Source organism: Phycodurus eques, chromosome 3 (genome assembly GCF_024500275.1).
Source record: "Phycodurus eques isolate BA_2022a chromosome 3, UOR_Pequ_1.1, whole genome shotgun sequence".
NCBI classification, from domain to species: Eukaryota; Metazoa; Chordata; class Actinopteri; order Syngnathiformes; family Syngnathidae; genus Phycodurus; species Phycodurus eques.
Window position 1 is genome coordinate 17,025,373 of NC_084527.1, and position 72,089 is coordinate 17,097,461.

The following is a 72,089-nucleotide window of genomic DNA, read 5'->3' on the forward strand; positions in this document are numbered from 1 at the left end:
ATGTTGAAGCGGGGTGGGTCTTGTCGAGAAAGGGCGTGGGATTTCTAAGAATGTCTGTGAATTGGGATGTTCCCTTTCCGGGGGTTTACTCTTTTGTAATTTGTCCCGCCGTCTGTAAAAGTCTTTCTGCTTTTGTTAATGTGTTTTCTGAAATGTAAAAGTGTTTCGTTTTTTGTTAATTTTTTTCTGAAATGTAAAAGGGTTCTGTTTTTTGTTAATGTGTTTCCTGAAATGTATAAGTTTTTGGCTTTTGTTCATTTGTTTTCTGAAATGTAAAAGTGTTTCGGCTTTTGTTAATTTGTTTTCTGAAATGTAAAAGTGTTTCACAATATTGTTATGTTGTTTTGCACTTTAGTTTGCCACTGTAGTTTTCACTACGGAATCTTTAAACTATGTCATGAATAGATGCTTTTCGTAGCGCCCCCTAGAGTTGACGTCCTCGCTCAGAACTCAAATCAAGTCATTGAAATATATTTGTATGTAAAAGTGCAAATGCCAATTCATACAGTGAATTTAAGGAGCGTCACTCTGAGAAAAATCAATGTTCTCTCTCACACATACACACATGCACACTTGCTGTCCTGGCCATGCTGGTTTCTGACACTTTTTGGAAAAAGGGTAATCGGGATCATTAAATCACCATTGACAGTGCAAGTGCGAGGCAGACAGAGTACGTGAAAGGTTACAGGACATTGACGTGCATTTCAGTAATAACACACAACACACACATAGTAGCTGTGCAATCAGTATCGACATTTGAAACCATAAAGGGAACCTTTTGAACCCAGTGAGATGAAAGGGAGTAGAGTCAATACCACATAGAATATACACATTGCTCACTTGTTTTAATATTGCTGGGAATCATGTTAAATTATTTCACTACTGTATGTATTAATGTATTTAAATAACTTGTATATTTAAAAAAATATATATTTTCATTATTTTCAAAGATATCCCAGTTTAGGGAAAATATTGGCACGCAGGACCCATTGAATGGGTCAGTTAAAAGCAGTGTATTGGTTCACAAAGCTGGTTTGAGAGCACTCACCACTCAATGCTTCATTCACCGTGAGAGTGACCCTGAACAGCATAAGTGGTAGAAAATAAACGGATGGATGGAACATTCCTGACATTTATTCTGCAATGAGTTCTCTATGCAGAGGTTGTCTTTTTCCTTGTGTTTTACTGTATGTACTGTATGTTTATTTGTTTTCATCTAGAAACATCAAGTAATAAGTAACAAGGAAGAAACCATTTGCTCTGAACTGAACTGGTTGCCAGCCAATCGCAGGGCACATACAAACAAACAACCATTCGCACTCACAGTCACACCTACGGGCAATTTAGAGTCTCCAATTAAGGCATGTTTTTGGGATGTGGGAGGAAACCGGAGTGCCCGGAGAAAACCCATGCAGGCACGGGGAGAACATGCAAACTCCACACAGGCGGGGCCGGGGATTGAACCCGTGTCCTCAGAACTGTGAGGCTGACACTCTAACCAGTCGGTCACCGTGCCGCCATACAGAAACTTATTTCAGGTTTTTAAATTTAGAATTTTTTTAAAAATAACTATCTGCTCGTTCATTATTTGGCTGATGCCACCCACTTTATATTGAGCACTACCATCTACTGTACAGAAGTGGCAAAGAACATTATTGACTGCTGTTGACACCAATTTTCAATATTGCTCCATGACAGCAGATCACATTGACAAACTTGCCCGATTTTACTATGAGGAATCTAGCATTATCTGGCATTGTTGTAGGACCTTGGCAGAGGTCTGCATTCGACTTTGTGCTCTTATATATATGTGTTAAAAGGCATGCCTTATTTATTAATTGGTATTTGTTGGTTGGAGAAAACCTGGGTTCAGAGGTTGATGTCAAATGCAGAACTACTTTTAACTTATGCCATTAAAACTGCACCTGTTAGGAATACAGCAAGCTCCTGGTGAAGGTAAACCATTCTGCAGGTTTCATGTTAAGACATGACCTCACACTTAAATTCGAGGCATTAGATGAGGTTGGAGAGGGATGAGTTTTCAAAAGATAATTTAAGTAACATTTTACTGTCAGGACATGGAGAGAGTTATAACTAAAGTTATACTATGATAAAGTGAATGCAGCCCTATGGGTGGCACAAGTCAGTGCAAACTGTAGGCCGGTCCCAAGCCCTGATAAATGCAGAGGGTTGCGTCAGGAAGGGCATCCGGCTTAAAACCTTGCCAAACAAATATGAGCGTTCATCCAAAGAATTCCATACCGGATCGGTCGTGGCCCGGGTTAACAAAGTCCGCCACCGGCGCCGTCAACCTGCGGGGCGCCGTTGGAAATTCAGCTACTGTGGGTCGAAGTCAAAGAAGAAGAGGAGGTGGAAAGCGGGTTCTTCGGCAGAAAGAGAAGAGGAAAACACAGAACCTAGAACTGAATGTGGGGACTTTGAATGTTGGGACTATGACAGGAAAATCTCGGGAGTTGGTTGACATGATGATGAGGAGAAAGGTTGATATATTGTGTGTCCAGGAGACCAGGTGGAAAGGCAGTAAGGCTAGAAGTTTAGGGGCAGGGTTTAAATTATTTTACCATGGTGTCGATGGGAAGAGAAATGGAGTCGGGGTTATTTTAAAAGAAGAGTTGGCTAAGAATGTCTTAGAGGTGAAAAGAGTATCAGATCGAGTGATGAGGCTGAAATTTGAAATTGAGGGTGTTATGTGTAATGTGATTAGTGGCTATGCCCCACAGGTAGGATGTGACCTAGAGGTGAAAGAGAAATTCTGGAAGGAGCTAGATGATGTAGTTCTTAGCATCCCAGTCAGAGAGAGAGTCGTAATTGGTGCAGATTGTAATGGACATGTTGGTGAAGGTAATAGGGGTGATGAAGAAGTGATGGGTAAATACGGCATCCAGGAAAGGAACTTGGAGGGACAGATGGTGGTAGACTTTGCAACAAGGATGCAAATGGCTGTAGTGAACACTTTTTTCCAGAAGAGGCACGAACATAGGGTGACCTACAAGAGCGGAGGTAGAAGCACACAGGTGGATTACATCTTGTGCAGACGATGTAATCTGAAGGAGGTTACCAACTGTAAGGTAGTGGTAGGGGAGAGTGTGGCTAGACAGCATAGGATGGTGGTGTGTAAGATGACTCTGGTTGTGGGGAGGAAAATTAGGAAGACAAAGGCAGAGAAGAGAACCATGTGGTGAAAGCTGAGACAGGACGAGTGTTGTGCAGCTTTTCGGGAAGAGGTGATACAGGCTCTCGGTGGACGGCAGGAGCTTCCAGAAGACTGGACCACTGCAGCCAAGGTGATCAGAGAAGCAGACAGGAGAGTACTTGGTGTATCTTCTGGCAGGAAAGGAGAGAAGGAGACTTGGTGGTGGAACCTCACAGTACAGGAAATCATACAAGGAAAGAGGTTAGCTAAGAAGAAGTGGGACACTGAGAGGACCGAGGAGAGGCGAAAGGAATACATTGAGATGCGACACAGGGCAAAGGTAGAGGTGGCAAAGGCAAAACAAGAGGCATATGATGACATGTATGGCAGGTTGGACACTAAAGAAGGAGAAAAGGATCTATACAGGCTGGCCAGACAGAGGGACAGAGATGGGAAGGATGTGCAGCAGGTTAGGGTGATTAAGGATAGAGATGGAAATATGTTGACTGGTGCCAGCAGTGTGCTTGCTAGATGGAAAGAATACTTCGAGGAGTTGATGAATGAGGAAAATGATAGAGAAGGGAGAGTAGAAGAGGTAAGTGTGGTGGACCAGGAAGTGGCAATGATTAGTAAGGGGGAAGTTAGAAAGGCATTAAAGAGGATGAAAAATGGAAAGGCAGTTGGTCCTGATGACATTCCTGTGGAGGTATGGAAGCATCTAGGAGAGGTGGCTGTGAAGTTTTTGACCAGCTTGTTCAATAGAATTCTAGTGCGTGAGAAGATGCCTGAGGAATGGAGGAAAAGTGTACTGGTGCCCATTTTTAAGAACAAAGGTGATGTGCAGAGCTGTGGCAACTATAGAGGAATAAAGTTGATGAGCCACACAATGAAGTTATGGGAAAGAGTAGTGGAGGATAGACTCAGGACAGAAGTGAGTATTTGCGAGCAACAGTATGGTTTCATGCCTAGAAAGAGTACCACAGATGCATTATTTGCCTTGAGGATGTTGATGGAAAAGTACAGAGAAGGTCAGAAGGAGCTACATTGTGTCTTTGTAGATCTAGAGAAAGCCTATGACAGAGTACCCAGAGAAGAACTGTGGTACTGCATGCGGAAGTCTGGAGTGGCAGAGAAGTATGTTAGAATAATACAGGACATGTACGAGGGCAGCAGAACAGCGGTGAGGTGTGCTGTAGGTGTGACAGAAGAATTTAAGGTGGACGTGGGACTGCATCAGGGATCAGCCCTGAGCCCCTTCCTTTTTGCAGTGGTGATGGATAGGCTGACAGATGAGGTTAGACTGGAATCCCCGTGGACCATGATGTTTGCAGATGACATTGTGATCTGCAGTGAAAGCAGGGAGCAGCTGGAGGAACAGTTAGAGAGATGGAGGCATGCACTGGAAAGAAGAGGAATGAAGATTAGCCGAAGTAAAACAGAATATATGTGCATGAATGAGAGGGCTGGTGGGGGAAGAATGAGGCTACAGGGAGAAGCGATAGCAAGGGTGGAGGACTTTAAATACTTGGGGTCAACCGTCCAGAGCAATGGTGAGTGTGGTCAGGAAGTGAAGAAACGGGTCAAAGCAGGTTGGAACGGGTGGAGGAAGGTGTCAGGTGTGTTATGTGACAGAAGAGTCTCTGCTAGGATGAAGGGCAAAGTTTATAAAACAGTAGTGAGGCCAGCCATGATGTACGGATTAGAGACAGTGGCACTGAAGAGACAACAGGAAGCAGAGCTGGAGGTGGCGGAAATGAAGATGTTGAGGTTCGCTCTTGGAGTGACCAGGTTGGATAAAATTAGAAATGAGCTCATCAGAGGGACAACCAAGGTTCGATGTTTTGGAGACAAAGTTAGAGAGCGCAGACTTCAATGGTTTGGACACGTCCAGAGGAGAAATAGTGAGTATATTGGAAGAAGGATGATGAGGATGGAGCTGCCAGGCAAGAGAGCTCGAGGAAGACCAAAGAGAAGGTTGATGGATGTCGTGAGGGAAGACATGATGGCAGATGGTGTTCGAGAGGAGGATGCAGGAGATAGGCTTACATGGAAAAGGATGACGCGCTGTGGCGACCCCTAAGGGGACAAGCCGAAAGGAAAAGAAGAAAGAAGAAGATACTATGATAAAGTGTTTTTTTCCCCCCTAACTGCTTACTTCCCCTTAAAGGCACCACTGTCAGATCTGTAAATCAGTTCCTGCTTCTCCATTCTGCTATGTTGGTAGGACACCCAGGCACGTGCACAGACATTTTTGGGGGCAGTTCCTCAAGCCAAAAAACCCATCACCAAAATTATTCATACAAGTAAGAAAAAAAACTGTAGTAAATCATTAGATTAGATTATGGATTATCTAATTATTCAGAACGAAGCAATTACATTCCAAATCATTTTAAATTGAAGTCACCACAACTGCCACCATTCTGATTAACCCCAAAAAAATCTCAGCTCAGCATCTCACAGCACAAGCTACAGTCCACAGACAGTTTCCGCAGCATCACAGGGGTCTCTTTGTTCAAAGGTACAAGTCAGAAGAAGGGTACAACAAAAATTCCAAATCATCAATGTCATATATCATATTTATAATTCTCCCTAATACTCAAATAAATGCCTGTCAGATATCAAAACACTTCAGGTGGAATTGATAAGTGAAAATAATGATTTTAATTTTTTTTAAATATGGATGAATGAAAAAAGAATGGGCTTCAGCAAAAAGAAGGGCACTGTTTTCACCAGGACATGAGGGCAGGTGCTTGAGCACCACATTGGGTTAATGTGTGCATGTGCCTGTAGACACCTAATTTATGCACATTTATGCAAATGAGACTGAAGGCATTATAATTATGTGGTCGTCCATGTGAAATTATCAAGTGAAGGTATGCCTTCGAGAGGCTAGTCCCTTAAAATGGGATGACATTTCCTCCGAGCAGGTAAATGGTGTGAAGGCGACGGTGAAGCGGGAATGCGGATTGGGGCAGGGCAGGGTTATGTGGGCAGTCGCATCAGTGACAGGTAGGAGCTCCCTCCCTCGAGGAAGGCTATTACTGGGGGAGGGATGAAGGGGGAGGCAAGTTGGTGGGGCCTGCCACCCAATTTATTGGCAATCTGTTTGCAAAGCTGATGGCAGAAGGGGGGATAACAGGACAGGGGACACAAGAGAGAAAATCTACTCTCTTCAGAATTCCAGGAAATGAGAGCAACATAGTGTGTGTGTGTGTGTGTGTGTGTGTGTGTGTGTGTACGCATGTGGGGGTTGTTGCGGTCGACAGGATGAGGGTAGAACAGGCCAGAAAAGATTGGGGGCCAGAATCTATGGTGTCATTTTGTTGCTGTGCAGCTCAGTGGGGAATGTCCCAAACACTGAAATTGGCATTTGAAATAAGTGCAATACAAGAGTGCAATACAAGGGAGGTGAGAGAGGTGATTTTGCATCTGTGAGCACAGAGCATAAAGATAAATTACAAAGTGACTTTACAACAAACGGTATTTAAATTAAGAAGGGTGTTTATATATCTGGCGAGAAGAGTAAATTACATTGTTAGAAAATACTAAGATACCATTTTCACTTGGTCTTGCAGTTGATGACCAGTTCTTCTGAGTGAGAGAAGTTTTAGACGGACGCATGCAGGAATGATCATTTTATAAGTATAGCTCGGGATTCACAGGGATAAATCCTTATTTTCTGGCAAGCTGGATGGAAAGAAAGAAAGAAATGAATGTGAAATGTAGTTGCGCACAACTATTTTAAGTAACATTTTCTTTCACGTAGTGATGTTTTCATTTCCGTGAATTTCCCCCTCCACAGTTATGACACATTCACCGCACGTAAACCTGGAATGGAGGCGGCCATAAAATCCATGTTTCACAATTTCCAGAGCATAATTCATCACCATTGGACGATGATGGCCTGGAAATCCTGAATCACCAATATTTCCTGGGACTTAGATAAAAAAGATAAAACAGACTTTAAAAAGGCCTTACGTAGACTATGCAGTGTAGTTGGGAGGTGCGGACCACTCTGGCTACACTCACACTTTGAAGTAGAGCATGCTGTCTTTATTCTGTATGAAATAAATCCAATAAAAGTAATAAATTAGAATACTCTGATTATGACTTATGAGTGAATGCATGTTTGGAGGGGTGTGCCTAATGTGTGCTAGATTATTGAAATTAATTTGCTTGTTATTTCAATGAGAACTGGTAAGGTAGGTGGGCGATTGGTCATGCTGGAAAGCTACTCATCCATGTAAGAGGAAACGTGCTTAAATTGATGATAGAATTACGTGGAAGGCAAGTGTTGTCAGTGAAGGGTTGGTCCACTCAGAGTGCATATCTGGCAAGAAGGTGCATAGATGACAGACTTAAGTTAATGGGAGAAGGTGCGTAGTCTTTTCCCTCATATGCATATGAGAGAACATGTCCCATAGTACACGAAATGTATGTTGATACCTGTAGTTCGCTTTTTCTGGTATGGCTCAGCTAATGGGTTTGTACCTGATGTTTGTGTCGCCTCCGGATCCGTTCGTGCTCCCACTATAAAAGCATACCAAAATGCAGGCACAACAAATCTTGTGACATCGCTCTTTTCTCTAATTGATAACAGGTTTCGGAGACTAAATGAGTGTGTCACTTTATAAAAGGCAGTTACGATTAAATGCTGGATGAATGCTGAAATATCCGCCGGCTTTATTTGCATGGCTTATCTAAACATGGTAATAAAACTGTCACTGTCTTGTCACCACATATGCAGCAAATACTGTATGTGACTATGCGTGCTTATACTGTGCAAAGTAAATAGTAATAAAACGGGGGTGGTAGTATGATAAAATGCTGACGGAACGGAAATTAGGGAACAAGCAAGCTTGATAACATCTCTCATAACCGTTCAAAACTGGCACTTTAATTTCAGCCTACTTTGCTAGTTTGATAAACAGCCGTGGTTTGTGCAACTATTCATGTCGCTGTGTTGATTTGACTGTCATTGACAAAATGAGTCAAGTCCAAAGGGAGAAGATGAGACGCATCAATCAACTGCTGAGCTGACATACGACCTTATAGGTGGATTAATTGCAATTACTCCAGGTGATGTCATTAACCATGCTGCCTTTACCCAATCTCCCTGTCAGAGCCACCTCAGAGGCGCTCAATCTGGTGTCATGAGCCATCTGAGAAATCAGTTTCCTGGAAAGTTATTCTGTCATATAACCCATTTCCCGAAGACCTTGCTCTGTGGGGAAGGAGAAAAAGGGAGGAAAGACATGCGCCATCGCAGAGTAATTTATCTCTGTAACAGATGAGGGTGGTGCATATCCTTATTCCAAATGAGCTCAGAGTTATTAGTGGGCTCAGTGGGTGTTTTGTCACTGTCAGAAGCACAGTGAGAATTAATTGTTAAAAGGGTGCCCCCATGGGCTACCTTGTGGGCGCATGACATTTTCTTAACCCAAGGACCTTAATCAAAGCAACGAGGTGGTTTAAGCAGGGAAAACAGGTGTGGGCTGACACCATACTGGAAAGGATTTGCTACCATTTGTACTGTTTCTTTGCAACTGCAATCATTTTTCACTAAGGGAAAGGTGAAGCATTGTATTTGATCACAGGATGTCACGACTGGAAACACTTCAGTTTTAATGAAGTTTGGTTTTGACTTTCATAACTGATCAGTGGTCACAAGAAATACAATAAGTAGAGAGTAGTATTTTTTGCTTCTGCACACGACCATTAACCTCTCTGGGCTTCTTTGGTTTTCAGTAGAGGTTAAATTGCATCCATCCATCCATTTTCTTTACCGCTTATCCTCACTAGGGTCGTGGGCTGCTGGAGCCTATCCCAGCTATCTTCAGGAGGGAGGCGGGGTACACCCTGAACTGGTTGCCAGCCAATCGCAGGGCACATACAAACAAACAACCATTTGCACTCACATTCACACCTACGGGCAATTTAGAGTCTTCAATCAACCTACAATGCATGTTTTTGGGATGTGGGAGGAAACCGGAGTGCCTGGAGAAAACCCACGCAGGCACGGGGAGAACATGCAAACTCCACACAGGCAGGGCAGGGATTTGAACCCCGGTCCCCAGAACTGTGAGGCAGATGCGCTAAGCAGTCGTCCACCGTGCCGGCGGTTAAATTACACACCTGAAGAAACCTTACAGTGGCTTCAGGTTGTCAGGGGCAGGCAAGCAACTGGCAGAATGCTAATTTGGTTTGTATTGTGAACAAATTAACAGTTTCTTCAAGGGTTTAGAAATTAATTAGTGCAGACCTTTGCCAAGGAGTGAGAGACACAAGGCACAAAAAGTAGCAGTAATGTTGGTATTCAACTATATGCACCGGTGATGTAACCCTAGTAGCAATGTGACTTATATAAAAATATTACTTCTGAAATGAGTGATACATAGTATCCTAGTCTGTTTTTGTCCGTGGCAGACTAGGCCTCTGGCACCACAATAAAATGGTGCATGGTGAGCCTGAGAATCTAAATTTATCTTTACAGTGGATTGATTTTTCTTCACCTTATTGAGCATTCTGCACTTTCTTCTGCAAGCTATCTTTGCAGGATGGCCACTCCGAGGGAGAGTAGCAACAGTGCTAAACCTTTTCCATTGATAGACAATCCGCCTTGCCATGGACTGAAGAACGTCAAAAAGCTTTTACAGATACTTTTGTGATGCTTTTCAGCTTCAAGTTAACAATTTTTAAGGTTATTCTGAGAGCTCTTTTGTTGAAGCCTGGTTCACATCAGGCAATACTTTTTGAGAAATGAAAACTCAAAACTTGTTTTTTTTCCTCGGGCAGGGCATATTTAGCCAACATCTCTAATCTTGTCACATTGTCACTTGTCAGGACTCTAGGTTAGTTGACTGCTGACAAGCCTTGGGGTTCACATACTTTTCCACCCTGAACTGTGAATGTTTTCATGGCGTGTCAAATAAACACTATAACTTCTATGTGGTATTCATTGGTGGTAATTGGCACCAAGGAGAAGCGGCTCAGAAAATGGATGGATGAATGGATTCTAGGATCAGAGGTTTAGGGGTGGTGTGATTCATATTAGGGGAGCTTCAGCAACCCCCCCGCCCCCTAAAATCGACTAGAAACACCTGTCAGTCAGGAAGCTATTCAGTAGTATCTTGGCTTTAATATCATCACATGTACATGACACAACAACCAACTTCTCTCAATCCAATTCAAACAGAGGACAGAGGTACTCTTTGACCACTTAAATCGTTTCCTATACTGTAGCTAGAAAAAAGTCAGTTAAATCCTACCTAACAACTTAAGCAATGACCAACAAATAAATGCAGCAAAAATGAGGACTGGTTATAATAATAGTGTGTTGGCATTGAGTGCTTGAAGATAAGAAATGTGCCACTTATCCTGGTGTAAGCCAGGCATTTACACCATATCACTGAAAGACAGCATATTGCTCTGCGTAGGTAGAGAGCTCACAGCCCAGTAGGGCAGAGGTGGGAGGGACTGGATGGCACAAACCATTTTGAGGTAATTGGGGGGTTCTGTTTTTGTTGCTGAAATTTTACATTACAACCAACTACTGTGATTTTACATTTTTGGAGGTTGTTTGAAAAATAATAAGTTTAAATCTTTTTTTTTTTTTTTGATTGCTCACATTTTGGGAGTGCTGGGATTCATTTTAGGGGCTCTTCAGCACCCTTAAAAATTGGCTACAAATGCCAATGGTTTGATGAAGAATGACCAAATTATGTAGAAACATAGGATTTTTGAATGAAAAATTTACACAATGCAATCAATGTTTCGAGAACAAAAGTCACAGTGTCAACATCACTGTTGTTGCCTCTTTTAACAGAATACCAATTGAACATTTTAAAGACTCAATAAACCTCGTTCTTGTTCTCTTCTGGCCTTTAGCTTTCCTTTTGTTTCCTTTTCATCGTTACCTTTTCTGGAAGAGTAAATATTTGATGCCCGTCCTCTGGCTCTGTGAGAAATTTATGAATAGCCCAAGCAGAGAGACAGGTATGTTTTTCTTTGCCATTCTCTGACTTATTGATGCATCCACACCAAGGTCAAAATATATGTATATTTTACATTGACGGCTCACCGTAGCAAAACTTTCATATCCTGACCAAGCCAATGCTCTGCATGGCAAGATGCCCTCGGTCTCACATCCATCCCACAGCGACCATTCTACCCCTGTGCACATGTGCAATGCGGTGGAATGTGTGAGAATATTGCTTTCATCTGAGATTAGCTGCTGGTTAATATCTTCTAATATTTCTTTTATACCGGTTACTGCTCTCAACCTTGTTTCAGGTCAACGGGCAGCCTTGAAATAAGGTTTTCAAATGGGGTGACTACACCCTGTGTCAGCCATGACAGTTGGGAAACCATCTGAACAGTTTCCTTTTTTGTCCAGCATCTAGTATGTCTGGTCCATTTTCTTTGTCCTGGAGGACACGACATCCACGATGTCCAAAAACAATTTGAAATGTGGACATGTCAGACCACAGGACACTTTTCCACTTTGCTTCAGTCCATCTCAGATGAGCTCAGGCCCAGAGAAGGTGCTACCTGCTGTTGATTTATGATGTTCGCTTTGCATGGTAGAGTTTTAATTTTCATTTGCAGTTGTGCTAACTGATAATGGTTTTCTAAAGTGTTCCTGAGCCCACATGGCAATATCCTCTATATAATAATGCCAATTTTTAATGTGGTACTGCCTGATGGATCAAAGGCCATGGGCATTCAAATGTTGGTTTTCGGCCTTGTCGCTTAAATGCAGAAATTTCTCCAGATTCTCTGAATCTTTTGATTTATGGACCGTAGCTGATGAAATCCCTAAATTCCTTGCAGTTGTACATTGAGAAACGTTCTTAAACTGTTGGACTATTAGCTCGTCGTGAACCTCGTCCCATCCTTGTTTGTGAACAATTGAGCCTTTCGGGGATGCTCCCTTTATACCAAAATCAGGACACTCATCTGTTTCCAGTTAACCTGTTCACCTGTAGAATGTTCCAAACAGTTTTTTTTGTTTTTTTTTTAGCATTCCTTAACTTTGCCAGTTTTTGTTGACACAGTCTCAGATTTTTTTGAACATGTTAGTTAGTTAGTTAGTTAGAGCACCTGAGCCCACGATTATGGTTTCAGTAATCTATAGTTTTTTACGGGAGCAGGTGATTGGCCCACTGCCCAATCCCAGCACCTGGTATTCCTGGGCGGTCTCCCATCTAAGTACTAACCAGGACCGACCCTGCTTAGCTTCCGAGATTATGAACGTGTTGTCGGCGTTAAATTCAAAATGAGAGAATATATATATATTATATATATATATATATATATATATATATATATATTATATATATATATATATATATATATATATATATATATATATATATATATATATATATTATTTGCAAAAAATAAAAAAATAACTGCAAAGAAATAAAAAAAACTTTTATCAGTTTGAACATTAAATACTTTATCTTGTAGTGTATTCAACTGAATATGGGTTGAAAAGGATGTGCAAATCATTATATTTTGTTTTAATTTACGTTTTGCACATCACAACTTCATTGGAATTTGAGTTTGAACACATGCCCAAAGATTTTCTGGCAACCAGTCCAGTCAGCTGGGATAGACTCCAGCTCACCCACGACCCTAATGAGGACAAGCACTTTAGAAAATGGATGAATGGATGGGGGTGTTAGTGTCTCTTCCAGAAAAGAGGACCAGGAAACCTTTAGAAAACATACGAGGGAACCTGCTGGGAGCAAAAAATGTCAAACAAACAAGTTTTTCAGGACTTCAATTGAGCTTATCGAATGGACTAGCTTGCTTTCCTGTTTTCAGGATCTATTATATTTCATTATTCATGGGCTCAAATTTTTTCAGTTTTATGTTTTGAATCCCTTGCATGTTTTATCTCTTCATTGATTTAATTATTCATTGTATTGATTTATGTTGTACACTGAATCATTCCATTGTAAAATGTTGGGGTCCACATGAACTATATTAAAAGACTGCTAAAGATTCATCATAATAGCTCACAAAGGCACAGAGGGCGACCTCTGCCTCACAGTTCTGAGGGCTCGGGTTCAAATCTGGCCTTGCCTCTGTAGAGTTTGCATGTTCTCCTTGTTTCTGCGTGGCTTTTCTTTGGGTACTCCGGTTCCCTCCCAGATCCCCAAAACATGCATGGTAGGTTAATTGGAGACTCTAAATTGTCCATTGGTGTGAATGTGAGTGCATCCAGTGCCCAGGGTGGACCCCGCCTCTCGCCCAAAGATAGCTGGGATAGGCTCCAGCACGCCCGCGACCACAGTGAGGATAAGTGGTACAGTAAAATATGGGCTGACCTTGATAAAGTAATAAAAATAATAAAGTGACCATGCTTTAGAGAAAATTTCACGTTCACAGGTGGACATTGTGGAGGAGTTCGACTGATCAAAGCAAGCTTTCATGAAATGTTCAGTGAGGTGAGAACTAAAGTGATTAGTTTGGAAATTGGTGTTGGTGGTAATCCCATTTTCACCCTCTCTTTAAATTGTCTCAGTTAATGCTAGCAAAGAAGTTGCAATGTTTATGCTCTGGTGTTAAACCAACAGAAGTGTGACACATTTAAGCTCAATATACAATATATATACAAAAACACCAACAAAATTTTTTGTAACTTGTTTTTTTAAAAATGAAAATAAAAACAGTCTACATTATTGTATGTTATAATAACAAAGTAACAACAATTTAATAAAATGCCAAAAATTAAACAATTTGTGCATCATGATTGATTGGCATTGTGCCGCTTATTCTGGTGTACATGCCTGGGCCACCAGGGGGCAGTAGGTTATCTTACAGACATAATACATGGAGTTTCGATGAAAAACAGAAGCCCTTCTCAACTAAGCTAAAATAATATCAGTCGTTTTTCTCAGATGAGAAAGAATGCATGCCTGTGAGTGTTGTCTTTTATCAAAGTTGTTTATAATTATATTTATTATTATTATTATTATAATTTTTTTTTTTTTTTTTTTTTTTTTTTTTTAAGAGGCGCAGCACGGTGGGCGACTGGTTAGAGCGTCAGCCTCACAGTTCTGAGGACCCGGGTTCAATCCCCGGTCTCGCCTGTGTGGAGTTTGCATGTTCTCCCCGTGCCTGCGTGGGTTTTCTCCGGGCACTCCGGTTTCCTCCCACATCCCAAAAACATGCATTAATTGGAGACTCTAAATTGCCCCTAGGTGTGTCAGTGAGTGTGAATGGTTGTTTGTTTGTATGTGCCCTGCGATCGGCTGGCAACCAGTTCAGGGTGTACCCCGCCTCCAGCCCGATGATAGCTGGGATAGGCTCCAGCACGCCCACGACCCTAGAGAGGAGAGGCGGCTCAGAATATGGATGGATGGATGGATTATTTAGAGGCGGCACGGTGGAAGACTGGTTAGCACATCTGGCTCAGAGTTCTGAGGACCGGGGTCCCCGGCCCCACCTGTGTGGAGTTTGCATGGTCTCTCCGTACCTGCGTGGGTTTTCCCCGGGCACTCCGGTTTCCTCCCACATCCCAAAAACATGCATGGTGGGTTAATTGACGACTCTAAATTGCCCGTAGGTGCGAATGTGAGTGCGACTGGTTGTTTGTTTGTATGTGCCCTGCGATTGGCTGGCAACCGGTTCATGGTGTAACCCGCCTCCTGCCTGATGCTAGCTGAGATAGGCTCCAGCATGCCCGCCAGCAATGCTAGTGGGGAAAAGCGCCTCAGAAAATGGATCGATTATTATCATTTATAATTACTGCCACATACATCAATGCTAGTTTCGTTAGCCTGGTTCTGAACCATATTCATTAGAACTTTAAACTGTGAGGCCACCTGTCTCATCATAGTGTCCTGATGCTCTGACAGTCCCTTTTGATGAAGGTAAAGGGCAGCAAGCTGCTCATCCTGCTTCGAGATGCGTTGACCCTGCGCTTGAAGGGCTTTGCGCACCGGGTCTGAGTCTGCTGGGTCCATGTTATGGCCAGTTCGTTCTGTCATGAACGGAACAAAGGACAGGACCCAAAATGCACGACTCCAGTTCAAATGGACAGTTTCAAAAAGAGAGGTTTAATAAACGGGCAGAGGTCGGTACGCAGGCAGGCAGTCCGAAAAGGCAACAGTATCCAAAAACGTGAGGCAAAAAGGCGAGGTCGATAATCGGAACAGGGTCTAGTCTTACTGTGAGTCTTTGACGTGGAAACAAGGAATGCTGGAACACAACGACCTGGCGACCAGAAAGAATGAGACACGAGGTTAAATGCCTGGGGTAATTAGGGTAAACGAGGCACAGGTGGGGAAGATGCTCTCAGGAGCAGGTGTGTATGAAACAGGGGGAAGACAACAACCATAACACACACCCATGACAATCATAGCTGATGCACGAGAGGCGGGGTACACCCTGAACTGTTTGCCAGTCAATCACAGTTAACGTATTTTCAATTTTATAAAAATACAACACAAGAGAAACTACAGTGGATAGATTTGGAATAAGAATTTCTTTTTTTTTTCTTCCAGTAATTACCCAGGATCGCTATTTGATGCAGATATTTTGAGATATTTTGATGAGATTCATTGCGATGTTGTCATCCTGTGCTACCATTACAAAATATAAAAATTCTATTTAAAAAATCATGAGTATACTACCGCAAATATTTGGATATGGGACAATGACATCCTGTATATATGACACAGTTGGATTGATACTGTACTACAAGAATAATAACCCACCCCAATATACTGAATTTCTCTGAATAAAATCAATTTTGGTTTGCAATGATGCGTCTTTCATTTATGGAAGTAAAGACTGCTGAGATAAGCTTGACACAACAGAAGCAAGAGAAGTATCTCAATTTTTAATCCTGTTCGACCAGTCTCTAGAACGTGTCGTGTAAACAAGGCATACTGTACATGAAAAGTCCCTTTAGTACAGTAAATATTGGTGGTGACATCAGTTCAACCATGACTCTAAAGACTTTAAATTAAAAAAAATAATAATCAAGTGTGACATAAGCAAAACATCATCCTTTGTTTTGATTGCAACAATTTTACTCAGCCCGCTTTAAGTGGTTGCTTTTTTTTTCTGAGAGTGGCTCCTTTTTTTGGTAGTTGGCATTGCTTTTCGTGGCATCACCCGTTGCTACCAGCCAAGTTTGAATAAATCATTGGTACACCCCAGGAAAGCAATGAATGACTGATAAGTGAGTGCATAGTACAAGAGTAAGACTTCTTTTTTTGTTTCATGCTCAAATTGCTCACACAAGAGTGATGCCTCCGGGAGATTTTTTTTGTGAATATAGAGGCAGCATTGAGAATACGAAACGCTGAGCCAGAGGATAGAAACCCTACATAGAACCAAGTAGAAAACATAATGAGGCAATTAGTGAACAATCCCATGTGATTACCAGTAATCAGGCATTCAAGCTACTGTTTTCCAATCATCAAAACCATATGCCCACATTACTACCATCATCAGCTAACATATGATTACTATAAGTTAATAAATTACCAATATCAACTTTTTAAAAAATCTAACCAAAAACCAAAAAAAAAAGTGTAGAAAGGTATTTATGCATTATCATGTTTGAATTGACAAGCCTGTAGAAGTACCAGTTACATAGTTCAAGCAGTGGCCGGAGGGGCTGTTTATTACTGGTTTATTAAGTCATTCATCGGGGGAGCACCTTTACCTTTAGCAACTCACTTTTATAAATCTATATTACAAACATGAAATGACGATTACAAAGAAAATGTTGAGAAAGTGGACATGTACAACACTTAGTAGCCAGCAGAGAAGCAACTGGAACATCTCCACACTTGAACACATTGGTGAGGCTCTTGACATGCTGCTGTTTTTGTTAGCAACCAGTAGTTAACTCTTTTTATGAGAGTGTATAATCAATAGCATCGATGACATGATTCTTTTTTTTCCACAGGGAAAAAGTTATCTGTCTATTAGGGGAGAGGACATTTGTTTTAAGTAGAAAATACATTACACTAATTAATTGAGACAAATCGTCAATTAGATTTGAGTGGAGGCAACTACTTGAGGAAGTGGAGTATCAATTTGAGGTTTTGTTGATGGATATGACATTAAAAGCCATTACCATGGCCTTTTTTTCCATTGTTAAATTTAGTTTTAACCTTTATCATCATGAGTCTCCAGCTTGTGTTTATCTTAAGTGCAAATGGATGCGTTCATCCTTTCTGATACATATGTGGCATGGCAAAGCACAGGTGTTATCACATAAAGTGAGGATTTGATTCTTTTCAGAGAGTGCTCCCACTAAGCTCCTCTGATCTTATTAAAGTGCTAAGTGGCTTTTCTGACTCTTGCACAGGCAGATGCAAGAAAAAGCAGTTAAACTCTCTTTGATTGAAACTCAAAGCAGTCTATACAAATATGCATTTATTATAATCACTGCATTTGCATTATCTGAATCCAAAAGCCTGCAGGAGGTACTCATTTGGCATTGTTGATCAAAATACAGGCATTTGCAGAGTTGTGTGTTTATATCATAAAATAATTATTTTAGTGTGTCAATTATAGTTTTCACATGCAGTGAAAGCAAGATAAACATCACAATAAATGGCATATGAAGAAGTGGCTGTCTTGAAGAGAATATTTTCACGGAGGGGACAAAGTAGAGCTGAAATAGTGTACTTTGAGAGATGGGATGACTGCGTGGATTTCTAGCTCAGCCTCGGTTAAAAACATTTTTCTACAATTCAGCACCTGCAGCTCTCTTTTCACATATTCCTCTGTGGCAAAGACGGGGGGCTCTGAGAGGGGAAGTCAGCCCAGATTTACTTCATACCACTGGAGACATTGCATGAATATGAGTCGTGGAGGAGCTGAATGTTTTTGACACACTTGCCAAAAAATTGCGGAGTTAAGATTCATAATCTTGCATCCACGCTTTGGAACACTTTACTTGTCTGCCTATGACATTTTAAAAAGGCTTTGTAGACCTGTTCATACTGTATAAGAAAAGTTGGATTGCAATTTTCTACATTTACGAATGCTATTTCCGTTCGGTTTGAAGATTTTCTTGACACGTGTACTGATACTTTTTACTCCCACCTTTAGGAGCAAGCCTCCTTTTTAAGTAAGGAAGGAAACTAGTGTAGCGTGTATTGGTTTGGATAAAAATGTAATTAATTTGGGAAAAGATTTGAAGGAAGGTAAATGCCTGTGTTCACTTCCGGGTTATTCCGATTTACATTTTTACCGTCAAAATCAAACTAATTTTGCCTCGTATAGGGCACCACGTTACTCTTTATGCGAATACAATTTTGGGAAAGTGATGAGAAACATTTTTATCAGTCTCATAATCTAAAGGTTGCTACATTTTATGACATTTTGAGTCCTAGACAACAGAGGTTCATTGTTAAACTCAACCTACACAAAACACTACAAAGGAGTGGAATTTTATAGAATATTTAATGACATCTACAAGGGATCTAGAGGGGAACACACAAAGGGGTCTAACCAAAGAAAGAATATAACACTAATCATGGTAAAAAGAAGAAAAATAGGCGTACGAAAAGGGCAGTCGGACATTGTGTGTTGGACTAAAGTTGAAAACGCGAGCGAGGACAAAGTTGGGAAGCTAGTAATTTCCCCGAAATGATCAGGCACTAATATTGTACAGTCTGCCAAACACTGGTGTGTCAGTCACGAACGTAGATCAGCTGGTAGGTGGGGTGCTCTGTCGCAGTCGTCTCGGGAAGCACGGAGACAGGTTTGGTTGAATGAGGAAAAAGGAGGCAGAAAAATTAAACAAAAAAAAAAGAGGCGGAAGACGAAAAATTCCTATTCGTCACGGCTCGTTGGGAGAATATGACCGTCTCTCTCCCCGCCTATTTCCGGGATCCGCTAGCAAGTTCAGAGAACTCACGTTAGGCTGGGAGTGTATCTGATAGCTCAGCAGCAACTGTTCTGTCCGTTTCGTCAAACAAAAGTGACGTTTGTCGCCATTTGATGAATTTTACGTCGGATGAGGGTGACACGAGTGTCCATACTGCATTCACATCGGCTACGTATCCATTTCATAGCCACATATGAAAGAGGCCTGGGTCGGATATGGAAAAAAAATAATGGAATTGTACTGTTCACATTGAGATGAATAAAATCATATACATGTCACATTGGGGGAAAAAGAAAATCTGAAAAATTAAATTTCATATTTATGGCCTTCAAGTGTTTTTCAAATAAATATTCCTGTAAATAGGACTGTTACTGTGTTAACGTATAAATTCGTGTTCAAAAGTCGCAGCTGTAGGAATGGAACTCCGTATACTGAGGTTCCCTTGTAGGCCATGTGTTGAACACTCCTGTTTCCCAAAGTCACAGACACAAAATAAGATTTGCCTCAATTAAGTAAATTATGAAGTCAATGGTAAATAAATTGACTGTACTTACAGTAATCGACACCATCACAGTGAATAAAGCGCTTTACAAAGCCTCATATTCACCCATTCGCACAGCTTCATACGTCACATTCTACACCAATGGGCAGCTGCTGCCATGTAAGGTGTTGCCAGGTCCACTGGGAGTAAATTAAGTGTCGCAGTGTATTGCCCAAGGACACTTTGACACGCAGACAGTCGGAGCTAGTATTCAAATCGGCATCCCTTCAGTCACTGGACGACCCACTCTACCAACTGAGCCACTGCCGCCCAGCCGAATAAAGCTTGCATTGTAAAGAATACAAGATGACCCAAAAGGTTTTTCCACTGAATATTTATTTGGACAGATATTATCGAAGGCCATTGATTGTAAATTGGTTCACATTAAAATTTCCAGGGAAAAAGTACACAAGCCTTGATTAGACCTCAGTTCAGTGTTTTACTTTTCAAATTTTGTTTTGTTTTTTCTATGGCTGTTGGTAGTTTTTGCTTCTCTTATTCCATAAGAAAGAGCATTCACTGTCAGCCCTCCCTGTTAACATGCATATTCAACATACAGCTGTCATTGGCAGTGAAGCAATTAGGTTGATACATCACGAAATTGCTAAATATATCAATTCTAATGACCTTAAGTGTTTTTGTGCCCTTTTCCCTTTGGATTCCAAAATTGTTTTAAAACCAGCAGAGGATTTGGGCAAAGTTTATAAGTAAATAGAAAAAAAAACATTATTTTATAACACAGTAAACATTTTTGTTCACTTGTGTGTACGTTGACTCGAGAATCACTTTCCCAGTTAACACAAAATTGTATTCATATTATCGAAATTCTGAGCTGTGTATATTAGTCCATGTGCTTCAATCCTAGCAAATGTATTCATTTTGACAACAAATTTCTGTGCAATAAATGCATTGCACCAGCGTCTAAGCACAATTTATATTATTGAGTTGGCTCAAGTAACAAATGGCCACCTGATAGCTCTAAGATAAAAGAGCAGCAGTGCGTACAGGAACAAAATAGAAACTCAAGCATTACATTGATATTGATCAATATCAATACCAATGTCAGTTTGTCAATTTGAATCGATCCATGCACCACTACGCATTAGTCAGAAGTTGTGTCCGACTTCAGGTGAAGTGAATTATTTTATGTCAATTCCTAACTAAGGCACCAAAGAGATGATCAAACTTTAATATCATGTTCTTCAAATGCATTACACAACCACATTTACAGATGCAGTGTGGACTGGAGTTTGAAGTCAACTTTGAGAAGTTGAAGTAAGTTTCACCAAGTTCTTTGTGCTTCCTCTACCTTGTATTTTGTCGCTCATTGTTGCGTGTACTCATGTCTTTTCTTCGTCAGTTCCACAAATATCATCTCATCAAGGACCAGAAATGGGTAATTTTTTACAAACTCAATATTCAATGAAGGAAATAATTTGAAGTCTCAAAGTCTGTCCTTTTTTTTTTTTTTTTTTTTTTTACAGGCAAGTAGCAATTTATGTGGCCTTTACTCAACTCAACTTTACTTATGGGGCACTTTAACAGCAATACGTACATCAAGACTTTACTTTGTACTCTAAATAACTCTGGATTTAACCATTTAATCTATCTTTTATTTAACCAGGGAAAAATATTTTACTTAGACTTAAGAACCTCTGTTCCAAGAGATAAAGCAATCCACAAAAGAGATCCATAAATGAAATACTGGGACAAAGTACATCCATGCAGAACAGCGTGCTGCTGTGTGCAATGATTTAACTCGTCTCGTTGCCAATCTGCAGGAGTCCAAGTTAGAGCCTAGGGAGGAATAAAGCCCTCTTACCACGACCCAAGGAGAACTTAATGAGCCAACCAAAAAACAATAGGGGAGGTTGAATGTCTCCTGCTCTTTGTGCTTGATAGAGTGATCTCCAATGAGATTGATTCCCATCTACTCGACTACTTATAACATATAGCAATAACACAGTGCCTATATTTGATAAGCCCTCTTGCCTTAATAGATTTTCTTCCTGATGAACATTGAGAGTTTATCCTTTTTTTCCAAGCCAGGTGAATCATGATGGGTATTCCCTAGTGCATGAATTAAGAAGGAACAATAACCGAGTGTCTTTTGGGGCCACAAGCATACATTATATCCAAGCACAATATCAGAATGACTATAGCCTTGACCATAATACTAGATTCTGTAGGCATTAAACCAGATTGATGTATTAATTAGTCTATTTTAGTGCTGCCAAAGCTTGACCCATTTTTACATTTGACAGCAATAAAGAATGTCATCTTGTCACGCTGCAATTTGATGACTTCCTAAAGTGATCCACAATACATAAAAATGAAAATTTAAAGATGTCATTATTTTTTAACAGGTGCTACAAGGTTTGTGTACACTGAGGCTGTTCCAGGTCAATTTTGACCGGTGTCTATTAAAATGGATTTTTGGTTTACCAGTGTGATTGTTAAAATCAAGGAAAAAGGTGGTAATGGTGGGCATCTTCAAACTTTACATTCAATAAATGTCCATCCATCCATCCATTTTCTGAGCCGCTTATCCTCACAAGGGTCGTGGGAATGCTGGAGCCTAGCCCAGCTATCTTCGGGCAGGAGGTGGGTTACATCCTAAACTGGCTGCCAGCCAATCGCAGGGCACATATAAACAAACAACCATTCGCACTCACATTCACACCTATGGGCAATTTAGAGTCCTCAATTAACCTACCATGCATGTTTTTAGGATGTGCGAGGGAACCGGAGTGCCCGGAGAAAACCCACGCAGGCACAAAAACCCACGCAGGCACGGAGGATTTGAACCCCAGTCCTCAGAACTGTGAGGCAGTCGTCCACCGCGCCACCTGCAATAAATGTCTGTATATTTTATGGGACAGTGGTAACAGTGTTCATGAGTGCTTGAAACAGTTCTGAGAACTGTGTACACATTTGTACAAGTTGCTCTAAAAACATGAACCTGTTGGTCTTTGAAGGGTCATGTGGTAATCTCAAAAAAGTAAGAGACCAAGTCATGTAAATGTGTATTATTCAAGGGACAGTGGGGGACAATTTTCCCAGGCGAGTTTGAAACACTACTGAGAACTGTCTGTGTTACTACTAGACTTTACACCGATTTTATCGGCCTTATCGGTATTGGCCGATAATTAGCATTTTATGTTGATCGACTGATCGGCTTTAATGTCATAATTCGCCCATCTGATCAATGGCGTCATTGATCAGCTCTGCATTGATCAGACTTTTACTCCGCGTCGCTATCGTGCACAGTACATTTGAATCCAAAAGCTAGTTTATTTTTAGCCTTGTCGCATGTCTTTTGAAGTAGCACTGTAAATATCTGACGGCCAATAAAGTTATTAAAAAAAAAAAACATGTCGGCGGTGTGGAACAGACAACACGTCTGAGACAGACAACACGTTATGCATGGATCAGACGACATGACAAATTTGCTCTTTCACAATTGCACTGACTGTCAGACAACAGCAATAAAATCTTGTATTCCGATATCACCACGTCCCGTTTTTTCCGATCACTGGGCTCCATCGTGTCAACGCAAACGCGACCGGATACACTCATTACCATGGCAACGACAACAATAATGGATCGCGCCGTGTGTTTGTAAGAACAAAATGGGGGAAAACGTGTGTTGGTGGTCACCGGTGCTCAGGACAGGAGAGGACGTTCGTTTAAGGCTTGATTGAGGTATGTTCACGTACTTTTAATACGATACGGCTGGCAAGCAGGCAGCAAAACGTTATGTAGCCTACCAAGCTAGTGCTACCACGAACGGTTGTACATAAACATGCCGCCGTTCTGTCGAATCATGCTCTAAAGTTTCGGTGTGGGTGAAGTAATTTAATTAAAAATAAAGTAATTTAATTACAATAAGTTAGCACCCATTATTTCTTTCATGTTGTAATGTTGGTTTGACCTGACTGATTTGAATAGATGACCTGACTAGAGCAACCTTTATGGAGCCAAAGAAGATATTTTAAAATTGAAAAATCTCACGCCACACCAACAAACAAAAATGTCACAAAAGGTGGATACATTAATTACTGTATTTACTTCCTGCCATCTAATAGCTGACAATTCATTTGTTCTGTCTGTCACTATGCCTCACTGGCATAAACAGAGGAACAAAGATACATTATTTATTGTAAATATAATTTTTGAACAATTAAGTACACAAGTATATACAGTAAATGAACCAGTCATTTAAATATACACATTCCTCCATCATGTGATCGGATCGGTGATCGGTTATCATTTTTTTAAACTCGCTGATCGGTGATTGGTGATCGGCCCCAGAAATCCTGATCGTGTAAAGCCTAGTTACCACCACATGTACACTGGTTTCTGTAGAAACATGCACATGCTGGTCTTTGAGGGGTCATGGAGGAATCTCGAAACAGTGAAAGAGTAAAAATGCATAATTATGTGAATGTACTAAACATTAGGAACAAAAGTCATACATAAACATTGATTTAGGATTATACATCTACATATTAATGTCAAAAAGGCTATTCATACATCTTGAAAAGATCTGTGGTTCATTATTTGATATAGACAATTATGAGAACTATTGGCCCAGGTGTAAATTTACCCAGAACAGTTTGTGTACTTGGAAAAGGACCAGTATGCAAGGGTTAAGAGACAGTGGTTCTATGATTCAGATTTTCAGAACACCATGACTTAGCTACAAATATGGAAGGGAACTTATTCGGGACGAACGTCCATGTTGTAAATCTTCGCTGCGACGACATTCTGTGGTGTCGAGGGTCCCTGACAAACCAAGCTGGGCTCATGGAGTAAATAATTAAGTGTATAAGTGCAAAGGTTTACGTTTTAGATAACACTGTTACTAGCTTCTGCTCCCATAACTCTCAGGAGGAAGAAAACCCTCAGTATGGAACAGCACTGCAGTTGGTGGGATGGTAACACTGTCTTCACAGTGAGCAGGCAACATTTCCGTGGTAGATTCTTGCTGGAATTTATACACGAGTATCTGTTTGATCTCCTTCAGCCAAGCACATTCAAAACGGCCCTGCTTTTGTGCCTGTGAGAAACTGACAGCATGTGTAAAACACATTCAGTTGTACATCATTACACTGCCCCTTCCTTCTAATTAGTTAATGGGGAGGACATCCATGCGACATCCTCAACACATTGTATTTCCCTGGGGAAGTTTCTTAGCCCCTTTTGAGCAATTACTGCACACATGGGCTTTTAATTTCATGATACACCCTCATAATTTGGAGTCCATGAACATGTCTTTATTATATACTGTATCTGTACAAACCAAAACCACACAACGGGTTAGCATCTGTACTCGAAAGATTATATTACCTTTTTTTTGTCTAAAGCAGGTCATTGGCTTTCTTTTCCTCAGCTCTTGTTTTCAATACTTCAATGCATTCCATATAGATTTTGTCATAAAACACAATCAATAGCTTCATGTAAGATTTGTGCCTGCTGCTTGAGTTTTGCAATCTGCTGAGAAAATAAATGAATACATTACATTTGCACGGCTAAAATATCTAAAAAATTATTGTTATCTAAAAGAGGAAATAAATTGGTCGTTCATTAAGTGAAATGTCTCATTTTCTCTTTTGTATTCATAACTGCTCTTTAACCAAGGACAAATATTTTCCATCCATCCATTTTCCACAGCGCTTCACGCTTCACTAGGGTCGTGAGCATGCTGGAGTCTATCCCAGCTATCTTCGGGCGAGAGGCGGGGTACACCCCAAACTGGGCGCTAGCCATCCATCCATCCATTTTCTGAGCCGCTTCTCCTCACTAGGGTCACGGGCATGCTGAAGCCTATCCCAGCTATCATCGGGCGGGAGGCGGGGTACACCCTGAACTGGTTGCCAGCCAATCGCAGGGCACATAGAAACAAACAACCATTCTCACTAACTGTCATGCCTACGGGCAATTTAGAGTCTCCAATTAGTGCATGTTTTTGGGATGTGGGAGGAAACCGGAGTGCCCGGAGAAAACCCACGGAGGCACGGGGAGAACATGCAAAAGTCCACACAGGCTGGGCCGGGGATTGAACCCGGGTCCTCAGAACTGTGAGGCTGACGTTCTCACCTGTCGGCCAAGGTGCCGCCGGGCGCCAGCCAATCAGCAAAAATATATTTCATCTGAAAACAGTGTACTAGATTAATCAACAGAAATGTCAGTGGGATATTCAATTACGAATTGCAGCACTACTGGACGCAAATTTTCATAGAATAGCTGAAAACGTACTATTGATTGGTTTTTAAGGGGCAAACCCACCCTTGACGATCGGCTTTGAAGGTGAAAAAAGTTTGATCAGCCCTCTAGTTTTCTTATAAAGGTTCAATGGATTTATCAAATTTGTTTTGATAAATGAATCTGGATTTTAAAATATATTCAATATATATTATATTTTGACTATAAATATAATACATATATATTAATTAAATATATGAATTATAATATTATATATATTCATTAATTCATTCATCTTCTGTTCCACTTATCCTCACTAGAGTCTTCAATCAACCTGCCGCGCATGTTTTTGGGATGTGGGAGGAAACCGGAGAGCCCGGAGAAAACCCACGCAGGCACGGAGAGAACATGCAAATCCCGGCACCGCCACACAGGCGGTGCCGGGATTTGAACCCCGGCCTTCAGAACTGTGAGGCAGACGCTCTAACCAGTCGTCCACCGATCCACTTCACTTTAAATATGATCAGAAATCTGTAAGTTTTCCTTCACTTCATAGTGTAAAGTAGAGAGCCCTTCCCGTGTGTCGTTATCTAATCCGTTCAACTTGTTCATATAGAAAACATCCTTCTTACTGAAAATACATACTCACAGGGTTGATTAAAAGCAGCATGAGGAAAAGAAAGTGAAGGATGGACTATCATTAGTCACTTAAATGTGATCATAAATCTCTGGATTTCCCTTCATTTCATAGTGTGGTAGAGAGCCCTTCTGCCCTTATTGCTAATCCGTTCCACTTTACCATATAGAGAATGTCCTTATTACTAAAATACCAGTCAATGTTTTCCCTGCGACCTAGCTTGCACTGTTACCTGCCTGCTGCTATCGTGCCTGAGTTCCACACAGCGCTGACGACAAGCAGCGTGAGGAAAAGAACGTGAAGGATGGACATAGTCATCATCACTGCTGGTAGTAACAGTTAGCTCTGGCTCCCAGCAAACAGCAGAAAGTCCCATGCTGCTACTAACTAGCTCGTCAATTAGCCTGAACTGCATCGTGAAGCTTAATTCTGGCTGTTTACAAAAAGATGGAGGTTATAGAGTGAACTTTGTTTATGAATTCACACCATGAAACAGGAGTTGAGCTCATTCACTGAGAAACGTTAAAAAGCAATTTCTCTGTCTACGTTAGGTGTTTGTGAAATTTGACCCCAGAATGAGCGTGTTCTCAATTACGTTCATCAATCAGAAATTAATTTATTAACTAAGTTCAGTTCACGTTAACACAAAATATGAAGTAGTTCATGAACTTTCTTTCGTTCACTGAACTCATTCAGGTGCAAGAGTGGATACAGTAATATATTGCACATTTTCATAAATGATTGCTTAATCACTGTATTGAGCAAGCACTGGCCAAATATTGAGAATTGTATCACGAGTTACTCTGCTTTTACCACCCTTACCACAAATGTTGCATCTTGTCAGTGTTTCTATCAGCCTGAATCTGCTGTTCCATTTTCTACTGTATATCTCATTTCTCTCTTTTGCACACAAAAAAAGTCCTGAAGGTGTGAGCTTTCCTTGACACACTCACACCCCAATTACCTGCCGGCAGTGTCAGGCGGAGATCTTTGCATTGTCCTTGGGTTGTGACATTTTCCCGTTTTAGTTCCCTTTCAGATTTAGTGGACAGGAGAGTGGGTTGCTGAGGAGAGCACTTTATAAATATATCTCCTAGTGATTACGGTGACCATTCTCTGTGTGTATGAGGCCAAACGTAGGCGTGATGGCTTCATCCCTTGAGACACCGTGCTATAGATCAGGGTCCAAATGCCTTCTCTAATTTACACCATCAATCTGTGTTATTGCCAGATGCTAAAGAGAGTTAGAGGGACGTCGTATGATGTCGTCTAATCAGTGTGGTGCCAATGAGTGCCTGGTAAACAGAAATACTGTCGCTCTTGTGTCCATGCCTACAGGTAGAGAACATACATTGTCATTAGGGATACTATATTGGTTGACATTGGGTAATCTGTATTGATACTGTTTGGCAAACAAAACAATTGACATACTTGGTGTGGGATAATTGAGGCATTCACAGTCATCTCAACATTACTGACATTCTCAAACAAACAAACAAAATTGCAAAATGTATATTGAACAAAAATATAGATGCAATAATTTGTATTTGCTCACTTTTTTCATGAGCTAAACTCAAAGATCTGAGACTTCCTATGTACATAAAGACCTATTCCTCTCAAATATTGTTTACAAATCTGTCCACATCTGTGTTAGTGAGCACTTAATACATGGAGGTGGATAATCCATGCACCTCAGGAGGTCAGAAAACTAGCCTTATCTGGTGTGACCACTGTTTTCCTTTCGCAGTGCAACACATCTATTGCACAGGTGTACCTTATGGTGCCCACAATAAAAGACCAAATTTTTTTTGTAGTTTTAATGTATTAGGGGACATCTTTATTTATATTTATATTTTCAATCAGTGTATATCATGAAATAATAATTCATTCAGTATGAAATTTTGCCCTGTCTGGTTGAACACAACGCTATTATCCTGAATATGAATGGCAACAAGTGGGTAATCAAGTTCATCGTACCTTGTCCCATCTAGTGGCATTTAATTGTTGTGTCTGTCACTACACGTCACTTGCATAGATAGATGGACAAATATTTTGTAGATTTATAGTAAATTCATAATTTTAAATGTTCAAGTAAATAATATCCCGCAATACACTTGATAATTTATTTGGACAACTGCTATTGTACTTAAATTGGGACTGTGAATATCACTTGCATTGGGCGAAAGCGCCTCTGTCCAAATTTGGCCAATTTCATATTTTTTCACAAATCGATAGTATTGGTGAGTCTGTTATTTTTACGCTATTTACCAATCTAAAATGTTGAAACTGGCTCTTTGACTCAAATGCATTTTTTTTTTGGTTTCCTGAAATGTGTGATATGACTATTCCAATCGACCATAGTGATACTGTATGCATCTCTACCTTGGGATCTCAAAAGTCAACACAATCTGTTCCCGCATACTAGCCTACCACCAATTTATTCAGATTGTAAATGATTTTTCCGATATAAAATAAAACATATTCCAGAGTCAAACTGTTACTTACAAAACCTTTATCAACCATAAAAGGTTATGTTTTCACTAACATTGTTAATTGCCATATACTGTATGAGTCATATACTGTATGAGATCCATCCACTGTGTAATAGAACAAAATAAAATGAAAATAGAACTACTCAATATTTGATGACACTTGATGCGTAGTGGAGGGGGAGGCTTGCAGTCGCTTACTTCCTGATGTACCAGTAATATAATGCATCATAAACTGTAGAGATGTATTGATGGTCAGCGGAGCAAATGGTTTGCACTACATTAAGACTGGAATGAGCAAACCAAGTGATTGCCCCAGTTAAAATAAACAGTGCATATGGGTGCACAGATGGGAACACTGGCTATCTGAACAATATAGGAATCTGTGTGTAGCTTATAAACGAACAGTGGCATCTGGGCTTTAAAGGTTTTTGTGAGTGATGCGCTTCGTATGTTTTAGTTAAGATCGTACTAAGGTTTTCTGATTCTGAATTTGTTGTTCAGGCCTTAGAGACAAAGACTGATGATTAGTGTCATCAACACATTTGCTTTTTCAACTTCTTTCTCAATAACAGAATGTTAACCACGGGTTAATACAGCGTTCTTAACTGTCATCTTCACACATGAAAATTTGGAAGGGCAAAACAGTAGATTCCTTAAGTTCGACATCTTAATTCAAATGTGCAGTATTTAACGCTTGCCCCGCAGTTGACTTGTAATCACATAACATATATAATAGATGCTATCAAAAAAGTTTACTCAATTTGAATAATTGCCTTAGTTCCTTGAATTAATCACTCACTTTACCTTAAAGGGATACATGTTGACACTAAAGTGCATAAATATGCTGCTGTATGCACGTTTATGTATGCATAAATAGTTAGAACTTCAGGCAAAATAGGGCATACTCTCAAATCTACTAAGTAATTAATTTTCATTCAATTTTCTCCTACAGTGCTAACTTGCCTTCAAGCTTTGGAGCCTATATTTACAGGTCAATGCAACATTCAGGTTGCATGGGAACTGCAGCTGCTGCTGTCACTAATCATTGATGCGCTGATGTATTTTCAGTCAGTTTAGTTGGGAGGTGGAAAAATACAGGTTTACCTATAACAGCATGTTGCTCGCTGACCAATGTGATGTTATGGACGTTTTGTCAGGATCGCGGGTTTGTGGTGGACCTTCACCAGAAGGTGTAGGACCCAAGTGTAAGGAAGTAAGTAAGTAGGAGTGCAGGAGTCTCAAAAAATATTTTAATTTCCAAAACAAAAAGGCGTACAAGGATCATAGAGGCAAATGTTAAATTGACAAAGTTCGAAAACCTAATTACAAACTAACAAAGGAAGACTAGGGGACAAGGGACTCCATGATGGGACTTGGAAACATGATGTGAGACGACAGACTACAATCGACAATGCAGCAACACTGACTGAAAGAAAGCAGGGAACTAAATAAAAAAATTGCCAAGACAAAGAGGAAAATCAGGACAAGATGAGCGGCTGTAGGGAGCTGACTGGTTGACACGAGGTATTGTAGATGGCTGACGAGAACAGGTGGAAACGAAAACCTAATGAGCTGAACTAGACATTTTCAAGGGACACGGGGAAAAAAACATGACATGGAATAAAACAAACTAAATATAATCTGAACAAAAACACTGCTCATGACAGTACCTCTCCCCCCTTAAGGGACGGATTCCAACAAACAAAAACCTAACAAGCAGGACAAGACATTAACATTGTCAAGGGACAAAGGGGGAAACCAGAACATGGAATAAAACTAACTACATATAATCTAAACAAAAACAACGACCATGACATGCTTTCCATTTTTGTTTGAGATACGGTATATGGGCTTTTATGTATGTCATAACAAAAAAAATAAAACACTGCTACATTTCATCCACATAACAGTAGTGACCAAACCAAACTAAAAAAAGAATAACTGTTTTATCATCAACTCTCAATGTGAGGTAAGTCTACAATTGAAAGAATCACTAAATTTGCATTTAATCTCGAAGAACTGCATTTAATCTTTAAGAAAAAATATTTGGGTACCTTTTTTATTTAACTTTCATGTGCAATGCATATGAGGCGACGAGACATGAGGGAGAACTGTGAGGCAGACGCTCTAACCAGTCGTCCACCATGCCGCCTCATAGGAAACCATTATACAATATCTCCCTGTTATCAAAGCCAGGCTGTCAGATGCCAGTTTACCTCCATGTTGTGTGTGTGTGTGTGTGTGTGTGTGTGTGTGTGTGGGAACCTCTTTCATCTGTGTTTACAGGCTTCCATAGGGGATGTCAAGTCATTAACACACAATAGCACACCATTCCCATTTCACTAAGACAGTCCAATTTTATTAATCTCACACCTTCACAGAGTGTGATGAATCACAAATTGTCTGACCATGTGAACACTCGTAGAGACAGGACACCTACTGGTTGTTTGGTGGTTTATCAATGGAAAACCAAGGTAGTGCATAAACGTTATCAGCTAATAATCGCTACAATTTACATTTTCCAATTGCACATGTAAGTCATGGTACATGGTAAAAATACAGTAGATCTAATGAAAATGGATAGGTCACTGGACAGTTCTTCTCTATCATGCATTATTAATGTGTTTCCCAGCAGCAGTGTTGATAGAGCTCGAAAGAACACTGATCAAAGTCTGATTTGCTCCGATTGACAATACATTTTCCCGATAGAAACTGAAAGAAATAACACTCTTCGTCTCGTTGCTTTCACAGGACTTCCAGTAAATATTCAAATATTGAGGCAGGCCTACTTTTTAAATAAATGTTGAAAAAAAATCCAAAGAGATACTTTATGTTATGTGGAATCCTTGTGCAATATATTGATGAGACATCATTTTTGACAGCAATTGGAATGCCATATTTGCATGCAAATTTTATAATTATTATTATTTTTTTTTTAAATAAATTAAAATACATTTATTTTATTTCTGTTTGAAGGATATTGGCCTCGCAATCACCCCTGCACATTGAGCTATTGCATATCAATGGACGCCGTGAACGGCAAGCTTTGTAGAGGCATTTGATACTGCATAGTGCACATATACAGTGTATTGTACTTTATTCCATTCATTAAACAATAAAAAGTTAAATTAATAGGTGAAAAAAGTGGTTGCAAGAGAAACAGGATGTGGGCGTGTGATACAGTATTTTAAAAGAGGCTCGCTTATTTGAACGGCTGATGTGGTACATACATACCGCTCATGTACATTTTGGCAACATTAGACAGGCTTATTCATCTGCTTTGTACTCTGTTACGTCACTGAGCAGTTTCTTCTGATTTTATTTTCTAGTAAGAGCAACAAAGATGGTTAGGCCAAATGTATTAGAGTAAAAGTATACCGTACATATTACTTAAATGTGGAATGTGAGAGTTGCCAGAAATATAAATAACAAAGTACAGTTGTGAAAATTCTAGCGTACCGTAACAAAATGTTTGTACTCTGTTACAAGACTGAAGTGTCACACGTTTTGATCCTCTAACAATTGTCCAACTTGTAATATGGTTGCTTATTTGATGGATTGTCGTCATGGTCCTGAATGATTGTGGTGGCTAACAAACTGACATATTTATACTGGTGTTTGTTACGAAAATGTTGGATCATGTGGACCAGAGCAAATATATAATAAAATCAAAAACAGTCCTATGGCCCATTTTTCCATTTTGTATTTTTATTTGAGCCTAAACTAAATATATGAAAGATCTGGCATTTTCTCATTATTGTGTCAGATTTAAAAACATTCACTCAGTCACCTTTTCCTTTTCTTTTTGCTTATTCTAGTGATGTTTTGAGATGTGTCGAGGCTTCAACTCGTAGGTCAAGTAGGCCAGTGGATCCTTTGATTTGCATGTTTGCAACGCTCGGAGAAAAAAGATTGGATACCCCTGATGTACATTTCTAGCACAAGTACATTTTCTAAGGTCAGAATAAATTGCATACCTGTATTAGATACAAGCAGTCAGTGATGACAGAAGATTTCGAATATTTTCAGAAGGGCACATTTCATCCATCTCATATTTCTCCCCTGAGTCAAAGAAAGTAGCATTGATTTTTCTCAGCTGTGCTGAAGCTGTTTGTTATTTTGTTCCTCCAACAAAATGACTGACAAGAAAGCACAGTACATATGGCCAGTTAGACATTAGGAGACAGTAAGCAGCTGACAATGTGATAGTGATTTTCTTTTGAGGGGTGGCAGGAAGAAACCGAAGAGAGAACATTTAAGTGGAAGGTTTAAGGCAAGAAAAGTGTAAACAACTAAGCTTGTTAAACATCTTGCACCTACCTGACAGTTGCTAGAGGCTGAACGCTTGTTCAACAAGATGAAGTGGAATGCTTCCACTTGCTTGTCTTTTACTGAGAAACCATTAATATATATGAATATATATATATATATATATATATATGTGTTGCTGAAGTGCTTCAGTGAATCATTATCCACTAAAGGTATGAGTCCTGTCTTGGTGCTAGCCAATCAGAGGCAGAGGTTAGAGGGGTATTGTTCCATAAATACAAAGGAGACATTTTCCAGACCTGATAAATATTCATTGTTGTGGTAACATCCGGCGCGCCGCTCACGACGTAGCGAGCTGCTGGCGGAAAGGCTTTGGCCCTGTAGATGCACACAACTGGGACACTGGGGAACGTTAACTATTTATTACGTTCACTAGCCCGGGAGCTAACTAGCTAGCAAGCTAAGGAGCGCAACAGCTCATGGTGACATCGTTTAAAACAAGCAGTTCCATATGGACCCACACTATAGCCAAAAAAGAAGTAGAGTAAAAGACAATGTTTAGAAAATGATAGATAAAGCAAGAGAACTTTTGGAACAAGGGGCGCGAGTTATTTAGTTAGTTACATTCAGCAGCTGCATAAGGCACATTAACCAATCTGAACACATAAAGTACATGTTATCGGAGACAATTCAAAGATGGAAACAATAAAAAAATATGAACCCTTCTTAGGAACATAAATCGTAACCCTTGCTGAGCTAAGGTAGAAACAAATTTAGCATATCATGCTAACTTAGCACATAACAGGAAGGTACGACGGGGACTGAACTTTGGCAACTTAACAATTGCACACATGAAATGGTGGCATGAAGTTACTTCTTATGGACACACTCGGGGAGAAAACAAATATTTTTGGTGATATGTCAAATTCTGCTACTCCGTTATCTCTGACATACTGTAACTGCATCACTCTCAATACCATAACTTATCGGTCTCCAACCGCTCTCTCTGTTTTTCACTCGCTCTACCTTTTCATTCAAGCTGCGCTGGACCAATGACACTAGTCCCCACAACTTTCACCTGTCGAAAAAATAAAAACGAGTCTGCAGCTCACCCATGACCCAAATGAGGACAAGCGCTATAGAAAATGGATGGATGCATGGATGTTACAACTGATGTGCTTTATGTGATTTCTAGAGGGCTTATTGGCACACTCAACTGTTATCCACATCATCTTTAAAACAGCTCAGCTTTGTTCCAGTGGATTTTTAAACAAATATACCATCCACAAATTAGTTTGTGGGATTCATTTGAAATAATATTTTGTAATTTCTTTTTGATGACTGTTAACTTTATTTACAGGTGTATGCGTGGCACAGATGCATGAAAGAGCAGCCAGACCTATTGCTCATTTTCACAGCATAGCTCTACTAGCTTCTGATGTTTTTTCTTCTTGTTCCTGCAAAGGAAACCCTGCTGTTTAGGATCACGACCTGAAGATGGACTGCCTCCCTTGAGACCGTGTGGATCTTTTGTAGAGATTGAAACATTGCTAAAGACCCTTGGTGTATCAGTGGTCGAGCATATTTGTAATTTGTTTCAATATTGACAAAATTACATAGCTTTCCTTGTTACTGTGCCTGAGGTCTGGATCCTGCAGTGTTTTACTTCACTGTGTTCATTTTGGCATGCTTTTTGTAGTTTCCCATTTTATAGTTGCTGTTGTATTCATAGAATTAGAATTAGGGTGGACACAACTCGGTAACAGATGAAAGTGGGGCTGTTTGGGATTTTTGGCATTATTCTATACTCTTGAGATGGAACTAACAACAGTGCAGATGAATTTTTTCAAGACAAGTCCATTTTATGCCAAACAAGTTTTTGAAAAAAAAAATGTTTTAAATCACAAAAAAAGAAGAAAACAGACCAAAAATTTTCTTTTTTTTGCTTTTGAAATCACATAAAAGCATAAAACAAAAGTGAAACACAGGTGCTGCAGACAGATATCTTCAATGATTTGCTTGTCTTGCAGTTCGGTGAAGGAAAGCCTGCTGTTCAGAATTGTGATCTGAAAAGAGACTGCATCCCATGGGAACGTGTGGATCTTTTGTAAAGATTGAAACATTGCTTTTCAAAGAGCAATCTCACAGCTGTGCTGTGGCTTGAAATCAGCCTTCTGAAGCCATAACAGACAAGGTAATCCTATTCACTAGCCATCTAGCTACTCTGTTCCTTTGGGCTTTTACCCATCCAGCTCAAGATTGTCTTAGATTTAATTGGAGCGACAGAATTCATGACATTTGAGACTTTACAGGTGAAATTATCCAAAAGTTCATCAACTGTCTCAGCATTCACAGTTTGTGGCACAGCAATGGTCTCCCTAAACGTAGTGGCGGTACTCTCATTTATGTACCTTTTCTTAATAGACATAGAGGTCGTCAGAACTTTTGGAAGAATCTGCAACAAAATTTAACAGGTACATGCTCAGTTTCATGGGAATAAATATTAAGGTTTTGTTTGTGTAGACATGTAGTCCTGCTAACCAACAAAACAGCCAACGGCGATCAAAACTTTCCTCTTATCCTTATGTCGTAATGCTTTCTGTGTAGCTTATTTTATTGAATTTCTCCAAATGTTGTGCCATCTTTGTGGAGTTTCCTATTTTAAGAGAAAGGATTATTTTCTTTTTTACTCAATTATCTTTGAGATTGCGGTCAGAGTTTAGGCTGTGTCAATGTTTGAACACCAAAAATCAGTATGGGCTGTAGCTCAGGTCATTAGGACTGAGCAGCATGTGGTCAGTCAAACCATCTCTAAACATTATCACAGGTGTCAAGAGGTGGCTGTGCAGGGCTAAAACAAACCTGGCAAAGAAATGTTCTACTCACTAGAGCCTGGTGAGCAACACAGACGTATTAATGTATTCCACATGAGAATACCAAGCAGGAGACAATAAAGGCCCCGAGACTTATTAACTCTCTCTGCATGCTATTATCTTTTATTTATTTATTTATTTATTTACATGTTTTTTTTTTGATGATGCAAAGCTACATCTTGTGATTAGCATATAGGGACTGCAGAATGTATCATTAAACGAAACTGCTGTTAAAAAAAAGAGAGTGTTTTTCTAGCTCTGATTTGAGATCACATGCGGTGTTATTTAATTGTACCTTGATTGCTCCACGTGGGAAATTTGTGAGTAAAACAAGATGTCAATTAGATTTTTTTCATCAAATAATACCAATGTAAATATAAACTTTAATAATAATACAAGTTTTATGTAAATTTTGAATTGATTTGTTTGTAGAGATGGCACAAAAAATGGCCCTTGCACATTTTCACCTATTTATTTACAATTAATGAAAATTTTCAATGTAAGTTCATTGATACAGTGAGGTCCTAAACTGGCGCTCACTGAAAAGCATAATTACTGTTTGGGTGAAAGAAAACATTTCCCTGGAAAAGAAAAACCATGCATTATCCCTAATTCTGCTAAAACAAATCATGTTGTTATTTTGAGATTGTCAGGGATATATTATTCTTTTGTATTGCACAGCTCGATGTTGCTGAATTAAAAATCATCTTCTATTCACACACATAAGATTTAATCCAGAACAATTCCGTTTGTGGACAATGGTGGACATGTTTCTTTGTAACTTGCACATTTTTGGAACAGTTTTTATTCTACTGAAACTACTCAATACTGAACTTTCAACTTTCCAGAGACTTTGTGTATCCATATTAGGGATACATTAACCATGTTCAAGGGTGTGAGCCCCCTTTTTAAGAAGTCATTTCACAACTAAGGTCACATAAGCTTTTTGTGTGATACACCCCGATAAGTAATGATTTATTTGAGCGTACACATAGACTACAAGTTTCAAATAGCCTGTGAATACATAACTGAGTCTGCAAAGCATAGCAGTGTACTGATAATTCATCATTACTCTGACAAGAAAGAAAAACAATGGGATAGGGGGCAGGTTGATGAAAAAACCTTACTTTCTATTGAAGTTTTTTCATTAAAATGTCAACTTTCAACTTGTATCTTTGTACTTTGAAATGTAAATAAGAGGTCCTATAATTTATTTAAAGCTGCAACATATTGTCATGATACAGGAGAAGCGCTAAAGTGTAATTGTTCATCTATCCATCCAATCTCTGAACCACTTTTTGTCAATATGGTCACGGGTGTGCTGGCCTCTATCTCTTGCCCCTCTTTGGGTAACAGGCACCCTGAACTGGTCACCAGCCAGCAGTGGTGTTCCTGAACGAAAGTTCATGAACTAGTTCATATTTTGGGCAAACGTGAACTGAAGTGAGTTCATTTCTGCCTGATGAACGTTATTGAGAACTCGTTCTTTCTGGATTTCAGAAGGTTACTTTCCATAATTAGGTCCTGGGCTCAGCCCACCCAAAATACTCGATCTAGACTGGCGCCTAATGTAGAGACATGGCAAGGATCCAGATGAAGAAAGATAACCAGTGGGAGCCGTCCACACCGAGAGATGCCACAGCCCCTGTTTCAAATAATTGTATTCTTTTGTTATTTACGTTTTAAATGTCCCAACTTTATCGGAATTGGGTTCTGTATTACTGTATTCTACTGGAGTTAATGGTTTCTATAAATCATTAAAGTTAATGTAATTAACATGGTGTAATTCCAACTGGCGGAATGGCGGACGACTGGTTAGCACATCTGCCTCACAGTTCCGAGGACCGGGGTTCAAATCCCGGCCCCGCTTGTGTGGAGTTTGCATGTTCTCCCCGTGCCTGTGTGGGTTTTCTCCGGGCACTCTGGTTTCCTCCCACATTTAAAATACATGCATTAATTGAAGACTCTAAATTGCCTGTCGGTGTGAATGTTAGTGCAAATGGTTGCGTGTTTCTTTGTGCCCTGTGATTGCCTGGCAACCAAGTTCAAGGTGTTTGACATGTGATGTATTAAATAAAAATAAAATTCAAAGGTTTTCAAATACTTGTATTCATAATTCAAGTGATTTCTCTGCACTGCTGGTGTAAAGATTATGAGTACATTTGTCAGTGTGCCATACTGTTTGAGAGAGGCGATAACCACAAAGGGGCAAATTAACTTCAGTCGCACCAGTGAAAGCAGGTCTCTTCTATAGATTTGGCTAATAGCCTGGAATTTGAATGGCTCCTATAAATTTGCATCTCATCAAATGTATCCCACCAGCAATTGCGCAGAAAAAAAACCAAGACTACACGTGGTTTTGTATTCAACTACTATGTTTATGTTTTATTTTTTTGTCTAGGAGCGTGTAAGGCAATTTCCATATCTGAAAAGTTAAAAGTTTTTTTTTTTCTTCGCAGAAGAGAGATCATTAGTCGGATGATGAGCACTGCTGGGGTCATGGGAGTTAAAGTGGCAGTGAGGTACACCGTCATTAGGATCTTGTCTCTTGATCAGTGTTAGTTCATACTCACTGCAGTGTTGTCACTGCTTATTTCCTAAGAGAAATAAATCAAAGAGAGGGTTATATTCTCCTTTCATTGAACAGTTAAAATGGGTGGTTGAGATTTCTCTTTATCCAAGGTTAACACCGAAGCAAATGGCACCCTCTAAAATATGCATTTTAAGTAATCTAAAATGCAACAGTTATTTTACTACATACATTGCATACTATAAATTATATGTATTGTTCTGCACTGTGACTTACATTCCTGTTTAAATCCCACCTCCACGCCTTAACTGTACCATGTTTGGCGCTCATCACACGTTCATTAGGTGCTCTACAGTCACTCGGTCAGCATACATGTTACTATACAGAGCACCACTGATTGGTTGTGATGTTAACACATCCTGTTATTGATTGATGTAGAGTTGGGTATTTGTTGGACAAATGGTTGTGAGAGAGCTTTCTGATCAATATGAAAATTATATTTTGGGAAACATACAGTACATTTCAATGTGTATTTTTCTCTTCAACGAGTTTTGCCAAATTAGGCATCTTGTGGACAAAGGCGCATCTATCTTTTAGTGATGGGCATATTTGGCTTCCATCGACATGTTCTAATTAGCTGAACATGACAGGTTAAAAAAGAAGACAGGCAAGCATATCAGCACTAAACTTGATTTCTACTACATGCATCCCCTGCTCCCCAAAACCAGCACCAATTCTGGGCCCGACTAGTACTGAACATTGGGTCGCAGTAGTTGCTTATGGATTGGGCAAATATCATGCAGAGAACCTCTTGCTAGTGCAGCAAGGTGCTCAGCCCATCTCGCCTCCAAGCTCTCAGGACAGAGAAGCTAAGGAACTACAGGAAGCGCAGCACCAAGGTCCCTCCTAATAACATACTTCTGGGTCGGTATGATGAAGGGTATATCTGTTATTCTGAAGCAGGTGTTGGAGGTGTGTGATTCCCGGTAAATTCGGGTTATGCCAGATATGTGTCTGTATCTGCAAGGTGAGTTTGTAATCTTGTGCTTTTTTTCCCAAAGGGATGTAGCGTTAATGATACTGTGATGCTTTATAGCAATTTTTATATAACAAATCCAGGCCCTGCCTGGGTGGAGTTTGCATGTTCTCCCCGTGCCTGCGTGGGTTTTCTGCAGGTACTCCGGTTTCCTCCTACATTCCAAAATCATGCAGAGTAGGTCAATTGAAGATGCTAAATTGTCCGTAGGAGTTAATGTGAGTCTGCTTGTCTATATGTGCCCTGCGATTGGCTGGCGAACAGTTCAGGATCTACCCTGCCTCTCGCCCAAAGTCAGCTGGGATAGGCCGAGGATAAGCGGTCAAGATGGATGTATTAATAAATCCTTTGCATAGAGACTAACTTTGTTCTTTGACCTGTCTTCCCTGATTAATTTTGTGCTATTATATTGTTATATTGCTGTTGCTAAAGGTTAAATAAATATTGCAAATAGACAAGGGGAGAGGGGGCATCCTTGTCTGGTCCCGCGATGGAGTGTAAAACTTTGTGAGCTGATCCCATTTGTAGTAACTGTAGCTTTACGTGAGGTACAAATCCAAAATCCAAATTTCTGTAAGGTACTTACAAGAAATCTCCAGTTCAGTATCTATAAAATTAATGTAAATATTGATCGATTCATTGATTTTAATTTCCCTACAGTTGATCAAGAAAAGGTTGTCGAATGGCCATCACTATCACTGTCTGTCTGTCTAATTTCATAATGATAAAGAATATGGGATTGTTGGGTGAGACATTTGCAAAACTAGGAATGCTAAATAATTTAAATCACTCATGTGCTCTATGCTAATTTTTCAGACTGACTTGAACATTCACATTCATCACTCATATTGTGCTACAGAAATAGTCTTTTTCCACTGTCTGACCCCATGTGATGAAGCAGACTGATTTTCTGTGCAGCTAAAATAGTTCCTACAGCATGATCTCTTGGCCTGTGATTGTGCTATGAATGCAGCTCATCAACCCACTTCGTTTTTAATTGTATCTATTAATTTAACTATTTTGACCAACTCATTACATTTATTTTTTCTTTATACTGCACTGAAGATTGTCATTGAAAAGATAGAGCAGACAAAGTTAAACAATGACTGTCAAACTAGCTTTGCAATTTTGGGAATAAAAGGATGGGCTAATATGAAGTCAAATTCAATCAGACTCCATTTATTTATTCAGCGATAAAAAACAAAGGTGCGCTTCAACAGAGTTGTGCCAGCGTCACACACACACACCATACCAACATTTTATCAAAACTAAATACTGTACTGTAATATAAGTTTGCAGTGTTAAACTGAGGTTGACTCAAACAAAGAGACAATCTTTGATGCAGGGGTCCAACTTTCCAATTTACTGGGTTGCAGCATAAGTCCTTATATAGTGTGTAAATAATTTGTTTTTGCTGTATTAATCATACAGGCCATTCTACATTTATTTTGTAAAGCACTTACATTAGAGCAATAAACCACATTGTGTTTATTGACAATGAACGAACCACCTCTGACAGGCATTGCTCTTAGAAGCTTTCTCTAGTTTCCCATAACCATGAAACAAAAACAGCAATCAGGTTGATGATAAAACCTCAGGGGTAATGTTAATGTGATTTTTTAAAAAAGGCTTGAAGACAGTTTTAGGATAAAACGGGTCACATGGCATGGAAGAAAAATCATAGAAAACATCCATAAGCTTTTTATGGTGCTATCCTTTAGATTTATAGAAGTCGTTTACATGCAATATTACAAAAGGAAGGAGAATAATGATAAGGTGGAATCAAGGCTCTTGTTGTCAAACATTTCAAAAGAACAAATGTCGCCAGAAACACACTTTTTTCAAAACAGTGACCTCACTTTTGCAAAAGGGCAAGAAAATCTACCAGTACATGTAATGAGTCACACGGCCCGAGGTCACAACAACCGTGGCGATCTGCTTACTGGCTCCAAGCAGTCCAACCTTAGACCATTATAGCATGCACAAGAGAAAAGTGAACATTGGATAAAAGAAAACAATACTGTAACATTTCTAACCAGCGGTGCACGCTAAGAAACAGATAAAAAAAATTACTACTTTTACATGTTTGATGTAGACTCAACATCCAGACAACCAGTCAAATTGTCAGAAATTCAGTGATATACAATATGCTATTGCATTCCAGGGCCACAGTGAGCATGTCTCCAGGGTGCCAAATCCTTAATTTGATGGCTAGATTGATTAAAAAAGCTTACCCTTTACCCTTATAGACATTTCCTCAAAGTTTATCACTGTTGTAGGGTGAAATAATAGGGCAAATATCTTTGGGCAACGTTGAACGATTTTTCTCACTGTTGAAAAAGTAAACTAATAGTTTACTGCTTCTCCTATGTTTTCACCCGTGAAATGATGGAAGTAAAACTTCTAAGGAGTACTGACAAGCATACAAACAACAAGGAGAGCCAAAAATAGAAATATCTGTTCTGAAATTGAAATATCTCTTCTGCAGGCTGGCCCAGCCTTAGAGCCCGTCTCATCTCTTGCCTTACCCGTGAGGTGACCTGGGAACAATTGATCAATACATTTTTCCATGTCAGCGCTATAATTTGGCCCGACAGTGGAGCAGTGTGCTGCGGATCCAATGTCTCCAAGTATTGAGGTTTTATGTTGGGCTGAGTCAAAGCTGGAAAGCGTGTTCCTTAGTGATGATACAAGGCTTGGCGGATCTATGTGTCTGTTTTCTATAGCGCTTGTCCTCATTAGGGTCCCGGAAGAGCTGGAGCCTATCCCAGCTGACTTTGGGTGTGAGGCAACATACACCCTGAAATGAAAATTCATCTTAAAAACGACACCCAAATACTTTGTTTAAACGTCACCCCAACCCCCGAATTTCAATGATGCTCTGTCATTCACACTTTACCACACTATCCAGCAAATCACCGGCATCATCTGTGACTTCAGTTGACTTTGTGAAGCTGCTTGTTGCAAGGAAGTATCCATTATTATTACATTTTGGTGTATACGCCACATCGAGCACACAGTCAACCGCAACTTCACATTACATTGTGGAGTGTTGGTGCATGGGCCACAAACTGCACACATTGTCAACATTACCTAACATCTATTGCAGGTATTTTCCATTTTATTACACAACAGCCCTCTTGAGACTTGGCACCTTCATATCATTTTTCTTAATGATTCCACTTTCATTTTCATACATGTAACAACCTCAATGAAGATATTTGTTTTAAAATTCATGTAAAGGGAAAATAAATGTCTTCTAAATTTGACACACCACAAAGAAGTGTGGTTAACGATCCTGTGAAATTCAAATGATAAAAAAGTCACCAAGTTTGTAAAATGATGTTTCAAAATTGTGTCAAATCAAGCCGTTCTCTTAGTTCTCAAACACTGTGGGCATGCCTGCTGAATGTGCTGAAACCACGAAATTCACTTCATAGGGTCTTTGAACAGCCAGGTATACAATACTTTGCATTGATATGCAGATCACAATATTTTTACCTTGGTGAAGATCTGCGCTATAAAGAACGCTCATTTAGTTGGCATTCTGACAGCCGGTCACTATTGATATGACTTAACAATAAATGTAATGTGGATTGAGTAAGTGTATGGCAGCTTCTTCATCAATGGTGATGCTTATTACTTCATTACAACAGGATAATCCAAAGCACCCATTGGTATTGAAGCAGTTTTGTCACCCGAACTCTGTTTATATATTGTATAGAAGGGTTAGACAAAGTATACGTTTAATATACCGAAGGCCTTTAAACAGACCTGTTGGTCCTGCGAGCTCCTTTTTATGGATTATGAGCTTTGCGCTATCAGTAGTTTAGAAGAGCACCTGGAGCATCACAATCTGAGCACAACTGGGAGTGTGTGGGAAGAAATAGGCGTCATAGCTTATGGCTGGCACAGATAGACCGTTGTGCTATAGCTTGCACCCACTGTATGGCACATATCCACATAAGTCATGGCAACTTTCTTTAATTAGCACATTTCAGGCAGAAATGGTGATTTATTGGGCATTACATAACAATAGAATTAAAATAAGTTTGAGTAGCAAGTGCACAGCACACACGTAACATTGCAGAAAGTTTCTTAAGGGGCTTAAGAGATGTTATCTATGTGAATTTAACATTTTATCTAATCGAGGAATTTGTGAAAATGTAAATGTCGACTTTTTGGGAAAATTAAAGCTTTCTTGGCAGTTTATTTCAGTTTGCTGCTCCACTGTTTTTACTGTAGGCTGTCAGTTCATGTATTTAACGAGTCCTTCATGATTTGTTTTCTTTAAACAAGGTGACAGTTTGGTGGTTGAGGAAAGGAGAGAGGGAATGACATATGGAGGTGGTCCCGAACGCAGTGGAACAACAGCCAAGAACTCAGACAGGGGATTCAAAATATTTCATTATTGAAGACACCAAAAACCACAGATGGCTAAAAGTTAGAAGTTAAAATCACAGGGGATCAAGTACTGTAAGCATGTCACCGTTAGTTAATAATAACTTCCAAGAAGTGACTGAAACCAGAAGCAGGAGACTCATGACAATAAGATGACTAAACATGAACAACAGCTGAGAAAGACTACAGAAGGCAAGGAGCTGATTGGCAGACGTGAAACTGACAATCTGCATATGGTTAGAAAAGCATGAACACAGGCGCACTTACAGTCAAACTACACTATGAAAAATACAAGTCTCCCCCTAAAAAAAAAAAAAACATCCCAAAAGGAGCCTGACACGAGCCCATATCAGGACTGCTTGTAGAAGTTCAAAATTTATCCTGCATTAGAAGCCTTTGAAACTGCCGTAATGGGCACAATTGTCTTTGTCCTTGTAAAAACCTTTGCAGCAGCTCCCTGGGTGAACTAAAGCTGTATTTCTTTTTGGCAGGTCTAGTTAAAACGCTGTTGCAGTAGTCTACTCTGCTACAGGGGGGGAAAAACAAACAAACAAAAAAAACGTAAATGAAGCACAAATGGACGTGGCTTCACAAAAGCTCTTGTGTTAGCTAATGCATGCAATTGTGAACAATGCAATGGTTTATATTTAGTAACTTCCAGCATTGTATGTGCATTGCTGGCCTGTCTCCCTTTAGTCCAACCTCATGCATTATTGGGCTAAAAGCCACAGGAAGTGTATGCCTCTTCGCGTCGCTGTAGACGGCAGACACAAGACGTAGGTCTGAAACTTTCAGCGTATTTGACGTGTAATGGTGAAACTCTGTGCTATTTCCTCTTCATGCTTCTGTTTAATAATTCAATCTCATGGTATGGGACAGAGGCCAGGCTCAGCGGCAGGGTGCAGGCCCTGAGCTCAGATTTGAGCGATGCCTGACACCTCAGAGCTGCCAGCTGCAGTGTGTTCCTTCTGCCCGGAGCAGATCGATCACAGCTTGCACCAGTCCGCTGGCAATGGCAATATTACAAAACACAGTTAAGGGGAGATATATATTTCATGAGGGCGGCACGGTGGAAGACTGGTTAGAGCGTCTGCTTCACAGTTCTGAGGACTGAGGTTCAATCCCCGGCCTCACTGCGTGGGTTTTCTCTGGGCACTCCGGTTCCCTCCCACATCCTAAAAACATGCATGGTAGGTTAATTGACAACTCTAAATTGCTCATAGGTGTGAATGTGAGTGCGAATGGGTGTTTGTTTTTATGTGCCCTGCGATTGGCTGGAAACCAGTTCAGGGTGTACCCCGCCTCCTGCCCGATGATAGCTGGGATAGGCTCCAGCACGCCCGTGACCCTAGTGAGGAGAAGCGGCTCAGAAAATGGATGGATGGATATTTCATGACGAATTGATTCCTGCAAGCATTTTCTTCACTTTGAATTGGTACATTGAGTTTGAATATTTAATGATCGCCTCTGTGTGTTTTAGTAACTGCACAATTTAGGCACAAACATCTTTGAAAAAGTGACCATGTTTTTTATAATGTTTTTTATGTTTTCAAGAGAAACAGTAAGACATTATATCATTTGATTCGCCCACCTCAACCACCAACAGTACACTTTTTATGAGATATTTTATTTGTCATGGGCTGTAATATCGAGGGAGAATTTTCTTTTATAAAACACGTTGAGTGCAGAGTTCATGTCTCACTGGTGTTTGATGTCAAATGAAAAAAAACCACAAAACTGTCATGTTGAGGTTGTTCCCCTGCTTGCACATTTGTGTGATGAGGTCGCATCCTCTCCGTTTCCAACAGATCCAAATTGCCCCAAGCTGGGAATCAGTGAGAGCTCCCATAATACTGGTTGAGTAAATAAACTATTTTTTTTAAAAAAAGAAAAAAGATAGATAGATAGATAGATAATTAACTTTCTGGTTGGATCTTTTTCAAAAGGTATTTACAAAATTAATAATTCTTCCAATCAGTCAATTGGTCCAAAAATCAAATGGAGAAGGTGCTCAGTGGAATTATGACAGCCACTACCTGAATTTAAAAATAAATAAATAATAATAAAAAAATTTAATTAAAAAAATTAAACATCATCACATGAGTACATTAAAGTACTGGATCATAACATCACTGATATTAGCTTTAACAGGAGCAGGCAACCACCCACATCCCTGCCCATATTTATGGACAGACTGGAGTGTTATATTGTAAGGTAACAGCCTATAATACAGGAAAAACCATACCTTCAGCACGCAAAGTCAAAGGTCATAGGAGTCTCGTGTTTTAGATCAATAACTGATTTCCCAGAGGAGATTGAGTTCATTCTTTCACACTTAATTTAGCTGAGACGGACATGCGATGATGGTGGGTGAAAGTCACCATGGTATGAGTTTGAAGTACATTTGTTTGAATGTTTATTGTTGAAACACAAATTGACATTTATCCTCATTTTCTAATGTTTCAAATAAGTAGTAAAGCAAGGTAATGGAAACATAATTAATTGGAAGGGTATTCTTTGTGGTAAACAGTGCTGTGACACATCCACCATTTTCTACACATCAGTAGTTTCAATCAGTAAACGGGAATGTCCCAAAACTGAGAAATAAAACAGTTTTTTTTTCCTTTTTCCTCGGTTTATTCGCCTTCAAACTTTAAAGTTGCTCTATTTGCCATTTACACCCGAAGCCTCTAGTCCAGGGTTTGTCTCAAGCATTTCGTAATGGAAAGAAAAACAACAACAACACCCTAGTGCACCAATTTATGCATAAATGAGTGAATGCTAAATTATTAACTCTTCTTGAATAATTAAACAAAATAGGAATTAGCGTTGAAGGAAACATGAACTGTATAAATCAATACAAAGAAGAAGAAATACAGTTGCACCTTGGTCAGAAATCCAATGAACTACACTTTTTATCTGATGCTGTTTTAATTGAGTTTGTTGGTGTGGAGGGAACTGTAAGAGTGGATGAATTGGCTAAATAAGCAATAATTTTTTTGGAATATATATAATTATTGGATCCTCTTAATAATAGTGAGACTCAAAGATGAAATGACATTTGGCAGGAATACCGAGACAGTACTAAATAAGGAAATATCTACATTCAGGTCAAAATATTGAAACCTTTAACAATAGTGTGGTGTGCATGAACTGAAACTGATTTATTAGCTTTGAACAAAACAGAACAATAAACTATTTCCAGCACTGAAGAAGGGCGGCTTCTTGGGCGGCACGGTAGGTGACTGGTTAGAGCGTTTGCCTCACAGTTCTGGGGACCGGGGTTCAATCCTCGGCCCGGCCTGTGCAGAGTTTGCATGTTCTCCACGGGCCGTGCCCATGTGGGTTTTCTTCGAGCATTCCGGCTTCCTCCCACATCCCAAAAACATGCATCAATTAAAGACTCTATATTGCCCATAGGTGTGAATGTGAGTGCAAATGGTTGTTTGTTTATATGTGCCCTGCGATTGACTGGCAACCAGTTCAGGGTGTACCCCGCCTCCTCCCCGATGATAGCTGGGATAGGCTCCAGCACGCCCGCGACCCTTGTGAGGATAAGTGGCTCAGAAAATGGATGCATGGATGGATGATTGGGGCTTCTTGGAGAAATTAAAATGTAATAGATGAGGCAACATGGTGACCCAGTGGTTAGCAAGTCTGCCTCACCGTTCTGACATTCTGGGTTCAAATCTTAACTGTATGCTATGTTATCAAATGGCATCTAAGCAAAGCACAAGTACCTTAGGGGTCCAAACATAGATGGATGAAAACAAGTTGGGAGGTTGTGACTGACTGTAAACAATTATCAATAAAATCCAATGCAATATTGAAGAAGTCTTTGGGAAGGTACTACATATTTTCAAAACGGATATTTTTTACAAATAAACAAATACATATTTTTTTATTGAGTGTTTTGTTCTGTATGTATGGAACAACAACATTAGGAGTGGCTGTTCCTTTAATGGCAATTGCTACAAATTACATTGGTGCCTTTGACCTATAAGTGACCGGAGTTTTTTAAGATATGAGCAGTCACTCGCCCAATTTCTTTGCTTTGACTTGTGAGTGAAAAGTTGAGAGATGACCCTTATATGGTGGCAGAAAACTCAACTCACTTCACAACAAGCAGCAGTTTGACAGCTATTGAACCATTTTTCAAGATGTTTCTTCCCACTCCCATTTGAAGTTTCCTCTCAAACAAAACATAAAACAAAGACAATTACATGTTGTGTATTTAGAACAACCACATAACTTTGCCTTGAATTCGCTACTTTAATACTAACACACAATGCAAAACGCCATGGACAGGCTTATAGATAGCATCGGTTTCTCAGTGTTATAACGCTTTAAACAAAAGCGGATTAAACAGATTAATGGCATTTCCAATTATGTAGAAAGTTGATTTGAGCTACGAGTGTTTTGAGTTACGAGTGTGGTCATGGAACAAATTAAACTCGGAGTTCTAAGGCATCACTGTGTTGTGCTGTGGTTTCACCATGCAACTCCTTTGGCTTACGTTGAAGTTACATAGATTTGTATTACATGCAACCATATTAGTGGTGCATGTCTTTGAAAGCAATACAAATATCACACTTATTGTCCAAAACTTAGACTTGAGACAAATGAGAATTTCACTTCCACCCAGTTAATGTTAGAAGTTTGAAATGAACAGTAACAATGGATAAAACGTTCACAGCAGCAAGTGTCAAAGTCAAATGTGTGAATTGTGAAAGCTGGCCAGTGTTCAACATCCGTTTTCGTCCACCATCAGCACGACCGCTCCATCTCTATAGAGCTCAATCGTGCGGAAAGAACAAATCTCTTCAGAAAATACTTCAAATAATTACACGTTGCAATACACCCAGCTTTTGAAAGTGACTGGTATAATTAGGTGGAGGGAATCCAACTGCAAAACATCGACTCAACTGAACCAGACCGTGTAAAACACGTTTATTGTCGAGGGGAAGATGGAAGTTTTAGTGCCGTAAGTGCTCAACGAATCCAAAGTGTACTGTCAAAAACTAAATGCTTTTTCAAATATTTTGTGATAGAACTTCTCAGGTACCGTGCCCATATTGAATTTGAATTAAATGAAATCTTTGAAAGAAGAGGAAAATTATATTTGAATGGTTTAAAGGGTACATACTGTACAGTATTATGGAACGTTGACTTTTTAATTGTTTAGCGACACTGGCTGGGAATTACTGATCAGCAGTACATGCAAAAGTTTTCACTGAGTATCGATTATGAAAGACAAGAGGGGCAACAAGAGAGAGTATACACAGTATACAGCATGCTGTGCCCCTTATGTTGCTAAATATTTAATAAGAAAATTTTCCCTAATACTGTATAAGGAGTGTCAGAAAGGTTCCAGGACTGGTGTCACAAAAGATACATTTCACATTCAAGCTAGTAACAACAAGTTTTCCCCTTGGAAGTAATCCCCTTGGATCTTTACCAGCCTTCTTTACCGTCATGCATTCCTGGAAGGATTCTTCTGGGATCGGCCGCAGCTCTATCGTCATGGTTACGCCTTCAAAATTGGTTCTCTTGAAAGAGGAAAGAAATCACACAGAGCCAGGTCAGCTAAATACAGTCTGCTCATTGAACATGTAAATCAGAGGATAGGTATGCTGTACAAAAGCATGTGGAGAAAAAAAGCTCAATGGCTGCAGAGAGCAGAGGCCACAATTATGTACTCCACAGTGGGTTACATTGACGAGGTTTGTATTTTGAAATACACAGTATCGACAGTATTATAGCACCAGTCGTCGAACTTCTCTGACACACCTTGTATACATTAACAAGTCACATCAAATAAGGTGACAGCAGTCAAAGCCAAGTGACTCAACAGTCAACGTGTGGCTTTTTACTTCAAGGTTACGAGAGCATGATGTTGTAGTTAATTAGTTTTATAGTGATTACCTTACATTTGTGTCACAAGTAAGTTGTTAAAAACTAACATGCATTATGCCTATCTGTGTCAGCTTTTTTTTTTTTTAGTCTCAATATTAACTTTATACTTAAAACATGGGGCATTTTCATAATGTGATTATTTAGACTATTTGCATATTATGGGATACAATTTTACAAATTAGAGGTTGACCAGCATGATGTAACCCCCCACTCTCCCACCAAAAAAAAAAAAAAAAAAAAAATATGATGATTAGGATGTTATTTGTTACATGATTCAATATAGGATTATAATATGTTGTGTACATAATAGTAAAATGATTTCCTAAGAATGATGAAGTAGGACAAGTTTTAAATGTAAATTGCCTGCACTCTAGAGTGGGCTGGAGTCAGCACGTGTAGGCAAGACTTGCTTATTTTTCAGCAGTTTATAAGCCACTTCTGAAAAGTGTTTTAACTCCATAGTTGTAGATTCAGTATATTATGTGGTTTTTGTACAGGCAATCTATCAAGATATGTGAATTTTAGACTGATATATTGATCATTAGTATTCATATCTGAAATATTCATGAAAGTTTGTCCGCACAGCAGAGTGGATTTGCATATAAAATATAGTTTTTTATGAAGGTCACAAGGATTTATTTTTCAAGATAAAGAGACACTTTAAATATTTGTTTAATGGAATATGAATCACGTTCGCACCTGAGAGATTAATGGATGCTGTGTTGACATTTGCAGGGTCTCAGTTTGTTGTAATAGCATCATTTGGAATAGATGAATGGTGCAGAGCGTTCTAATGGCGTTAGAACAAGGTCAACAACAACTTGAACATTATATCAGTTACTACTTTGTTTATTTGTCACATACGTTTTTAAAACAAATTAGAGTGTCACGCAGTCATTTTCTTCATCTTCCTTAATATTTAAAAATGTTCAAAATAGCGCAATAACAACTCACATAATTGAACACAAATGGGAGAATTACAAGATCGTGGCACATTAACACAAGAATGAAATTGTGCGTGACATTTCCACAGATCATTTATATGCCGAGCAATTTACATAACCGCAGTGACAATTAAAATGTCTCAATCTTCTCCAAAATGAGTGAAAAGCAGTACTATTTAGAAAAGATTATTGGTTTTGGTTTTGTTGGACCACAATTAACCTAATAGTGATGTTCTACTCTTCAATTTGGATCATTCATAATACTATACTTTGCAGGTCAAAAGTATGCAGACTTACTTATAATTTGTATTGCATCCATTTATTAGCTTTGGCTGCAATTTCTCCCTGAAGAGAAAATATCACTAGCACTACCAGTGGTCTATACAATTTAAGTTTACACCAGCACAAAGATACAGTGGAAGCATTAACTATCCATCAAAAAACTTGAGTTAACTACACACCTAAAGTTTTAAGTAACATTTTGCTATGCCTAACTGGCATACAAGGAGTCCAACACTGTTAAAACTTTTTTCCAGACAGTAAGTGACAAGTTTTTTTTTGCAGAATTGCACAATTCTTCAAAAAAGACACTACCAGTTGAAGTTTACTGTCAAACTTAATTAAAAAAAGAAAATTAGATGTTGTGTATTTAAAACAACCGCGCACATTAGCTCAATGGTGACACACAATGCAAAATGCCATAGATGGGCTAACAAATAGCATCTGTGTTGTGGTGTTTTAACCCTTTAAGCAAGGGCTATTTGAACACAAACAGTGGAGTAGCACATGAAGATAGACACCAATAGTCACAGGCATATGTTTATTCTTTAGGAAATATGACTAACATTACGGCAGTTTACTGAGAAGTTGTGACCGTCTTCGTAGTGTTTCTCTATGTCTGTATTATACTGCCTCCAGCTGTCCAAGATGGGCACACCAGAAGGAGCAGCATTTAATTGAAGCATAAAATAAAATGTGGCAAAAACTGTGTAATCAGGTAATAATCATGTAATGATGATGCAGAAACGGTTCAATTCTTTACATTCTATTTCATTACATCATTGACGTAATTTCGTCATTAATGGCCTTTCCATTAATTTCTATATAGAAAGATGTCTTGAGATACAAGTGTTTTGCGTTATGGGCATGTTCACAGCACAAATTAAACTCATATCACAAGGCACCATGGTATTTAATTGATCTCGGTTTTACTTTTGGTACGCTTAAGTTTTCTGCTAAACTTGACATTGCATACTGTACATTATCCATAGACTCTGACCATGTTTTTTAAACAGGTATGTACGTTGTTGAGGGGCTGGGGGTGTGGGTTTTGGGTGTGTGGGGGTGATATAAATATTGTAATCACAATTGTTTCTGCTAGAACATTTATGAGAAAATATAACATGAAGATGAAGAGCAGACTGTACAAAAAGAGAGGAAGTAAAAAAAAAACCTGTCATTTCTAAAGGACAGTGATGTGGAATATCCATCCATCCATTTTCTGAGCCCCTTCTCCTCACAAGGGTCACAGGCGTGCTGGAGCCTATCCCAGCTATCATCGGGCAGGAGGCGGGATACACCCTGACCTGGTTGCCAGCCAATCGCAGGGGACATGCAAACAACCATTCGCACTCACATTCACATCTACGGGCAATTTAGAGTTGTCAATTAACCTACCATGCATGTTTTTGGGATATGGGAGGAAACCGGAGTGCCCAGAGAAAACCCATGCAGGCACGGGAAGAACATGCAAACTCCACACAGGCGGGGCCAGGGAGTGAACCCTGGTCCTCAGAACTGTGAGGCAGACGCTCTAACCAGTCGGCCACCGTGCCGCCGGGGTGGACTAAATTGAATGAAATGACGAGGGGGGGACATCTCCATTCCACTGCACAGACAGTAAATCAAAAATCTGCTATGCCTAATGATCATGTCTGACTGATGGAATTAACATTTTAATCAGACCACATTTTGCACTTATGCCCAAATTAACATTAATAGCTCTGTTTTCTGCTTGCAAAAAGATGGATAACACTGATATACTGCAAATCTGTTCACCTTTGAAATGTAATTCAATGCTTGCCATATTTAGAAAACATGTTAAGACATAGGATATTGCAGCAGTGATGTATGATTCATGACTGAAACATATCTATGTATTCTGCTGTGTCAAACCCAGATAATTACATTTCTTTCAAACAGAATAATCTTTTGGCCAATGCAATTAAATGGGATTGTTGCGGATTATGGTGGAAATAAAGAAGGGGATAGAATGCATTATATGCAGATTAGACTAAACCCTATAATCTGTTTGTCCTAAATGGGCTTTGTTCTTTATAAGCAAGAATCCATCTGTCCCCCAGGAGACAATGTTTCACTGATGCCATCGCTTGCTCGTATCGTATCGTAAATCTGAGTGTGATTAAAATCTCTGGCTGCAGTGCAAATAAAGAATGATGCTGGATGGTTATTTACCTCTAAAATAGGTTCTTTAGGAGTTGTTATTTTTCTTTGTCCTTAAAACTCTTTTGTTTAAACAAAGAATATAGAATATTGCCGCTGTCGGGTGTTTTCCTCACATCTCCAAAATGAGTGCTCTTCAAGTAGTTTAAAACAAAAGCGACATCATGCTTGAATTGCCAAACACCCCATTTTTCAAGGGATTGTGTTTGGTCCTATGTTTTATATTATTCTAATAATTGTTGTTGCGCCACAACATTACCAAAACGCCGCCCCAAAATCTAATCTAATACTTCGCTCTAACCAGTCGTCCACCGTGCCTACAGAAAAATATCTTTTTGGATTTTTGTTAATAGCTCAACCTTGGCTATGGCCTGTGCTCTACTGTGTCATAGTGTGGCACTAAGCAGGCCCAAAAAAAAATGCATGTAAATTCGACACACCACAGAGAACAGTAAATTTGAATGAATAAAAGAAATCGCTAAATATATGAAATCGGGTTTCCAAACTTGAATAATAATTGCCACCTCTCAGCTCTCAGACGCTGTGGATGTGTCAAATGGATATGCCAAAACGAATCAAACAGACTGAGGGGGTGATAGTTTATACGAAGTCAAATCACATTAGGAGGCTCAGCTTCAAAATTGAATGGCTATTGTGGACTATCATAAAAATAAACACACGTCAACAATTACCTTCGTTGTTGGTGCCATAATGTCACAGCCGAACACGGCACCTGACGACAGAGGCACGTACGAGGAAGCTCACGTAGTTAGAAAGTCGGTACTGGCCCATTCACTCGTATCAAGTTACCCACGAAGCCATGTTTTCAAAACTATCCGTCGTAAAATGTGCATGGCAGAGTCGCGTTGATGCTCAGCTTGCCATCCGCGTGTGTCTTTAAAAAGTATTAGTAGTGCATTTTTATTTCCTCATTTTTTGGAGTAAGTTCGATGTGTCCCGATAAAATTTGTCAGAAAGACAGAAAATAATTGTCAGAACAACAGAGGGGGGAGGGGGAATTATTCAGAAAAACAGGAAATAAATTACTCAGAAAAACAGGGGGGAAATAGTTTTTAAACAGGGGGGGGGGGGGGGTGTATTAAACAGAAAGACAGAAAAATAATTTGTCAGAAAAACAGAAAAAAATATTTAAAAAACAAAGCCCTCAAAAAAATTACTCAGAAAAACAGGAGCTTTTTTTTTTTTTTTTTTTTATCCAAGTGAATGCAATACGCTTCCGTAGTGAATTGAGGCATTCAGCGAAGACGTATTTTTGGGGTGTAGCCATCGTTAGCTTGCTAACTGCACGCTGGAGTGGTAAATGGGCTATGTTATAGAAGCTAAGCACAGCTAACACTCAAATAAGCAGCCAAACAAAATCACATCACTTTGTACTTATATAGTAAGTATATATACATCACGGGGTTGTACCAACCCCGTGATGTCACGGCCCTGTGTTTTAGGTGAAAAAGATGCTTAATCTATAGCTCAACAATCAAGTACGATATTGTACTATATTGTTATAATGTATTTAGAAACAAAACATGGATATCTGCTTAAAGCTCCTTTCACATTACATAGGTTTCACATGCAGCAGTCAGCAGTCAGGTTGAGAATAACAGGGCAATTTCTTTTCTTTCTATTTTTTTTTTACCAGTCTATCTTTTTCTTTGTGGATTGACACATCAATATGATACCTGTAGGCGAAGCTTGTATTGTTCCGGTGTGTGAGTGCGAGAGGAATAGTTTCGCCCTGATTCTTGTCCTCCCATCTGCTGCCTATTGATAAGAAAAAAAAATATCCATGAGTCCCACATCATTTTTTTTTTTTTTTTTTACAGACTGAGGATTTGCACTTAGATAGCAACTTGGACATGAATTCAGCCCAACCAGGCAAAACATGGTATAATTCTCTCATTTGCCAAGTCAATACTGTGCAGCACTTGAGTTTGACAGTTCAGTCACTAACTACGGGATCCACATTTAATGACTTTTATACTGTCTGTGCGCACATTTAACTTGTTCGACTGTTCTGTCGTCACATATTTTATCTTCATCCTTTTAAGGGTAGGTTTACACAACAACTAAGTAAAAAAAAAATATATATATTTTTTGTGTTTGCTTTGCTGATAAGACAGCACTGTCAAAACAGTCACTGTTCACATGAATAATACTGTAGACATGTCATTGGCAAAACAAAATTTTCAAAGATTGCAGCGATTGTATGCATACAGCATACAGTATGTGATATGAATAAGATTGATAATTAAAATTACTCCATTGGATATTATAGAAGTGTACATTGGAGAAGTGTTATAAGCGTGCATGCTACTACAGTGCTGTGTTTTCCTATTATGTATGTGTAAATCTGAAGTACCCATGCATAGTCCCCAGACTGAACACTTTACATGGATGCTGTTGCTCTTTGTTTTTACAGATTTTTTTTCACCGTTTATTCGGAAACAGTAACTCTCGTTTGTGAACATACACATTGAGAAATTGCGTTTCAAGCCCCCCAAAACACTGTTGTCATGTACATGAAAGGATAATTTTTTTTTTAAAGCTGCATTAGCTGCTTCAGTACACTGCTGCTAAATGATGGTTGGTAAACGGTTTAACTGATGAGTCAGGTGTCATCCACGAAGGTACAATTTCTAAAGCGGTGTCTGTTACAGTGGCAGATAATGGAGCCAGTTATTTTAGCTTTTGCACATAATGGACAGCTGCGTTATCCACATAAAAGGCTTTTCTAAGGAAAATAGATGCGTAGGTCTGCATGATTCAGAATCATACATATCCATCTTCATTTCATGAATCAATATTGTTAGACGAATTTATGGGAAACTCATATTACACTTGACTATAAAACACCACAGTAGAGTCATTCCCGAATTGGAGAACATTCTCTGCCCCCTAAATATCACCAACCCAACTCTAGAAATTTCAAAATGTCCATGCACAAAATACAGGAACATGCACTTGGTATCTAAACTGTATGTAGATGTCCTAAAACAAAATGTAACTGTAGCTGTAGTAAAAATCCATCCATCCCGTACCACTTTTCCTCACTAGGGTTGTGGGCAAGCTGAAGCCTATCCTAGGTGACTCTGGTCACCAGCCAATCGCAGGGCACATATAAACAAGCAACCATTCGCACTCACATTCACACCTAATTTAGAGTTTTTAATTAACCTACCATGCATGTATTTGGGATGTGGGAGGAAACCGGAGTACTCGGAGAAAACACACCCAGGCATGGGGAGAACATGCAAACTCCACACAGGCGAGGCCAGGATTTGAACCTGGGTTCGCAGATCTGTGAGGCAGATGTGCTAACCAATAATTCACTGTGCCCCTCTGGAGTAAAAATCATTCTTAAATATGAATTAAAACACCAAATAGCTATTGAGCATCCATTAAAGTGGCTTTTTTTTCTTTTCTTTTTTTTTTTCGTCCATCCCTCTTGATGACCATCTTACATATCAAATGTCTTCTTTTTAATAGTTAAAAAATGTAATCAGACATATTTTAAATAGGTTAAATAGTTTCTTATCGCTTGATGAACATAGGCAGAGTTGGCCAAAGGGGCGGATCTTTGGCCAAAATGGAGACACTAATGCATGCTTTTATCACAAGTCGGATTGATGCCCTGTTTTCTGGTCTTCTCAAAAAGAGCATTTCTATCTTACAATTACTACTGAACTCGGCAGCACGTGTCCTGACAAAGACCAGATGGCGGGTCACACCAATTTTAAAATCGCTGCATATACTTCCCATGTGTTTCAGAATCGATTTCAAGTTTTTTTTGTTTTTGTTTTGTAACTTTATGTAATTGTAAAGGATTTATTCAAGGCTTTATTCAGCAATACGTTTAAATATATTTTCTCACAAAAAGTGTACCGTTGATGGTTGAGCTGGACGAATAAAATTATATGATGCTTTATTACCCGTTTGTATTGAAAACGTAACTTTTACAATGGTCTGTTTTCCATAATGGTGGTGCCTAAATTGTCCTCCAATTCTGGAATGACCCTTAAGCAATCTGAAGTGAATGCACCTACACTCATCATATGAATATCGGGACCGCTTCAATGTTCGGTGTACTGTACATATACTATGGAGAGTAAAAAGGCAGATAATTTGAGATGTGGAAAATAGATTACTAGAGCATCAGAGAACACCCTTCATCTGAGGGCTGGTGAGGATGTAATATCATACTTACTCAGTATCCGGACAAACGCTTTCTCTAGTTAAACACCATTAGTGGCTTGACTGCTCTTCAGCAGGGTTCCAGGTTCAATGAGTTGCATGCCAGTGCCAAGAGGCTGATGTGTAATCTAACAAGACAATGTTATTGTGTAGGACGGTTAGCACATTCCCTGCCTTCTCTGCTGCATTACACCGCATTCAAAACATTATTTTCTCTTTGTGCACATTTACATTTTATATATTTATAAATATTTATATTTAGATATTTGGAGACAAGCACATTAAGGTCAGATGTAATGAAAGAAATAAATAGAAATTAGATTGGAGAACATTTGGACTGTGTTAGTTTGGTATAGTAAAAACTATATCGTGCACTGTATCATCTGTAACATTAGTATGATTCCCATTGTATTATACTGTATAATGTATGATTTATGAAGTTATTTTTAGAATGAATTCAAATATACAATGAAGTTATAGTCGGGAATGAACACCCTACATTAATCTTTTTCTTCTTTCCAGTTGGTTGTTTCAATTTTACATGGGCACATACCCCCAACACACAATTAATGACCACTTCAAACCCCAACTTTATTTTTGCACAAATGCTCTTTAAAGGTCATTGTTAAAAAAAAAAAAAAAAAAAAAAAGTCCTGGAGGGAAGCTGAATAAAATGAAAAGCTGAATGACTTGTCTTGTCAGTAACATTAATGCAATGATATGTAAGGAATGTAAAATTGCCCATTTAAATAACCTTTGCCTAAAATAGTGGAGGGTGTCATTAATCTTCATGTCATTGCCTAGGATAAAAGAGAGGCTTAATTAGAGCTAATAGGAATTTTGTCTACCACTATACCCCAACTCCTCATTTGGTGGTGATGATTCACTTTGTCTGTGTTTAGAAAACGGAAATGCCAACAAGGTATCTCCAACAGTTATTTCTGAAATTAAGAAAATGATACAATTAGGTTTATAGGAAATCACTGGTGTTCCATACAACTTCAGAGCAGAAATTGCAATCAATTTGTGTGCATATAGGATATTTTCAATTTAACTATCAGTAAAAGTATTTCCCAGTGATTATATTTTAAGTAATACACTGTACACAATACTGAAAATAGGAATTTTTTCACATTAACTTGGAGTCTTCAATTCACCTTATGCATCTGTTTCGCTATGATAAGCAGTAGAAAATGGATGGACAGATGAAAGGTTTCATTTAAGGTCTGCTATAAATCAACACTATATTTAATGTGAAACAATTATTAAAAGATTTAAAGTGTTCCCAACTGCTTGCTTGGTTGCTAAAGGCAGTAATATGAGAAATAGGAATGGTTCAAGCATGACAGATGACCTGCACATTGCAAGAATCAGAACAATTTTGAGCGGCACGGTGTGGAGTGGTTAGAGCGTCTGCCTCACAATTCTGAGGACCGGAGTTCAAACCCTGGCCCCGCCTGTGTGGAGTTTGCATATTCTCCCCGTGCCTGTGTGGGTTTTCGCCCACATCCCAAAAACATGCGTGGTAGGTTAATTGACAACTCTAAATTGCCCATAGGTGTGAATGTGAGTGTGAATGGTTGGTTGTTTGTTTCTTGGTGCCCTGCGATTGGCTGGCAACCAGTTCAGGGTGTACCCCGCCTCCTGCCCGATGATAGCTGGGATAGGCTCCAGCACGCCTGCGACCCTAGTGAGGAGAAGCGGCTCAGAAAATGGATGGAAATAATTTTTTACCCAAACAAAGAAGTATGTCTGTTTTTCTCCTCCAGGAATTCTTTGCAACTTTCGAGTGTCTGATCTTGGAAAGTAAATAATGGGTTCCTCTGGATCACAGACTACCACAGAGATGTGCATGAGCTTAAAATCTAACCCTCAACTTCTGACGTGGGCCCAGCAGTGGCCATGCAGCTTCATAGGGCTGCTTTCTAATGTCTTTAGGCGTTCGTGGGAGAATTCTAGACAAGGCAGCGTTGAACATGATGTGCTTTGTCATCTTTGTTGCTAAGATTGTTGAAGGACATTTGCTTACATTAAATAGGTTGGTACTGGAAGCCATTATCTTTAAATATTAAAGCACAATTCAGTTAATTTTAGCTTCGTTCACTGAAACACGCAAGAAGTACTCAGATGAAGTGGGCTCAGAATTGCCAATGGGAGCCGAGGTGTCTACTAACTTAACTTTATATATAAATAAACATTAAAATATTTTGCTGGAGTTAGTTATATTTTCGGATAACAAAGTACAAATCCCCAAGAACTTTAAAAAGTAATTCTCCTAACAGAGTTCTGCCACTAATGAGCAGACATCGTAGAAATGGAATATTCAGTTCTTCAAATAACAAGAAAAGCATATAATAGTAAAGAATCTTTCTCCTGTGCTCCTTTTACAATAACACAAACTACCTGCAGAAAAACATCTCTTGAAAAAATACCTTTGTGATTTCGAAGTTGACAGATTTTGAGCCCTCCACAATGTGTCTTGTTCAGATTTGAAAGTCATGATAGCTTTCACAATCACAGTCTGCATTTGCTTTATTGCGAAAGGAAGTCATTATATGAAATGAAAAACAAACATATTTACTGAGCACTGAATAGGCATGCTTCTGCATGTAATTGTGTTTAAGTTCTGCTTTCCTCCAAGATTTGACTGTACTGTGACTGGCGCTGTTCATGTGATCATTGGACAGTCTCACATGTCAGTCAGCCAAAATGTTTATTTACTACAAGTATATTTGTTCATCTATTTATGCCAGCAATGTATAGTGACAGGCAGAATAATTAAAAGCTCTTCCACTCGATGGCAGAAGGTACATTTAACCTGTGTAGCCACCTGTTGCCATCCATCCATTCTCAACACCGCTTATCCTGGTTAGGGTCGCGGGTCGCTGGAGCCTATCCCAGCTGACTTTGGGAAAAAGGCAGACTACACCCTGAACTGGTCACCAATCGGTCGCAGGGCACATACAGACACGGACAACCATTCATATTGTTACTGAACCCACGCTGCCTGCACTAAAGTCAGGCGATTGTACCACTACACCATCAGTGACTTGTTGCCATTCATACGACAGAATATTAGCCTTATGTTCCGCTAAACAACCCATTTTCAAGAAAACAATAATTCTTATTTCAGTATATACTGTATACTTTGTGACATTTTTGTTTGCTGGTGTCCAATGAGATTTTACTAATGTCAAATACGTGATGTTGGTGATACCAAACAGCTCCTGGGCTGATGCAGAAAAGATTGAAATGTTAAGATAAAATAACTGCTTCCACTGCAAAAGTCCATGAACACGGTCATTTATCTTTCACTGAAGCTATTGGACTACGTCATACAGTCCTGAATTTGCTTTTTCCATTCTTTGTCTGTGAGATCTTGAGCAATTTCATGACTGGCTGGCTTGGAACATATGTTTTGCCTGAGGGGATTGAGTTAGGGGGAGTAGTGCTACTGTACATCTACAGTAAGTAAGACCTCCAAAATGTGTGTAACAGAGTGAAGGTGTGTGTGAGTGTGTGTGTGTGTGTGGTGCAACACACTCTAACGCCTTCATAACCAGTGTTACATCATCAATCTCCGTTTTCATTTTCAATCTGAAACCAAGTTTCAGGTTTGTCATCGGTTTGTAATTTCATCATGAAACAACAGTAATTAATTGAAGCCGGAATGATGTCACACTCGCGCAGAGTTCATGCCAAGAGCCACCACTCTTTCGATCACAGGCATTCTGTCCTGCAATGTCAGCATTTTAGTCGATTTAATGTGCACGTTTCTTTGAGGGTGAGTCCCTGCATTGATAGAGCTGCACTGAGGAATTGTTACCTGTCGCCAACTGTAAACTATTCTGCGTATTTCAGGGTAGAAAGATCAAGTGGGAGCGCATCCGTGATAGTTCAACAGAGGTTGTATGACTTTGAATTAAAACATCTTTGGAATCAAAATGTGACTAATATCACATAGTCAAACCATCCCCTCGCATCAAAGAATTCATTCCGTTTTACTTCTTCTTTATTTGATTTGAAACCTTTTACGACACCTATTCCACAGGAAGACCAGCTTCAACAAGGTGTATTAAGAAGAAAGAAGTGAAGAATATACACCAGCAATTACAGGCTGTATCACCGTATGTGTTGTTTTCATATCTAAATAATTAACACTTCTGTGACAAATAAGAAGTGTTAAAAGAAAGTGAAATCCTTGAGGTACATTGTTGGTGAGACTCACCAGCTCCCTGCTCTTTCTCCAGGTGTTTTTGAAACCTTCCTCTGCCTCATTTGCCCTGTGGGTTCCATGTTAATGTTTGTTTGGTTTTTGCAGTTTTGTTTCTTCTGTCTGTGACCAATCCAGCTCTACTTTCTCCTCATACTCCACTTTATCTCCACTGTATATTCTAAAGCTAAAAAGTATTACCTTCCAAATACACGACTCTATAGACAGCATTCCACATTGAAGTGACAAAAGCCCTTCTGATGGGAGGGGAGAACAAATCTTTGACCAAAGATACAAGGCAATAGCATCCACACAGCAATTTTTTCATCTTATTATAGTGTACGTGTCAGGTGATCAAAACAAGTGAAGAGATCCATTGTGAAACTAGAAATTGGCTGCTTGACCCTTTGACTGTCATTTGCTGTCTAGACAATTTCAATACGGAGGCTGCATTTTGTTTTGCGAAGTGCTATGTCTGTACGCCTTTCCAAATGTTAGGTTACAGATAAGCCATTGGAAAAAAAACAGAAGAGAGAAGAATCTCACCTTTGCCGTGGTATAGATTTGGTCCACTCCATAACACGCAATAAATATCCACTGTTGTCCACATTACCGCACCACTATTTTCTGGTTGATATTCAGTTGCCTCTCTTTCTTTCTCTATTTTTCTGTCATGCTGGAGTCAACTAAAAGCTATAAATGAATAAATAATTAACACTGAACAACTTTAAGTATTCATCCTTGGTTGCTGGTGTTCACAATATTACAAAATTACAAATAGAAAAGATACCACAAAGTGTTTTTTTTAATTATTTTATTTTACAATGAGACATCTGATGTAGGCGGCACGGTGGCCGACTGGTCTGAGCGTCTGCCTCACAGTTCTGAGGACCGGGGTTCAATCCCCGGCCCCGCCTGTGTGGAGTTTGCATGTTCTCCCCGTGCCTGCGTGGGTTTTCTCCGGGCACTCCGGTTTCCTCCCACATCCCAAAAACATGCGTGGTAGGTTAATTGGCAACTCTAAATTGCCTGTAGGTGTGAATGTGAGTGCAAATGGTTGTTTGTTTGTATGTGCCCTGCGATTGGCTGGCAACCAGTTCAGGGTGTACCCCGCCTCCTGCCCGATGATAGCTGGGATAGGCTCCAGCACGCCCGCGACTCTAGTGAGGAGAAGCGGCTCAGGAATTGGATGGATGGACATCTGATGTAGTAGTCCTAATGAATAATGCATTATTGTCTCAGAACTAAGCCCTTAAGACAATGAATGTGTTTCATACCTGTATGACTAACTGAGAAAGAATTGTTACTGTGCTCTAATTAATTGTATCACAGCTCTGCCCAAAAACGATCTTCAGTTAGAACACCCAAGTCTGTGGGGAGAGGTGCTGAGATTCTGCATAAATTAGTACAGTACATTGTACAGCTAAATCTCTCCATTTCTCTCAATAACATGACCTAATTTTTTTGTACCGAGGCGATTTGCAGCATCTTGAACACACACTCCCAATGTCATATTTCAACATCCGTGTTGAGAAACATACTGTGGCAGAGCAAATGGAGAAACAAGTTAAAAGGCAGGTCAGCAGAGATCCAAATCTGTCTGGTAAAGTATAATTAGCAAGCTTTAGAAGATTATGTGCATTAGACAGAATGTTTGAGTGATTATCTGGGTGTGTGATATGCTTGTCTCCCACATTAAAGAGGTTTCAGGATACACCTGTATCTGGAAATGAGTTAATGAGATGATGCTTGGTAATCACATTGGGGGCTCTATTTTTGTGACTAACACAAATCCAGCAGTGCGATTGGCTTAACACTACAAGGAGGCGGACCAAACACGGTTTTGGTAATTCTGTGGCCCGGCGTACCCACAGCCATTTAAAATGGATATCTGTGCTGCTGTGGGCGTAACCTAGGGTTGGTACCTTTCTGAAATGAAAATAAGGGACACCCACCACAGCATCTCGGGACCCCTGTGGGATCGGGCATCCATAGCAGTATTATATGAATGACTGTGATTGGATGTTTAGTAGTGGTCGGAGGGGCCATAGACACTTCTATCAGACTGCTCCAGGGCAGCTGTAGTTATACAAGTAGCTGTGGAGTGAATGAATAATTTGTGCAATTGTAAAATGTCATTTAGTGCCTTGAAAGTGCTATATGAGTGAAATACATTTATTATTATTAGATTTTTATTTGTGTCAGTGTTTCCAATAGAGGGCTGAGCATGTGTGTAGGCGCTATATATAAAATATATAAAATAACTATTTCTCTTCACATCACGTATTTATTTTTTAGCTGTTAATCCATGTGTATAACGCATATAAATATATATTATATATATATATATATATATATAAATGGCCATACAGTACATAAAATGTACATTACATTTGATAAATAGATGTTCATTATATTTTAAACCCTCATCCTATGAGCGGTGGGTGATGCTACTCAAGAAAACTGATCGTCAAAAGGGGCAGCCTTCTCCACCTGATTTTAACGTCGTGGGTCCAGAAATAATACAAATCTGCCAAAGATCAGTTATCCAAACAAATTACATTAATGTGTAACATTCAGATATCATCATTAAAAAAACATGTTTAACTATGATATGATCCCAACATAAATTTCGATGGTTTTAGCCTGTAAAAACAAATTTCATGGCAAGTTAAACAAAACAATCCTATGCCTTACCAAAGCATGGTACAACCCTGGTCACCTTTCCTATAAAAGGCTTTGGTTTAGTCCATTACTGGTTTGCCAGTTGGACCAAGCAACATGTGTGCACCTCTGAGACAAAGAAACCTGGTAACTCCACTTTATATTATTAATATATTTGCTTGTACTAAATGGTGACTACACCGAGAGCAACATTATTCTAGTACACATTAAATAATTTCCTGTTTGTATGAGTTTAACTGAGCACATGCTTTAGCTTCGCCTTATCACATGCGATAGCCTAGCACATGCCTTAGCATAGCACATGCTTTGAGGAGTTTTCATACTGCAATTGGTTTTCTTGGTGTTTGCCACAGGGCATCGCGCAAGGACGACAGCACCCTGACGCAAGCTGGCCCATATTGAAAGTGCTTGCATAGCAGCCCGCCAGGAAGTGAAAGGGAGGCTTTTCCCATTGGTTTGTCTATTGCTTTTAGCACTCTGAAATCACTCCGCCAGTCCCTCTCCTACTGCATGCGCCTTCTGGCGTCACTGCAACGTGCCTTGAAGTTGAAAAATGTTCAACTTGAAGGTGCGTTGCAGCAAACGCTCACCTTCCACATTTAGCTGTGATGCGAAACGGCGTTCCATCCTCGCACTACATACACGACGAATGGGTTTACTGATGGTGCGCTGCTCGTTGATAAGTGCAGTGTGAAAAGGCCTTTAGCCTAGTACATGCTTTAGCTTAGCACAGCTCAAGAGGCATGGGTAAGCCAATGACAGACATTAAATAATTAAAAAAAAAAAAAAAAAACTTCCAAACCCAAACTACAGTACGAGTTTCCCCCTTCAATATGGACCAGACCATTAACCAGCACGTGTACTAGGGCTGCACGATTATTGAATGGAATCAAATACATACATTAGGCTGCAAGCACCAAGTTTTCATTTGAAAATCCCCGTCATCACTATAGTGAATTGTCATGGGCGGCACGTCTCTGTTATTCTGCTTGACCATTGGTCAGTCGTGGACGGTCACAAACTGCAAAGAACTTGACAGTTGTGATTTCTCTCCCTATTTACTCACGGCATTTTTTCATTGCTGTCAGGCCAACAGAAAAGTTGAAGTCAAGGCAGCCACTACAACGATTGTTAATAGTGTCTTATCTTGACACACCGCCTCTCTGATATCGTGTTGAGAAGGCCAACTTCAAAAATAAAAGCTTCATATATTACTCTATGGGGCATCAATGCCATGTTAGGTTTTTACTTTGAAGTTGGCACCGGAGCGCAGTGCCAAAGCTTAATGAAGCCTTAACCATGTGTTCGCCAGTTGCTGGCTGGCTGACGAGGTTGCAGGCACTGCTGCAAATGAAGCATCTTTCATATGCAGCAGTGCCCGCATTTTAAATGAGAAGAAAATCGCAGCCGATCAGGCTCATTTAATTCTGGCAGCCAAAATTGCAATCGCGATTAAAATTTGAATAATTGTGCAGCCCTAACATGTACAAAGAGATCCTGTAGCATTTGCTTTTTTCATTGCGCACGAAAAGTCACAACAACACACCCGGTCACAATGCCCTGAGCATCCAAAAGTTCCTGGCCGAAGAGAACATTGTGACTTTGGTCCTAGAACATTTCTGACACACCTCATAGTTTGCACATTTTATAACCCCACTAATACTTGGGAGAGCTAATTTATATAGCAAGTTTTTGAATGAATACACTTTGCATTTTTTTTCATCTTTTTAAACTGCTCATTGCTGGGAATCATTTTCCATTTATATATGGATAACAATTATTCATGCTTTGTGGAGGTTACATGCTAACTCTTTCGTTGATTGGGTTGTTATTTTCTTTTCAAATGACTGCATATAGTACAGTAACATTTTTCACAGTTGTGTTGTGGCAGGCATTCGCTGGGGTATACTGTAGTTAGAGAGACCAAGTATAGTTACAGTCAGCGGCCCCACATTTGCCAATTCCCTTTACATCCATGTTGTTTCACAACAGTAACAAGATTTCTGTGGTAGGTAATTTCTCTACAGATTCATTATGGCTTAGGCCATTTTATTAGGAGCAAGTAGATGCTGTTTCTGGGGTCACACAAGAAAATGGATTGGGATCACAAAGGGAGCAAATTCAGGAGTGCCTGAACAATAAGCAGAACATACAGAGATGGCAGTTCAGATGCTAGAGCTTACAGAGAAGGTTGTTTCCTTTCCCCGTACTCTTAAGAGAAGAAAAATCCAACACCTCTACAATAATTAAAAAAGAACACAGTGTACCTCATTCACTCTCTTGATTTGTTGGTGATTCAAAAAATTGTATTTTGCCAGTACGGTAGGTCATAGTGTATATAGTCAAAACTATAACTGTAAAAGATGCCTATCATCTCAGTTCACAGCAAGAAAGTATTCACCTTCCGCACCCTTACTTCCACTCCCCCTAACCATCCTCGTCGAGTGATTATTGTTGGAAAGTAGTAAGGAAAACAGCAATTTCACTTATTGTTGGTTATTTGTGACTGTGCTAGTAGGTATCCTGAAGCCAAGACATTGACTGAAGTGACAGCCGGACAAATAGCCACAGCTATGCTTTATTTTATTTATTTATTTTAGCCGGGTTGGGATTTATGAATAAGTGCTGATGGACCAGGGTCTGAATTTTACTCACTCTCTTTAAAAGAAAGACATTTTAACTAAACTGTCATTGTTATGCTAAAAATGTTTGTCCGCCTAATCATCAATTGTTTGCTTGTTTGTCCTCAAGAAACTCCTCAATCAACAAGAAAAGGTTTGAATTCCACCACACTTCCATTACAGACCTTAAATTAAAGCTTATTAAAGTTGTTGCAATTAGGCTTGAAGAATATGTGGAAAGTGAATAGCTCATGATGTCAGGCTTTGAATTCAAGCAAGAACAATTGTAATCCTCGAAGTAAGGAACGTGTCATGGGGAGACAATTGCACAACTTCAAACCAAACAGTATAGACGGAGGTCTAAATATGCAAACAAGTGTGACCAGGCAACAGTAAGCAATAAACATGCTAATTCAGGTTAGGGTTAGTGACAATTATGTGGAACCAAAGGAAGGTCAGCAGCTTGTAATATTGCCCACACCGCTGCAGCAGAGTCGTCACAGCAGGCATTAAACAATGTGGTTGAGTGCTGCAGCCGCAGTTTGTATGCCTGCTTCCACCCGCAACTTATAAAATATTAAAAGTCTGTTTTGATTACAATAACACTCACTTCTGGCATTTACATATAAAGTGTATGCCGTCAATGTAATAATACCACTGCTTAAAGGCAGGGTTATGTAATACAGCCTTGAGCTGCGTGTGTCTGTTTTGGAAGTCAGAAGTGAAGTTTTATACGATGTGAAAAGTTTTCAATATGAAAATAATGACATTGTGATCCTGAATTAATTAGCTTAGAAATTCTGGGAAGGAGGCTGAGGTTTATGAAATAAGAAAATATCTGATTGCATGTACGACTTTAGGCTCAGTTTATAATCAGGAAAAGATAAGCCCAAAAAAAAATCATTACAACTTACTTTCATCTGTATACATTGTAATGCTAAGGTGTTGTCTTTCCAATAGTGCATACAGAGAATAGATTAGTATGCATTTTCCCCTCAGCCTCTGGTGGTTCTGTAATGGTACTATAATGTTATGCTTTCAACTGTTAACTGATGAATATACAGTATATCTTCGATGGGAAATGTGTTTTCCACAATGTCAATGTCCCCTGTGAAAGAAATGTCATCACACGTAGAAATAATGTTGGCTAGTTTGTTAGAGGTCATAAAACATCATTACTGATGCAAGTCCCACGAGTACACTAATAGTCACAATCATATGTGACTATTGTGTTGCCCATTTTGAAGTCACGTTGTACCATGTTTCTTACTTAACAAATCTGCCCATCCATCCTTTTTCTATAGAGCTTGTCCTCATGAAAGTCACTGACTTTGGGAGAGAGGCAGGGTTCACCCTGGATTGATTGCCAGTCAATCGCAGGACACATATAGACAAACAACCATTCACACTGTGTGAACTCCACACAGGAAGAATCCAGAACCACACGAGAAATCACCTTGGTCATATTAGTAACTATATAAAACAATAGCATCCCTTATTTACATTTCACGGGTATCAGAACCCTTTCATCAATCTCAGGGTGTTTAAAGTATACTGTAACATCCCTGTGTATTTCTAGATGTCTCTTGAGCAAAAAAATTAAAATTAAAAAGCCATGGGGTGTAACCAAATCTAACTTATGAACTTGCAGTCATATCTGTTGACTTCCAGCTAAGTTACTTTCCAAATAAAATAATTTGAAAATAAACTCTAAAGTGCACAGTCAGCCAGTTTGGTGAGTTCTACTTCACAATGATAGTAAGACCGCCACATCCAAGGATCCGTCGCTATGAACGCTTAGCCACTGAGATATCAACAGTGGCCAATCAGAGCGAAGTTGTTTTACATTTTTAAATTGAAAAGATGAGCGATCCAGTCAGAGCAGAGCTTATTTACATTTTAAATATTAATCAGAAATCCGTCAGTCTCAACTGCTACTAGAATAGCTTGAAACAAAGCATTCTGGCTATGTTCAACCCAAATTATCTTGCGAACCCAATAAAAGGCCACGAACAATTTTTTTTTTTTTTAAACGATGGCATGGGACCTTAAAATGTAAAAGGTTCAAAGTCATCCACTTTAATGTCTTCAAACCATGCAAAACGTGGTTTGAAGAAGAACACAGTTTTCTTTAATGGGACATAATTCTCACTCTCATCAGCATAGCAATGAAAGGAAATCCTCTGCTTTCTCAAGATGAAACCCAGGTTTAAATAATGCAAGGAGAATATCAGGGGCCCTAAACTTGAACCCTGTAGAACCCCGTAAAATGGCAAAGACGAGTGGAATTCAGAGGTACATATGTAATTCTCTCTGCCAGATAGTATTTAAACCAACACAGAACACTACCACCAATGCCCACAACATGCTGTAACAGCCAGTAGGATATTGTGGTCGACAGTATCAAAAAGTGCGATTGGCTGGCAACCAGTTCAGGGTGTACCCCGCCTCCTGCCCGATGACAGCTGGGATAGGCTCCAGCACGCCCGCGTCCCTAGTGAGGAGAAGCGGCTCAGAAAATGGATGGATGGATGGACAGTATCAAAAAGTAGTTTTGTTGTAAATTTCTTTAAACTGGCAGACAAATGTTTCTGTATACTTTTTTTTGCTGCTGCCATCATGTTTTCAATCAATAAATATTTGTGAATCCACGCTAGAAGAAGCCAAGCAAATCCAAGGTATAAGACCACCTTGACTGAGTTTCAACAATAAGCTTGGGGGATTCGAGACGGTTGTATTGGCTATACTAACATTTGATATTTTCCATCTTTCAGTTTCAAAATAATTAGTTTTTCATCCACAACTAAGTTTACCGCCCAAATCTTGGCTACACTGAATGCAACATTTGAACAGTATAAATGTAGACGTCACAGATAAAACCTAAGGCAAAACATATATATATATATATATATATATATATATATATATATATATATATATATATATATATATATATATAAAAAGACAGTCAGTACTACTTTTTTTAAATAATCAATGTAATAGGACTAATGTGAAACACACCATACAGTGCCGTGAAAAAGTATTGGCTCCCTTCTCAAATTCTTATTTTTTTGCCTAGTTTCCAAAGGGTCAGGCGCAGTAGCTTTGATTTTCTTTTCTTGTTTTCGCCTTAATAAATAAAATCACTGTTCATAAACTGCATTTTATTTTTACCTGGGTTATCTTAGTCTGATATTTACATTTGCTTGATGATCTTGAAGTGAAGAAACTATGCAAAAAAAAAAAAGAATGAGAAGGGCGCGAATACTTTTTCATGGCACTGTTGCTGTCAGTCACTTTTCAATATTTTGCTCACATGCAAAATGGGTGGAGTGAAGCAAACATGTTTTTATATCCGATCCAGATGTAAATATCTGGAAATAAAAGCTGAAATGTTGTTCACTTGTCTCATAAAATATTTGATTGTCAACGATATTTCCTGATGCCAAATCACAACAGTGCGGCTTTTTCTGCTTTTTTCCTGCAAGAGTGTTTGTAAGGATCTGTTTTTCACGAGACCGCTTTTATCTTAAAAAAAGATTTTTAAAAAACCGCTTGCTCGATTGTGTATTTTTGAGACAAACTTCACAAGCCCTAATCATGTTCCTCCTTAGCGGCCTTGTGCACGATTGTCCTTTTTTTTTAATTTACAAGCAAAAAGATTTATAAATACAGGTTAATTAATTCTGTGATTTAAGAAAACAACACAAGTGAATTTTTGCATTAAAATTTACTGTAATCCTATATCCTATCATACTGTATAAATAAAGATTCCTTTCACTCACCCATGCTACACTCAACAGTTTTTGAGTGTTCAAAAATATTGATTATGAATCTACATCATCGACATGAAAAAAACAGCTCTTTGAAATGAGCAGGCACATGTAAGAACATTATTGAAACTACAACACCATTCTCCAATCTAGTCACATGCGCTATAGACCAAATGGTCTCGGTGAAGGCCAGTTTTTTACTTGATGTATTGTGTCGCTGGGATTGAAAATATTATAAACATGAGAGCGTCTGCAGTTCCACGACATAAGACAAATAGGTTGTAAAAATTGAGGCATGAAATATTAATGGCAGCTGCTAGTAGAAGGAAGCCTTCAACTTGGAAGATTCATGGTCAGACAGACCGTTGCAAACACTAACACATCAAATAACAATGGCTGGTTGGTTGTGTATTCTATTGTTAGAACATAATTGTCATACATCATCACAATCAACTAACAATGGTTGATATAAATCACATTTAGAAATTGTTCAATTTCACTCATTTTGCTCTTGTGATGATTGTTTTTTTTTTTTTTTTTTTTTTTTTTATTTGAAATGCTTTATCATTAGAGCATCATTTGAAATTGAATGTTTCCGGTCTCGATTCCGGTTCCTTATTTTGATTCCGGTTCCAAACGAATCTCAATTGTGATTCTTTTAGGCTGCTGGTTACATTTTTTTTGCATGGTTTAAATAAAAGGTGTGCAAATTATGAACATGAATTTTCTTAGCAGCCCCTAGCATTGACTAAAATTAACATTTGACTCGGGGTTCTTTATAACCACTATCAATATCAAACCTATGAACTAAAAGCAGAGGTGGGTAGTAATGTGTTACATTTACTCAAGTAACATTTTCCATAAACTGTACTTGTCAGAGTACTTTAAATGTACCGTACTTTTTACTTGAGTATTTAAGAATCAGAATCAGAAAAACAACAGCTTTGTCATGCAGCTCTTAAATTGTGACTGCCCAAACTATTTAAGCCCACTTCTAACTTGAGAAACCACCTTGCGGTAAGTTGCAGATCTTTCGACTGTTGTTTTGGCAGTGATATGGCAAAATTAGCACAATCATATGGTGTCGTCGCACACACAATCACTCAGTCTGTTCAGCAAACAGCTTCTTCACAAAATCATTGAAGCGAATAAAGCAAATAATGTTTCTGTAGGGCCCAATGCATGTGTTGTTGTTTTTGGGCAGTTTAAAATTGAAATGTTGGCAGGTGTGTGTCGACTAAATTTTTTTTTTTA